Genomic DNA, 60,948 nt, shown 5'->3' on the forward strand with positions numbered 1-60,948 from the left:
AATTAAACCTCTCTATGATCTAATAAAACCAGATTTTAAAAGAATCAATTGGACTCAAAAACACACAGAAATGTTGAGATCGTTACAAACAGATATGTTAGTTAAAACAAAACTACAAACACGTGACAACACACGCAACCTTGTGATTCGAGTCATCCCAGGAAGATGCGGATTCACATACCTGACCTCTAATGAGGGAGAGAAGGTACCAATAGCATACAAATCACATTTGTACACAGAAGCTGAAAAAAGGTTCAGCATTAAAGAAAATATTGTTCATGCGGTTCAAACAGCTGTAGTAGAAGCAAAATACCAAGCAGACGGTAGACAGGTTACAGTCAGAACAGCAGAATCAGCTTTTGAGGCATTAACAACACCATGTAATTTACCGACAACTGCACTGAATCCAGAATGGATACAATAGGTAAATTCTGTTGATACAGACAAAGTAAAATACTATTTTGACCCAGAAATGAAAGAATTAAAATATCTAGAATATGAAAGAGAATACCCTCTGCCAATCGACATTCTGCCTTTACGACAGTACGCCTGTGTAATATATACAGACGGGTATGCTCAACCCTCAGTTTGGGGAGAGCTGGCTTACAACGCCACATGCGAAATTGTAAAAGAAGTGTGGCGCGGAGGTAAATTAAGACCTCTACTTACAAAAACACACTCAGTGGAAAATAATTCAGAACAACAAACGGAAATAATTTCATTAAAAATGGCGCTAGATAATACCGATCGCGAATTCCCGACACTTATTGTGTGCGATTCGTATTACTGCGTCAAAACATACAATAACGATTTGAAGAAATGGATTCAAAACGGTTACAAAGATGACACAGGTGCCACAATAAAGCAGAAAGCACTTTGGGAACAATTAGTTCTTTTAAAGAAAGAACTACCAAAAACTCACGTGATACATTCACTGAGTCATCAGCGTGATGGCGTTCACGTTGCAGGGAATTCATTGGCTGAGACAGCCACAGCGGGAGCAACTAAACCGGCTTCCGTAGCTACAAAAAAGCGTACAGTAAAACACATTGACGGTGAAACTGTGCTGGCGGTGAAAACGTCATCAAAAGGCGACTGCTCAGCGTTACCGATCAATTATCCACTCAATTATACATACATAATCGATGCAAACTCAGTCCCTTTTGCTCGAATACCTGGAGTGGGGGATAGAGTAATTCCAAACACGGACAGGAGAGGCTTGTTAATAGCAGACGCACATATGGGTGAGGGTCTCAGACACCTTAAGCAAAAAGATTCTCTGGAAGAATTACAATCAGTGTACTGGTGGCCAGGCATGAGCCTGCATCATCACATTTTTGTAAAAAACTGCCCAGACTGCAATAGAGATCGCAGTGGCGAGCGGGGAGGACTATTGCCATGGCATTTCACTCCAGATAAACAACAACAATAAGAAAGCACCCATCATGAAAAAAGCGCTATATTAACATAAAAAGACTAATTTTCACTTATAATGTAGACCCCAGCGCTCGGCTGACGTCTGGACTGTTATAAAAGGATTTGCAAGTCTATAATGGCATATACGCTAGGAGCATGCTACGTTTAGACTAATGTATTCCTTTTAGCCCTCAAGCTTATGGGGAAGCATGGCCAAATGAGCATTGCATAGCGGGACTCTTCTCACTTCCTTCCTGAGTGATACGGGATGGTGTAAAGAAAAAACCAAGACATAAAGCAATCTATAACGGAAAAGGTATTAGGTTCGGGAGCTGGGTGGGTCAAACATTTAATAAGTGTCCAACGTAGTCTAAATAACCTGCCAAGGAATTCTCTGAAAGGGTTCAGTCCGTACGAACTATTGTTCGGGACTAGAATGATGATCCAAGATCTTGATAGTCAGACTTCAGTGGTTAAAGAAAAAAGCTTTGATATCAAAGATCGTTTGGCTATTTTACAGGACTTAAATGAAACAAGAAAAGACCTGAGCAACATAAAGCTGAAACAACAGCCAACAACCACTGAAGAGAAACCACCAGTCCCAGCAAGGCCTGTCTGGATTCCAAAAGTCGGGGATCTAGTCAGAGAAAAGATGGCGGTAAAGAAGGAATTTGGGCCTTCTTACAGAAAAGCAGTTCCTGTCTTGTCTATCAACGGGACAAGATCAGTAGTACTACGCCCCTTGCTGGTAAAAAGGAGAACCGAGTTGTATCCATCGACCTGGTTAAACCACAATCATGTGGCCGATAACAAACAGTAGGCCAAGTGGACTCCCAAGAAGTAGCAGAACACCAATGTTTGCTACGAATACAGAGGCTCAAACTGGAAGACTGATCACCTTTGGAAAATCTACAGTGAATCAACAAGGACTATGCAACAAAGCAATGGAACTTGAACCTCTTAAAACCCAAATTAAAACTTTTCATCAAGAAACAACAACCTATGATGATGTAAATGCAGACTTTGCTAATGAAAGAAAGCAAAATCCAAAAGCAATTGGAACAATTGACAGAACAGCATCCGGCTACTTCATCAACTTCGATGATTCATCTGAAGACCTGAGTGAAGCAAAGAAACAGCCATCAGCAAAAACTTTTAAAAACAAAGCTAAAGAACTTTTGCAACAGCTGAAAGAAACCTATCTGATTTCTCCATGGATTGAATTTTGGGTGGCCTTCGGTGCATTTATCCTCATTCTTTGGCTCATCTTAGTACTATGCTTGGGACATTTCATTGAAGGAAAATATGCTAAAATGGACACAGCAAGCCAGAAAATCAACTTGGTCCTTAAACCACACACATCTTCACACATCGAGAAAAGAGAACTTTCTTCAGTAAACTTCACAGCCAATCCTATACCAGGCGGTGTAGCATGGGACAAAACTGATTATGAAATCTATGGTCCGGTTGAAATCCTGAAGTATCCACACCAATTCAAGATCTCATTGAGTGACTTTGTAAAACCGAGCTCATTTGCTGATGATTGGGACTTTGAAAGTATTAATGATATGATGTCTGATCTTGTGATGTCTGCTAAATTCACAGAACATGATTATTTGCAGGGTTCGTCTAATTATGATCAGATGTTCTGCTATAACCACTATGGTAACCATTATCTACATAAATCTGCACAACCTAGAAATGTTTTGAATTATAACCAATGGGAACATTGTGCTACTCCTCCAAAAGATAGCTCGAAAACATTTTATGATAAATATTCATACTTTTCAGGGTTTAACATAAGTAATGCAGAAACATTTTATTTCAAATTGTCAAATAAGACAGGTATGAAGACCATGCTTACAAACACAAAATTGATATATTCCGATTCATTCTTTGAACAAATGAATACATTTGGGTTTGATTTCTGGAACAATAATATTAAAGCAAAAACTGTTTGGGGTACAAGAGATTGGCAAGTACAAGGTATAGAATCATTGTTTAGAGCCTGCATGATCCCAGAACAAAATATATTTTTGAACGACACTATTCATCAAACTACCTGTCTTGGCTTAGCCAAAATCAAAGATTTGAACAAACCGTCTATTCCAAAGCCAACAGTGAACAGTAATAGCTCTAAAGATGTTGAGATAGACGTAAACCATATTTTAAACCAAAACAGAACAGACCCTGAATGGAAAAAATGGTTGATCTGGCCCACAGATACAAATAACTGTCAAGACAGATTCCTGAACAAAATACAGGGGTTCACATTGACTAGGCCAGACCCTAGATATTCCCAAATACAACATCCAGGGATAGTAACCACCTACAGCGTGGGCAAGCTCTGCCTTCAATGGCTACAAACGTCCACACTGGCTGAAATTAAGCAACACCTAACTTTACTTACAGAAGGTGCTGACTTGCGTGATTTCATATTGGGACCACGCAAACAGCGTCAAAAACGTTTCATAGCGGCCTCTATATATGCAGCTTATAACGAAGTTTGGAAAGTAACTCAAATTGAGACAGCAGAAAAAATACGGGAAATTGACCGTATTAATTTGGAAAAATCACTTTCTGTGGTGGACAATGGGTTAATGACTCTGTCCTCCAGAATAGATTCTCTGGACAGCATTGTGTCTTCAGCAATCGATATAATATTGCAAGACTTACTGATGTTACAACACGGTCAGTCCCAATTGCGTTCTATTGTACAGCTTGGCTGGACGTTACAAAATCTGCGTTCTGGCTATGTGCCCTGGCGTTTAATCAACACAACGTCATTATTTAATATCTTTAACCTCACTGATAAACAAATCAGTTTGGCACAGAAGGGTGCTGACTATACAATTCTGAGCATTGAAAAACTTGAGAGATTACCATTTACAATGTCAGAACGACCTGTCATTGAATGGATAATACATGGGATAATAAATATTCCGATAACTACTTTCCAGTTTCAATTCTGCCAAAAATATATACAGGCAGGCCAGTATGAAAGGTTGGGTAAAGGATACATTAAGTCAATATGGAACTTGCCCTATACACACGAATGTGTAAGTAATAAAGGCCAGAAAATGTTTCTCAGTGTCGATAATTGTGCAAGATCACTAAGTGGTACACTTCTGTGTCAGGGTATTAGTTTGCACGGAGCCTGTGAAGGGACTTCAAATAACCTTTCATGTTACCAGCTAGGCACACCTGCAACACAAATAGAACCATTCTTTAGGAGACTCTCGAACGGGAGTTACATTCTAATAGTAGATCGCAGATGTTGTAGTTTGCTGCCCGGAAAACCTTATCTCATAACTGTGACTAGGAAGGTCATGTGCTGTGAACATGTATTGTTCCCCAGCGATTCTCCAGACAGGTAGGCAAGGTTATGGCCCGATTTGAAAATTGCTTCTATTCGAATAGATACTTTAAGCAGAATGAAGACTGTGCTCCTACAGACGCCGACAAGGCTCACGTCATCAAAAGAAACGTATGATCTCCAAGTTGCAAGGACAACAGAAGAGATTCATTCATTATTATCAACTAATTCCCCCATACATTTCGCAGAAATACTGAACGAAATCTTAAATATTTCTGATACCACTGGTATCTCCAGTGTATTTAAAGCAGTGTTTTCGGGTGCTTTAACTCCATTCAAAGCCATCCTGGGTATTTTTCCAGACTTTGTCCATTCCATTTTTGGCGGACTTCCTCTCCTTTTAGGACTAGTAGCGGGTATTATATTTTTGATCCTGTTATTTCGCTATGGCAAACCATGTCACAGACAAAACACCTGCGACAAGGGAATAAATGATCCTAGCCATTGGCTACCGGGACCGGGTAACTAAAATCCTTGGACTATCCCGGCTTAGAGACCTGAACATGACCTGGTTTCTTTCATTTAGACCAATGTGGCAAAGTTGTGTTATGCCTGTATTAAGATGCTTGCTATGCGGCGAAGAATGCGTGTTGGACACCTGTCTGGCACTACAATCGGATGTGCCAATGGACGCAGATACCTTGTTGGGTCCGGTAACGGCTCATGCATTGTGCTGTCCCCAGCGGCTACCAATCCTGATGACGGCATTCGTGGAGTCTTCACCACTACGATTGAGGGGTAGTGAAGTACAAGATGAAAGCAGCATCAATCAGGTACGACCTTCAGTCAGCTATGCTGATCAAAACATCAATGGAGGCAATCATGCTCAGGCTCATGAATGCATGGTAACAACTTTTTCCGAATTAGTGGAACTTACACAAGAAGCTGTTGACAGTTTTTTCAATAGTCTAAATGATATGATGTTTTCACCGGAGCAGCAGGAATAACTTTGAGCAAACTAGCACTTGGAGTTCCTCACATCCTGAATTTGGCCTTCAACTTTTTAAAGAAAAGCGATATGAAAAATGTTCTCATCATTTTTTCAGACTGCGAGAACTTTTTCCCCAATTCCAAAATATTTACGATTTTTGGGACACTTATCTTCTGCTTAAAGTAGACATTATTCTTAGAGAACTAAATTTCTATTTTAGGTAGTCACGAGACATACGCTATCCTCTAGCACTATTATACATAACTTTATGATTGTGATGAAATGGTCTCGCATTCTTTTTTCTGTATTAAGAGCCATTTCATGTGTGGTTTTCGCATTTATTCATGCTGAATTTAAAAATATGCATTATATGTTTAGCATTATTAGACTGCTTGTGCATATAGTACATGTGATTGTGTTTCATATATTTTATAATTCCAATTTTCTGAATACATATGATTGTATTTTGGGGTGGTATGGTATACACAAACGCTACTGGTTTCACTATGCCTAGATTTGTAAATATGGACATAGTCTAAGTGGAGTGGGTGTGATGTATTCCTATAGGTACTGTATCGATTCCCCTATTCCTGACCCTGGTTTGGTTAATAATTAACTAGCAGCCATCCAACGGTGCAAGAACCGTTATCTGATTAAGCCACACCACGGCACAGAAGCGCGTTATCTGATTAGGTCATAACGCATGCCATCTAATTAGACAAGCGATATTTCTCTAGCCCCTGATAAGGCATACGGAGTTCTCAAAACAAATCAAACCTACAGCGACCTGGGAAATTCCCATAACCATTGTTTTGATTTCACCGAGAACTTCAGCAAAAGAATGTGCGAACGAGCCCGTTCATATGACATCCTTATTGACGTATATATGTCCATCCTTACGTCAATCTCGGCACCTTTCAGGTATAAATATTACCGACATTGCCTTAAGCAAACACATGCGGTGGTGACGAGATCGGAGCAGCGAGACGTGCTGAGGAGCCCAGCAGAGAGCGAAGCCCACAGGCGCTGCCCCGCCTTCCTGACGCGCTGAGAACGAGACACTGTCTTTCTCCTGCCGAGAAATCCAGCTCCGGCGCTTCCATGCAGCCCTCGCAGGCAGCTGGAATATCAAGACCTGGGATAAGAGATACCAGCCCTCCATCATTCTAGATCTCAGGTACAGAACTGAATAACCCCTTGCAGAGAATTCTCGAATCAGTCCCTTGGCAAAACAAACTTAACTTAAACTGCTACTTATCTACTCCCGCCCACGTATTAGGCTTAGGTCAGGTACATTGGGGTAGGCGTGGTTAGAAGCACCAGTTGAGTACGATTAGTCAAATGTATATATGTATGTATCTATTTTATCCATTTTAAAGTATCATATGGCTCAGAAACCATATCAATGCTTTTACAGTATTATTTTATAATTCTGTCTCTACTGTATGCACTTTACTTAACTACAAGTATTGCAATAATAGCGATTCATTTCTCTTGTATGAGAAAAGAGACTGATCAATAAATAACATCTTTTATTGAACCACGCCCATCTCTTATTTCTCGACAAACTGGTGAAACTAAGAATGCACGTACTGACTGAGTAAAATAAGTTGTCTATTGTTTTCACACGACTCTAGAGATACACTCTTGATTAGGGGAGAGCAAAGTTGTCATGTTCTATGGTTGTCAGAAACTAAATCCCTTCTTGTCTATCCAGGGAGGTTAAAATCCTCCTTGTCTATTTGAGAAAGTTTCTAGTGAACTCTGAGCTAGCTGGCAAACACAAACCTTTAAGTCTAATATCGTCGGTAGAAGACCTAGTTAACCTCTGCCCTAGGTCTATACTATTGAAGATATTATTCCAATGCGCAGAGCCTATTGGGATAATAGGAACTACACTACAAAGCAACAGGAGGTAAAGCAACAAGCCCTTGGAGATCACTTTGTTGTAAGGCAATGTCCAGTTCCCCTCAGCAGGGTCAGAGAGAGGCAGGCAGGATAGCACAAGAGAGGTCAGAAGTCCAGCAGAGTGTCAGTTCTTGATGCAGCACAGCAAGCAGTTCTTCTGGGGCAGTACAGTTATGGGTCCAGAAGTGTCTGATTTAGTGGGGGTCAGAGCCCCACTACTTATACTCAGCTTTGCCTTTGAAGTGGGGGGGACTTAGGCGAGGCCTAGGAGGAGAGTCAGGTGAAAGGCAAGTGCAGGGAGCCAGTGAAGACAGCTCCCAGCTGAGTGCACCCTCTTGGAGACAAAAAGTAGAAGAAAAGTGCTCCCAGTGACTGGGGAGTGCTACCAGGAGCGAGAAGAGGCGAAGGTGAGGAGAATCGGCCTTCTGGGGGTTGAGATTCGCCCCCCAGAAGGTAGGCAACCTTTGACCTCTGCCAGGACCGACTCTAAGCGTGTGGGGCTCCGCTGCCGGTCCAGAAAATGCCCCCGGGGTGGGTCAGGTCCCGGGGCTGCCCCAGCACCTCTTCACCTCCAGAGGATGCCCTTCTCCAGACAGCCCCAACTCAGCCCTTCACTCCCTAAGGCACCCCCAGCTGTAGAATAAAAGTTCCAGCCATGGGAATGCTGATAAAGCCTGGCTGAGCCCTTGAGGGGTTATTCTTTTGAGTCTCAATGAGACTTGGTAAGGGACTTCCATTTTCGTGCTGGGGGAGACTGCGTTGCTCCTGCAGCTCCCCCGGCACCAGATCACACATTTGGTGGTGATCGCGTCCCCCTGGGGCAACCACGAGTAGAGAGAATGCTGACTTTTCCTTGCAGACCGGTCCGGGCCTGCAAGGCATTATGGCGCGTTCTCCAGCTCCATGAATATTATAACAGCGTCTCTCCCGCTGGGTCGGTGAGAGCCGTGATGTGTGCCTCCAGCCGCGCTCGGTCTCTGGTGGAGGGTCTGATCCCACCCGGACCCCCATGTGAGTGCTCCGGCTCGAGGAGCCCACCCCCGGCTGCTCCTTTTGTTTTTTGGGTGCCCGGGGCCCATGGCACCTCTTTCACTCTTCAGGCCCCGGCCCACCCGGACGCCCCGTTTGGCATTCTTTTTTTTATCATACTTTATTGAGTACTATAAAGTGATTGCAATGTGACTTATTAAGTGCATATTGCATTTTCTTTTGACCCGTTTGGCATTCTTGTTGGGGGAGCTCATCAGGGACTCTTACCCTGGCGGCTCCCGCCAGCTCCCCAACTGGCCAGCACCCACGTGTGCTGCCACGGGAGCCCACACATCTCTCCTGATCTGCCCGCTGCAGACACAGAGCTTCCCGTGGGTCGGTTTGGACCTCAGGGGAGTGCGGTGGCACTCCCCCAGCCTCCTCCTACTCTTCGGGGCCCAGGGATGGGGTCCCTGGCTCCTCGGCCACCTTTACTGGGGGCGCAATGGGCCCCTCGGCTTGGTCTTGGTTCTCCCCTTCGGCACGGGGCATACCGGGGCCTGGAGTTGGGATACTGGGCCCCTCCTCCTTCTGAGATCTTCACGGGGAATGCGACGGCGCTCCCCGGCTTTGACTTCTCCTGCAAGGGGGGTTGCATGACTGCACGCAACCTCCTCTCTGCCGCCATCATCAGGGCCGGAGTTGGGATCCCGGGCACCCTGGGGAATTCTTCACGGGGAGCGCAACTTCGCTCCCCGACTTGTTTTCTTGGGGGGAGGGCATGACGGTGCTCCCCCTCCCCCAACGTCCCCGGGCAACTTCAGTGGGAGCACGGCAGCGCTCCCCGGCTTTACTTCTGCTGAGGGAAGCCCCCGGGACCTGACCCACCCCGGGGGCATTTTCTGAACCGGCAGCGGAGCCCCACACGCTTAGTAGTCGGTCCTGGCAGAGGTCAAAGGTTGCCTACCTTCTGGGGAGCGAATCTCGACCCCCAGACAGCCGATTCTCCTCACCTTTGCCTCTTCTCGCTCCTGGTAGCACTCCCCAGTCACTGGGAGCACTTTTCTTCTACTTTTTGTCTCCAAGAGGGTGCACTCAACTGGGAGCTGTCTTCACTGGCTCCCTGCACCTGCCTTTCACCTGACTCTCCTCCTGGGCCTCTCTTCTTCTTGCGCAGATGCCCAGGCTTCTGCTCACTGGTCCTGGACTCCTCTCCTGGTGCTTTTCAGGACTGTCAGGGGGTTCCTCCTTCCTACTGCGCATGGTGCCAGGCTCCAGCACCCTCTGTCTCAGCAGACCCTACACCCCAGAGAGAGCTCCTCTTCCTGTGCAAGTTCTTTTTGGGAATTGGGGAGGGGGCTAGCAGTAAGTCTCTGTTTGCCCTATCACACAGCGACACATCACGTCTCTGCCCTTGCTCTTTCCTTCCTGCCCAGGCCTCTGTGTTTGCTAATGACGGTGTCATCCAGGAGTCTCCTGCCACATGGTCTCTGAAAGCCCCTTCCCCCGGTGCTGCCTTCTCCTTTGTGCAGCTTGGTGCCTGTAGCTCCACCCATCTTCTCTTCTTGGAGAGGAGGCCTTTGCCCTTGGAAGGAAGGTCATTACTTCAGCCTGCCGGGGTCAGCCCCCAGCCAGGCCCTGGTTCTGAACTGACTCAGAGAAATATGACATTTCTGGATGACTCAAAAGCAGTACAAATATGACTTTGGACTCTGCAGAATACTTCTTCTCACACAAGTAACAGTGGACTTTAGTGCGTGTCTGGAATGTGTAGGCCTTAGGAAAGTGAAACTAGCCCATGGGCTACACATCCCCATAGGAAAATAATGGAGTGAAAAACAGTAAAACACACTGACTTTCCCTGGCATGTTTCTTTCCTGTGTATAAAAGCCTATTCCATGTCACTTCCCAATTCTGCATAAGTCCTGCCACACCAGTCTATCTGCATCTGCTCCTTGGCTGCACACGCCCGGAATCTCCCCTGCGCAGCCCCTACACGTGTGCACATGCATGTACACATGTGTCTGCATGTAACCAGCCCGGTGGCCCTTACTCCAGATGCAGCGCAGCAGCCTAGTCAAGCTATGGGGACACCAGTAACATCCACGTGCAGTCTCTTTCTTCATGTGATTACTGTGGGTGCGTCCCAACTTATGAGGCTCCCCCACAGTAAAAGCTCAAACAAATAGGTGCTCAAAAAGTGAAACATCCGGGCGGCTCAGAGTGTCAGAACCACCTTCTAACACTAATGTTCCAGCCGCTTTCCTCTCGTTAGACACCAGGATGGTGTTCGACAGCATTGAATGGACATACTTTTTCGCTGTTCTTCAGAAAGTGGGCATTGGCCCGCAGCTGCAAAAGTGGATGTGGTTGTTATACACTGGGCCGATGGTCCACGTTCAGGTTATCGGGGTCATTTCAGGAGTCTTTGCACTGCATAGGGGGACGCATCAGGAGTGTCCTCTGTCCCCAATGCTATTTGTGCTGAATCCTTTGGTGACGTGGATTAGGAGGGACCCGGTGGTGAGGGGGAATGATCTAGGGGGGCTGGGACGAGTGCATTCAGTTGTTTGAGCATGATATCCTTCTTTACGCACAACGGCCACACAAATGTTCCATAGGCTTATTCACATAACAAGATCTTCCGGTTCTTATTCTTGATACCCAATCAACTGGGATAAGTCCTTGGTTTTTTCTCTAGCTGGGGACCCTCCGGTTCTGACATCGGCATGCTCGGAGATGGTGCTGAAGGATAAATTTAAGTACTTGGGCATATGAATAACCAAGACTGAGGCAGAGTTTATACAATTGAACTTGCAGGTGCAGCTCTCCAGATTGCGAGAAGACGCAACGCATTGGCGGGGGCTCCCAATGTCGCTTATGGGGCGGGCAGTCCTCTCCAAGATTAGGCTTACTGTACGCCGTCCAAAACACGCCTTATCGCATTCAGGACTCTTTCTTTTGAACAATCAAATCCGAACTACGCCAGTTATTATTCTGGGGGGTGCGGGGGAAGTCCCAGGATTGCGCTCAAGAAACTACAGAAGGGGATTTATGAAGGGGGCTGGCAGGCCCGGACCTTAGGAAATACTAGTGGGCTGCTCATCTTATAAACGTTAATGGGTGGGCCTTCTTCCCAACGAACGAACTAGCCTACAGGGTGGACAGATTGGTCTTGGGTGAGCGCAGTTACTTGGGGGAATTGTACTGGTGAGGTAGGGTCTCCGTACATCTGCCACCACACACTAAAACGGTCATAGATATCTGGCACGCCGCAACTAGAATGACAGGGTGGGAGCTGAAACTCACTGAACAGACACCACTATGGGAGGAAGAATTTCTGAAAGAAGTGCACAGACTTTAGGGTTTCCGGAAGTGGAGCCTTATAGGTATTGACGTGCTCGGGGACGTCTGAAAAGGTGGAAAATTGGTGACATTAGATATCTTGAGGGAGGGCTTCCAAATGGGGGAAGGTGAATTTCTTAGTTACAGACAGATGCGATCGGCACTTCATTGCCAGCTGAAAGAAGGGACTGTGCTTCTAGAATACTCACCATTGGAGGATAGGCTTCTTTTGGAACCCATGATTCAGAAGGCAGTCTCACTGACATACAAAAAGCTGGTAAACAATACTCTGGACTGCTTGGAGCCCTGCGGGAGACTTGGGAAACGGATGTGGGTTTTTTGGAAGATGATGATTGGGCAGAGGCCCTCCAGTGTCCTAAGGAAATAGCCATCAGGGCACGCTTTTGACTTGTTCAGCTCCGCATCCTACACAGGCCGTATGCCTCGAGAAGGGTGCAGGCCCATATTAAGGGCGGGTGCTCCGAGTTATGTGCCGGGGAAGTGGCGGGAGGGAATCATTCGTTCATATTTTGTGGTCCTGCCCCAGGATTCAGAAGTATTGGAAGGGCATTGCCCGTGTGATGGAGGCTGTGGTGGGGGCACAGGACCCGTTGGAGTCCAGATGGCATATCCTCGGCGTCACGGGAAAGATCAATGGCTGGCTTGGGCAGGGTGGTTCGCTAAGAGAAACATAGAAAGTGCATGGGCAACACCGACTGTGGCTGCATGGCTCTGCAATATGGACTGGTGTCATGGTGCGGAGCAGGTGGTATGTCAAAGCTGCGGATGCCCCCGCAAATGGGAGAAGATATGGGGGGCATGAACATTATACAGGGGTCGCTGATAGGTCTTACGGGGGTACTGAATGGGTTTTCCGGGAAGGCTTAGAGACGTATTCCAGGGGGTTGCGTGCGGCATTGCCCACAATGTACTTGTATATTGTGTTTTATAAGGCCTGGTATTGTCATGTCTGGTATATGCTCTGTATGTATATCTTGAGATATGCTTGTGTCTGAAGCTTGTTTTCACTTAAGAAAAAAAAATGCAGACTTTGAAAATAATTACTACAGTGGACTAGTCGAGTTCCCTTAATTATTCCACAGCTCAGAAAGATAAAAGAACCCAAAATTATTACAACACTACCAAATTTTATGGATTTCTGGAATTTTTCACAAAATGTGCAAGTACAAATTTGCATCTAAGCAGGACAATTGCTGAACATTATTTTTGAGTTTAAACCAACAATTGTAAGACACCCTGCAGAATACCTCAGGGCAATTGTACACTGCCTGGAAGAAAAAATGCTAGTGTAACTCTGCAAGGAGGTTTACCTCAGGGCAGGTGCTGGACAGTGACTAGGGTGTAAAATTACTATTCCAACTCCGCCGTGTGCTTACCTCAGGGCAGGAGCTGGACAGTGGGTAAAATTACTATTCTAACTCTGCTGAGTACTTACCTCACGCCAGGTGCTGAGCAGGGACTAAGGGCAAAATTAATATTCTAACTCCACCAGGTACTTAACGCAGGACAGGTGCTGCACAGTGGATGTGTGCAAAATTACTATCCTAACTCTGTCGGATCCTTACCTCAGAGCAGGTGGCTGGAAAGTCACTGGGGTAAAAATTACTATTCTAACTGCGCTGGGTACTTACCTCAGGACAGGTGCTGGACTGTGACTGGGGCAAAATTACCATTCTACCTCCACTGGGTACTTACCTCAGGGCAGGAGCAGGATAGTGACTGGGGGCAAAATAACTATTCTAACTTTGCTGGGTCCTTATCTCAAGGCATGTACTGGGCAGTGACTGGGGGCAAAGTTACTATTCTAACTTTGCAAGGTACTTACCGCAGGGCAGGTGTTGGACAGTGTTTGGGGTGTAAAATTACTCTTTTAACTCCCCTGGGTTCTTACCTCAAGGCAGGGGCTGGACAGTGACAGGGGGCAAAGTCACTATTCTAACTCTACTGGGTATTTACCTCAGGGCAGGTGCTGGACATTGACTGGGAGTATAATTACTATTCAAAAGCCACCAGGGACTTACCTCAGGGCCGGTACTGGACAGTGACTGGGGGGGAAATTACTATTCTAATTCCACTGTGTACTTACCTCAGGGTTGAAGCTGGAGACTGACTGGGGATAACATTACTATTCAAACACTGCCAGGTACTTACCCCAAGACAGGTGCTGGACAGTGACTGCAGGATACATTTACCTGTGTTACTCCACCGGATCCTTACTTTAGGACAGGCGTTGGAGAGATACTATGGTTTGAAATAACATAATGAAACAATACAGAATCCACAAAATATTTGATTCTTTTGATCCTTTTTCCGAAACAGAGATCTCCTACAAAAATACAATTGTAAAAGCATCCAAGAACATAAGAGAATACACAGGGAATTTTTTTAATTCAATGTAAGCAAAGCAAAAAGACCGAGAGAATAAAAATAAAACCACCTTATATTGCCATGCATATTTCACAAAATAAAATAGAATTTTTTCCTTTTCCACAGAAGTAAAGAGTTTCCAAAAGTGCCAGTTTCTACCCAAAAGCAACAAACAACTCAGAGAACAAACCAACACTGCATTCCTTCAACAAGTCATAAACCATTTCATCCTCAGGTAATAAAATACCCTATTAATATTCAAAAGCTTAACCCGGAAAGTTGGCAAACCACCAAAGCAGACATCGCACCTTAACATTTTTAAGTACAGCAGGCTGGTTTACCTGTTCCCTTTCTCCACAGGTTACAGCAACTAACAAAGTTCTCTCTTTCTCTTACCAGGCTAAACACCATAAGTCAGAAATGCAAAAAATGTAAAAAACACATACTTATACATTTATCTATTTCCCCTCTTCAACAGATCTACCAGCAATGGTTTCAGCTCATCAAGCAATATTTGTAAAGTTGCGTAGATGAAACAGGCTGTTAAAGTATGGTGACTATCTCTACTGAAAGAAGAGGTTGACTGAGCCCCGGAGCCATTGTGTGCAATAGCAATAGCATGAGCAATTAAGGGGCACCCTCTCAAAGATGGCAGGTCTGTAATGGAGACCATAAAGTGTGCCAGTGAGTGTGGAGTGCTCAGCAAGAGGAGTTAAATAACCACTGCCCATGGCGGCTTTTGCTTTCACAAACAGATAGAATGCATGGAAGCACCAATACTCGATGGTTGAGGTGATTTTAACCCGTTTAATCCTTGAGAAGTTTACAGAAACTGGTCTTTTCTGTTTTGTTTTTTATTCTCTTAGGTCCAATTGATGACGGGATATATCTGAAAAATACAGTTAAAAACATTTTTGTTTAAAAAATCTATGAGCATTATTATCTGCAGACCCATTAACCTACACACTCTACCACCAAGTGAAGGATATTTCAAAAGGTTTGTGAGTGTTCCTTTTCAATTATGAACAGATTCATGATGTATATTTATAGACAGGGTCCACTCAGGATTTGTGTAGCAAGAAAAACATATTGGTTTCTTTAATATGTGTTCTTATTTTATAGATTGAACTATTTTATGGGCTTTTCTCAGCTGGAAACTAGGAACTAGTGTATCCCCCAGGAGATTTCCCTGAACATATTTAAGGAATATTTATAACACAGCCCAGAAGGTGAGCTTTGGTTAAAACCATTAGTTACCGTGGTGGTAGACCCAATTTTGGATCACATAACAATTCCATACACTTGGAAAAAACTTTTGTAATAGAGTTTTATTTGGTTGAGGAGGAGATTAAGTCTGTATGTGTATGTATTTGTATATGTGGTTTCATCATGGTTAAGATCATTTGCCATGTAGTGGTGCCTCAACATATGATGTTGGATTCTAATTGTGATTTTAAGATTTTGAGCAGGTATTCTACACATCTTTGTTTAATCTCTTCAAAATATACATAAATGCTCATTACATTTTAGAAATGTTATGTATGTGTTGGTAATATAATATATTTTAAATGTTGGGTAATCAATTACATGTTTTGTAATATTGAAAGTTTTTTTGTATTTTGTAGTAATTATACCTCTTTTACATACAGGTGTATAATACTGGTTGGTTTTACATATGCACTATGAGAGTCAATATTACAGTCTTGATAAAGATGGTTTAAACCAGGATAATACCATCGAAACGCGTTGACGCCTTTGACTCCTAATCTGTGACGTTGGTTGGCACACCAGATGAAATATTTGTAATTTATCGAGTTCCAGCCTTAACTTAACATGTTATGGATAGGTTTTATTGATGACCATCATGCACATGCATCAATATTGGCTTTTGCAATTCCTTAATTGCGATTTTTAGGGAATCGCAATTAAGGAATCGCAAAAGCCAATGCATGTAGAAATCGCTAAAAAAATTGCGATTTCATAACATTCCTTAATTGCGAGTCATAAATTGCGAGTCGCAATTAAGGAATACCTCCCCATTCATTCCTATGGGCCTTGAGGCCCATAGGAATGAATGGGAAGACAATCTCAATTTGAGAGTCTCAATTAGAGAATCGCAAATTGAGAATTCGATTTCAAGGGTGCCAGGGTGTCAAAGGGACACCCTGTTGCACCCCTGAAATTGATCGGTGCACATATGTTGCGCACACACATGCCCTAAGGGCATGTGTGTGCGCAACATGAAACTTTGAAAAAGGCACATGAGTGCATTTTTCAAAGTTTTTGCAAATTACCATGAAGGTCAACTGCATGGTAATTTGCTCCCCCTATTAGTGAAATCGCTGATTTTTTAACTTTTATGCATTGCATTTAAGGAATCGCAAAATGTGATTCCTTAAATGCAATCGCAATTTTAGAACTCGCAATTAATTGCGAATTCTCAAATTGCGAGGGCCTTGACCCTTGATGCATCGGAAAAGCTAATTTTGTGATCGCAAGCGGCCGATATTTGTGAATCGCACCGTTTGCAATTGCAAAAGGCTTTGATGCATGTGCCTGAAAGTGTATTGTCTTGTTGATACTCTATTTTTTCTACTCTTGCTATTTTCTTTCCTTCATTACATTCTGTTTACTGTATATGTAATACCTGCAGGGTACCGTCCTGTATTTGTATGTAATGCATGGGATTTGATTTCCTTTGACATTGGTTTTTATTGTAATGAATTAATAAAAAGTATAAAATATTTTAAATAAACCCATTTGTACAATTTCATTGGTACATATGCGTAGTGGCACACTATATTTGCACTAGACAACATTTTTCTTTTTGCGCGTCTTTGAATGAAGTGCCGTGTGTGAAACGGATGAATGTGAAGAATAGTGAGTGATGTATGGCACTCCAAAGGAAAAACAGAAGTTTATTGCAATATTTCTCTTCCCATTGCACAGGCAGAGTGGTTATTTGAGAAGACATCGTTGTTAGGACAAGTGAGCATAACTACTCTGTTTCTGCAATGGAAATTGAAGTACATGAAAATGTACAGCAAATTAAAGTACTAGCACGTCCCTCCAATGAGCCCTTTGGCTTAGTTTTGAGGGAGGTAGCCCAAAACAATCCCATACATGTTGCTAATAGCATGCCTACCAAACCCAACCTTAAGAGAGCAGCTCAGACGCAAAAACTTGCAAGTAATTCCCATTGTGTAACTTCCCCAAACCTATGGAGATAATAACATCCCCCCTTGATGAACAGTGACTTTCTCTGATGAACCTTTCCTCCTTCATGACAATGAAAGCCCTCGGAAAAGAATCTTAATTTTTAGTACAACCCACTTTTAGTACAACCCATAACCTAGTTACCCTGAAGAATAGTTAAATTTAGGTCAACACCCTATCCATTCACCCACATTAGACTATTCATGTCAACATAAATAACACAACTGTATAGCTTACTCCGTGACAAGCAATTCCCAACCTACACTGAGTTTTTAACAGTGATCACATCCAAAACAATGAATAAAAGTCCTAGAAAAGTGATAATTGATTTTGAGTTGACAATGATTAATATATACAGTCACAACATTGTACACTGATACCCAAATTCAAGGATGTTTTTTTCACTTTTCACAGGCATATTGGCAAAATATTAAAAAAACATCTTCAGTTGAGCACTACATGACCAGCAGTAAACTACAGTATGACTTAAGAAGATTAACTGTGTTATGTTTTGTACCACCTAATAGGGTAGATTTACACAACACAAATTGGTACCTTTACTAAATTACTTTGACAAAACATGGATTAGCTGTCTAAGCAGATTGGGTTGCAGGAAGAATCCGAGGTTTCACATTGAATGGTGGAACTGCTACATGACTTGTTTAGAGGGTGGTACAAAAACTAACAATGCCATAGCGGGATGGCACAATTCTTTCCACAAATCAATTGTAGACATCGCCCGGACCTTATAATTTCTTGGATATTTTGAAGAAGGAACAATGGGCCCTGTTAGGATTCCAGTTGTTCCAACTGCCGGCCACTATTGAGGCAGTCAGGAGACCACCGACAAGCATGTGGACAGTGTGACCTCCAAATTGCGATGCGGCTGCCGGTCGAAAATGCGCCAAAACCACTGTGGGACATGCTGCAACCGTAGAAAGGGGCTGAAGCACATGCCTCCACCGGGCATATCCTGTACTTCCGTGCATTGTATGCCCTGCACCATGTCGTGCATGGCACACGGTGCACCGAGGTGAGTGAGAGCACTACATGTGTTCCCAGGGCCACTTTTCAGTGGCCAACGATGGATGTGGACCCCGGTTGTGGCTCCCAGATCCCTTCCCAACAACTTTTTAATGGTGGGGTTCCCACCATAAAAAGGTTGCCAGAAAGGGATATAGTTATCCCGACGGTGGGGCCTGCCTCGGCACTGCTGCCATTATGGGATGCTCTCCGACTGCCGCCCCATCGAGACCTCTGATCCTAGCACAGCCAGTGATGTTGTGTCCGAGAGCTGTGGGCCTCACCGCCAGTATCAGGATATAGCGGTCGGACTAAAAAGCTGTCGAGGTCAGACTGCCATTGATGGCCTGTCAGCAGTCTGACCGCCACTATTCTAATGAGGCCCAAAGTTTCCAAGAAATTAGACTTGCCGAATCACTGTCAGGTAGCCTAAACCCATGTGTGTCCAACAAAAATAAAGAAATGCCCAAAAGGGTATTGAGTAAAATTTTCGTTGATAGTGGCTGTAGGCTACCTAGAGAGTCCTGCACACATATTACATGTCTAACCCCTACTAACAACTACCTACATTACTTTCCAATTTTATAAAATCACAAGAATCCAATCTATATTTTTGCAAATTTTTAAAAATCTAAATTAAAGGAAATTTGAGGTTCCTACTTACAGCTGTTTTTTTTCAACCCCCCAGGTGATTTCTTAAATCCTTCTGTTACCAAGAGTCTGCTTTAGTCCAATACTCCATACAAGGAAATTACAAACCTACAAAAAAAACAAATCCCGAAAAATATGGCTAATCTACTACAGCCATGTTTACAAAGAAACACAAGTGCCAAAAGTATAGATCCTCATAAATTCCAACAGTTTGTGAAACCATCCCTCATTAAAAAAAAACCCTCATTGCTTAAGAAAAAAAGGCCAATAACAGTAGTCTTCTCTTCATTTGGAAAGTCTACTTTGCCAGAAAACAAAATTGGTAAGCCATAAAAAACAATTGAAACACTATTTTCCAAATTGAAAGTACTGTAGACATATCTAATGTGTTGTTCCTCCTAAAAATTGTCCAGTTGAATGCAGTGTTCTATTTTCCAGTTCCAAGCAGGCATGTGGTCTTCCTTTTCCAATCAAACTGTACGCATTTCGTAAAAACACATGACGCAAACAACCAGCAAAATGTAACTTTTATTTGAAATAGTTATAAAAAAGTGATATATATTTCTTTCCCCACCATTTGAAATCTATTTTTACAAAAAGGCAACGTCCCAATGTGGGCATGCATAAACAATCTGTATGTGAATGAAAATGTGGCAAAAACAACACAGATATTGGTTTTCCCACTAACTATAATTTCACTACTTCCCCCGTCTATCCTTACATTAGACATAGCCACCTATATACTTAAAAGTATAAGTTAAATCATTCTTACCTGGCTGCAGCTCTTCCTTGCTTCGATCTTGACTGTGATGCTCCACAGACTGTGAAAACAGAGGCGCAACGACGTATGTGAGGCCTAACTTTAACATAAAAATGTTTGAAACTAATGTAAAAGTGTGGGAAAAACGTTTAAATTTTTTTTAAATGCTATTTATTGCAATAAAATCTTGTTCTATTTTTTTGAAAATGTTTATAATTAATAATTTTTAGATGATTGTCTTTTTTTTATTTCCGTCATACAAATTACGCTAACATAAAGTGTCTATCAATGTAATAATTTTTTTATTTTAAAGTGTTATTTTAAAAACATAATTAGGGTCCCTCAAAATATTCGCACTATTGTAGTGTTTATTAATCTCTTTTGAAAAATACAAATTAAAAGGTAATACTTAATACCCAGGCATTAAAATGAATACCGGGGTATTAATACACTTCCCCAACCATTCACCTATATCCCTTGCATCCCGTCCCTAAAGCTAAGTGATACAGATTTTTTAAAAATATTTAAATTTAGTCACAATATTAAATTTAAATGTATTTAAACACCTAGTAATTTTTACCACAGTATTAAAATGAACACCTGGGTATTAATACCCTTACCCACCCATTACACCTTTATCCCTTTCATCCCGCACCTAAAGGTGAGTGTAGCAAAATGTTATTTTTTTTTACTTTAGTGATAATATAACAATTAAATGTATTTCTGCACTTAGAAATTAACACACAGGCATTAAAATTAATACCTGGGTATTAAGACACTTTCCCACCAATACCTCAAGTAACCCTTACATCCTCTCCTAAAACCTTGGGTATACTGTAGTTTTTAAAAAGTTGATAACATATATTGAAATAAATAAATAAAATATTAAATAAAAAAGCATATTAAGAACGCATCATATACTTGTCAACTTACTTACCTAATGACTTACATATTATATGCGTGATAAAGGAATGCATGGTATTGCTTTGAACCTAAAATGCATGGTAAAGGCATTCGTGATAAAGACATTTGTGGTAATGGTATATGCTTTACAAAGGCATTGCGTTGTAAAGACTTACCAGTGGTTAAGACTTCGTGTTAAAGGTATTGCTTGGTTAAGATTTCATGGTAAAGGTTATTTCCAACACAGAAGCCCTTTGTTCCCATCCCTGACTCCAGACTATCAGTAGGGGGCAATCAGCCCTTCGTCTAGGGACAGGACACTAACTATTTAGTTACAGGGGTCTCCTCCTACCTCCCTGCTTGCCCAGGATCAGAATGCAGATTAGTACTCAGACACACCTAAACTTCCTGGGCCCGATTCACAGAACTAATTTAAGACAAAATCCTAAACTTACTATTATTTTCGTATTCACAGAAGGCACTTACTCATTTTGGTATTCACAGAAGACACTTACTCATTTTGGTATTCACAGAAGTTAGGAGTCCTAACTTTAGGACTCCTAAATGCCATCTGTGAATACCAAAAGTCCTAAAGTTAGGATTTTTCTCAGTTTAGGAATAGTAAAGTTAGGACTGCTAACTTTAGGACTCCTAAATGCCTTCTGTGAATACCGAAAGTCTTAAACATAGGATTTTTCTCAGTTTAGTAGTAGTAAAGTTGAGAAAAATCCTAATGTTAAGACTTTCGGTATTCACAGAAGGGATTTAGGGGTCCGAAAGTTAGGAGTCCTAACTTTACTACTACTAAATTGAGAAAAATCCTAATTTTAAGACTTTCGGTATTCACAGCAGGCATTTAGGAGTTCTAAAGTAAGGAGTCCTAACTTTACTACTACTAAACTGAGAAAAACCCTAATTTTAAGACTTTCGGTATTCACAGAAGGACTTTAGGAGTCCAAAAGTTAGGAGTTCTAACTTTACTAGTACTAAATTGAGAAAAATCCTAATTTTAAGACTTTCGGTATTCACAGCAGGCATTTAGGAGTTCTAAAGTAAGAAGTCCTAACTTTACTACTACTAAACTGACAAAAACCCAAATTTTAAGACTTTCGGTATTCACAGAAGGCATTTAGGAGTCCAAAAGTTAGGAGTCCTAACTTTAGTACTACTAAATTGAGAAAAATCCTAATTTTAAGACTTTCGGCATTCACAGAAGGCATTTAGGAGTCCTAAAGTTAGGAGTCCTAACTTTACTACTACTAAATTGAGAAAAATCCTAACTTTAAGACTTTCGGTATTCACAGAAGGCATTTAAGAGTCCTAAAGTTAGGACTCCTAACTTCTGTGAATACCAAAATGAGTAAGTGCCTTCTGTGAATACCAAAATGAGTAAGTGCCTTCTGTGAATACCAAAATGGTAGTAAGTTTAGGATTTTGTCTTAAGTTAGTTCTGTGAATCGGGCCCCTTGTGTTTGTGGCAGTCTAAAGGGAATACACAAAGTTAAGCTATCACTCACCGCAGACATGTATTGGATTGCAGACACACAGAGCAGTAAGAGTAGAGACATGCACGATTCTAAAAGTGCCATTTCTAAGATAGTAATGTTAAATCCAACTTTACTAGTAAAGAGGATTTATCATTACCATTCCAATTATATTAAACATGACACAGCTCCTACATTCGAATCAGGAATTACAGTTAAAAGGTGTATTAAGGAATTCCCAATGTTAACCAAAGAGAGGAGTAGGCCCTACAGTAGTGAAAAAGAAATTTGAGTGTTTATCACCACCAGAACTTGTAACATTTAAAAGAACATGTCCTACCTTTTACTTACACAGCACCCTGCACAATGAGCTACCTGGGGTCTACCTTAGGAGTGACTTATGTGTAATTAAAGGGAAGTGTAATCCTCAGCAAAGGATTTTAAATGCCAAGTTGAAATGGCAGTACACTGCACAGACAGGCCCTTAAGGGGTCGGCCAGAGACAGTGTTGAAAGGTTACAAGGGTTGGTGACACAAATAGTGTTACAGGCCCACTAGCAGCATTTAATTTACAGGCCCTACGTTTATGGTGTACCACTTTGCAAGGGACTTACAAGTACATTAAATGTGCCAATTGTGTATTCACCAGTGTTACCATGTTTAGGGAAGAAGCACATGCACTTTAGTTCTGGACAGCAGGTGTAAAGTGAGAGTCCTAAAACCAACAAAATAAATCAGCAAAAAAGGAGACAAACAGGCAAAATGTTTGGGGGAAGACCATCCTAAGAATGACATGTCTAACAGTCCTGTCAAGATTTGGGTCAGAAGAAGTTAAATTAGCACCATTGAGAGTGAGATTAGCTGTTTTCCTTATTGACTGTTTCAAAAAAGATTTAGTTCCGCCCATATGCTAAGCAAAAATATAGGAGGGACAAAAATAATATTAACACTAGAGGAGAAAAAAATGTTTATGGCATAATCTATATTTTCCATGAAAAATGAAGTGCAACCCTCGTGCTTATATAATGGGAAAAGTCATTTGCAATTGATAGGCAAATAATATTATTGAGGCCAAGTGAAGCAGAGCAAAGCAACAATGCTGAATATCTGCTCTGTAAAGGAGGCATGCAGGACCTAACAGGAGATGCAAAAACAAGCTGACCCAAGAGAAGAGAATATATTTCAATGGCAATCATGAAGAGGAAAAGAAAAATTGAAAGTGCAAAGCACAAAATGGCAACTTTATGCTGGAAAATTAGCTTTCTCAGACATTGTAGATATCAACACAAGTGAAACGAAGGAAGGCTACCCCAAGCCTCAGGGCCCTCATGAAACCATGAGGAAGCTATTAAAAAGAAGATTGGCAGCCAGAACGTGGTAATATTTGAAAATTAAGCTTTGTAACACAACAGAGCTCACAGCTCCACCACAATCGCATTGGTTATGCATTAAATCATTGTAGCACAGCTCATCTGTAGTAGTACATATACATACTTACAACTGAATGCCATTTAGATCGGCTATTTCTATGAGACAGGTCTTTGTTCATTCCAATGCCTGAAGCACCATTCCAGTTAAAATCCGTTTTTTGCCCTAGAGGCAAAACTAAACTCCAACCCTCCACCTCCTTATCTACTGCTACACACACCAAATGTATTTTCTTCAAGCTATCTGAAAATGATGATAACACCAGTTCATGGGTCTGTGAAATATTGCTAGGAATTAGAGACTGAAAAATGTTGGCAAACTTAAAATATGAGAACTGGAACCAACTTTGGTCTTTTCTTTCAGTTCTCATAAATATCTACAATTCTTTTTCCATTTTTGAGAAGGCAATCAATGTCAGATTCACAAACTAATTAAGAGCAATGCCATCCTCCAAGATGATCAATCAGAATTTGAGCAACTGTGCAGAATGATGATTACATTATTGCAAGTAGTTGATGATGTAGTTCACATTTCAAACAATGGTAACCTCGGTCCCTGTTTCCTACTTAACCACTGTGCAAGATTGTACACCATCAATCAATAAACGCTTATTTTCACCCTGTGTCCAACAAGGGACTGCATCTTCCTTGATGGTTTTTGTCCTGCTTGAAGAACCAATCCTCGTTTATCTATAAGAGCTTTTCAAATATTTAATTCTATCCCTTTGACCTGCAGCATTTCCCAAGCTAGCAATTCCTTCCTGGTGATAGTAAGAATTTATACTAAACCCCTTAGTAACTGTACAGCACCTCGAGAGAGTTTTGTGTGGTTTGACTCCCTGGAATGGGTATTGAGTAATTTGGTTGGCTGCCATTTACTTGTTGACTGGCTGAGAGTGGGAGGGCTAAGAGGATCTGCAAATGATCTTGAGAAACAGTTTAAAGAGAAGAAGACACAAGAAAGAGGGAGGTTCTAGGCCTCACCATAAGCAAAGGGAGTATACAAGCACAAGTAGCTTCAGTAAGTAGGCCCGTGGAGCTGACGGGTAACAGCTCTCACAGACACCATTAAAGTTAACCCTATCACAAAAGCAAAGAAGGTCAAGGGTCATACAGAGTCAAAGTACAATGGTGCATGGTAAAAAGAGTGCTGTAGCCTTAGGATTGAGAAGCTACTTCATAAATAGATTAGCACCCAAGGAGGAACCAGAGTTAGAAATCCTCACTTTCAACAAGATAAGTCGGGAAAAATAAATGGTGAAATTGCAATAATCAAGGAGATAAAAGTACATAATATTAGATTGACTACTGCAAAGTAGCAAGAGCGAAAAGGATGATACAAAGGACAAATACTCATGTTGGAGTGGTTGGAAAGTACAGAAAATGAAGGAGACAAACACAATATAGCAAAAACCCAACACGCAAATAACTGAGGGATTCATGGTATAGCTTTTTGGCAACCTCAGTGAAGAAATGAGGAATGTTAGAGAGGATCTACAAAAAGGCCTTAAATACATTAATTAATTTAATGGAGCAAAGGGCACATGGAGCAGTGCTTGATACCGAACACAACAGGTTATGACTTGTCTTCTTGGAAGAACGGAACACAGCACTCCAAGAAGGGCAAGAAGACCTGGAAAACCATTCCAGATGGAATAACATTAGAATAAGGGGATCTCAAAGTGATAGAAGGTCAAAACTCAAAAAACATATGTTCCAGACTTTGTGGCAGCCATTCAGGAGGAACCAGATGGTTCACACTATAGGATAGAAAGAGCACACAAGATCATGTCTGGGAAGCCAACTCACTTGCCACTATATATTTAACTGAAATTTCAGAACTTAGTATCAGGTCATGGGGCATGGAGGAATATAGGCGTTTACAACGCAGTCATTACAACAATCGTGTTTTTACATCGCAGTACTATGACAACGCAAGTCGTTATAACGACTTGCTGTAAGGGGCGCGGCAGACTTAGGAATAGCATAATTTACTATTCCAAATCCAGTGTGTGCAACAGCAGGGAAGGTGTTGGAATAGTTAATTTTACTATTCCTTAGTTTAGAGCACCCCCTACAGCAAGTCGTTGTCACGGTACTACAATGTACCAATGCGGTCATTCTAACAATCGGGTTGTAATCGCATGCGTTGTAACACATGCAATGTGATGGCTGTTTCCTGCATGTCATGTAACATCACCTATCCGTTATCACCTTTTTAAGTGCAAGTCATTTAGAAAGTTTACAGGATTTCTCTGAAGCAATTATGTGAAATTTCACGTGAGTCACCCATTCAGGATCACCTTCATGTGGAAGGGCTCACAGCATGCTACCAAGTCTTTGTAATAGGCCTGCCACATTTTGGACATACCAAATGAGGAAAGTCAGAGGGTGTCCATGCAACGTAAAAATGGAGGCCCAACTAAGAAAGAACAAAAAGAGGAGCAATGAAGCAGATTAAATGCATCATAGATTACTTGGTAGAAGAGAGTGATATGTCTGAGGAGATCACTAAAACTGTATCAAGATTTGGGAACAAGCCAGTGCTCTGGACATTACCACTATCAGGAACCTCAGCATATGCAATAAATATTGATTGATGTTGGTTAGGGGTGGTGGGTAGTTACAGGAGTGAGGGGGCTCTCTACCCTTGGCGACCATGACCTTAACAAAATCAATAAGGGTACAATCTTACTACTTTCCAGTGTAGGGTGGAAGGAAGCATAGTATGAAAATTTAGGTTTGGGAAAAAAGTAGGAAAAATTGCGTTGTTATCAAAGCAGTTTCAACATCTCAAGAGAGGAGTATTTGAGGGAGCAGGGATGGCATACAAGCATTAATGGAGCGACATGAGTTGACAGATACATAATGCAAGACTTCAGCCCTGATAGTGCAATGAATAAGTACAAACTCACTATGGATAAATTACGGGGCATTAATAATTTCACACAAAAGAGGACATTTTGAAGGCACTCAAGGGAGGCAAAAAGAATGTACGGTTCATCCAGAGACTCACCTACTTGAGCATAAGAGAATTAGATCCCGACTCTATCAGCAGCAGTTCTTAGCCTTGAGGAACAAGAAATGGGAAGTGTAAAGGCACAAATCTTAAAGAGGTTTCAATATGAGGGGACACAAGTCTGTAAAGACCCATGAGGTAGATAGATCATACTCAATGGAATAAGTAGAGGCTCCCCATTGTCATTTGTTACAAAATACATTCTTAATAAAGGGCAAGACAATTTCCTTTTACTGACACTGCAAAGATTGACAGTGAAATCCACAAAACCGCTATCATAGGATACTAACATGGCATTACATGCAGAGATGGATGAACTAATGAGAGATTTAGAGGAAGACAGGTCATTTTAAGATGGGTGGTGTCATAGGCATTGGCTTCATGTCGTCTACTCTCATACCCATAAGACACTTGATCAAATTGTTTATATGTTTCTTGATAAATGATTGCTAAGCGCCCTCATTAATACTGGGCAAGGGCTGATAACTATCAGATCATTTATATTGAAGGTTTTGGGATAAAGGGAAAAGAGAAGCATGTCAGGATGGCCATTGAATAACTACCTATCAAAAGAGAAGCTGGTCAATAAAAGTAAAAATAAAAACGAGGCCAGTAAAGAGTATCTTCAGTTCAATAACATAGACGAAATCTTGGTGGCCACAAGGTGGGAGGCACTCAAAGCAGTCTTTTCAGCACACTTTATAAAGGTAGAGAAGAGAAGCCCAGGTGAAGTCCCTAAAGCAGTAACTCCTTACGCTTGAGGAGCATCTTGAAGCAAAACTGTCAAAAAAGAAATGATGCACAATTACACATGTAAAGAGAACAACAAAGCTGCTTGAATTAGAAAAGTAGGAATAAATATTAAATAGATTAGATTTAAAATGCCACATAGGAAAGAACACAATGGGTAACCTTCAAGTTAATTGCTTATGAACTCAATTTCTCCACAATTGTATTAGTAAAGTTGAGGATGAGGGGGATGGTGGGAGACAAATGAAGCTAACAACTAATGTACTCTGCATCGTCTACTAACAATTTTATGCACAAAAATAACGTTCCAAGCCCTCACCTAGAGATTGTTATCAGGGTATACAACTACCACACTCTCACAAGAGGATAAAAGTCCCTACATTCTCCTATTACAAAGAAGAAAATACTATCGGCAGTTAAACACCAGAAAACAAAGTGCTAGAGAAGACAGGTGAAAATACAATTCTTTAAGCATTTGCACATTTTGCTAGGGTTGCTGCAGGAACTCTTTAACTCCTTTAAGGCAACTTGGTATGTAGAGGATCATAAGAATGAGGCCACCATATCTTTGATATTGAAATCAGAGGCAGACCCAAGAAATCCCACATCATATAGACTAAATTTCGTCCAAAACCTTGATTATAAACTAATAACAACCAACTTGAGAAATAATACTCAAAATAGTCTACCCAGCTTAGGCAGGCTTTGTAAATTGTAACTAAACTAGTGACTACACAAAAAAAGTGCTACACTTAATTTATATAGCAGAAAAACAAGACAAGCATATGAGTTTTCTCTCCCTTTATTTAGAAAAGGCATTTGACTGGGCAGACTGGGTCTTCCCAAGGGCGGTACTTCAGAGCATTAGATTTGGAAATGACCTAATGAAATGGATGCTGAAGGGGTGCCATTCATTACATGGTTACAGAGCCCTAACAGGTGGGGTGATTTTTGGCAGGGGCACCAGTAGGGGTATCCCCAGTCATCATATCTGTTTGTGCTATACATTCCAGAGTAACAGTGGGAAAGTATAGTTGCTGATGATGTCCATCTGACACTGACAGACCTATGTAGCTTGACTATGCAAGTAATGGAGGAATTGGGAAACCTGCCCAGTTTTTAGGGAGGGGTAGGCCATCAGGAGTGCTTGGAACTTGGCTATGAAACACCTTGGCTTATACTTCTACGTTGATTGATCTTAAGTGCTATGTGCGCATTTACAATTCCCAGATGATTTTTCATTATGGTTGTATAATGTCAACATGAAGGCAATACTTCTGTTTCACCAGCCATTGATGTAATTAATGAGCACCTTTTATCTCTCCCGGTAGAAGCCTATAGAATTGTGGTGGGGTATTTTAATAGCAATTTTAAACCTCTTGGTATTACCATCAAAACACTTAATGCGGAAGAGAATAAAGTATGGGCTATTCCGGAGCTTACACTCAAACCAATGAAAAAATGGTCAACTCCAGCCCTGCAATTAAATACTCTTATCCTAAACAATGGCCTTTGAGCCTGCAATGGGCGGACACCATCAGAAAGAGAAAGGAAGGCTATGTTTAATCGAAAAGTTGAGGTTAGTCGTATTTACTATATTTTGATAGATGTCAGGCTGTGGTTGCCAGTAACTGACATGGAGGTGATATCCAGACAGGACAGCTATCACAATACCTTAAATCTCTCTCTAACTCTACTGAGCCCCAGTATTGTACCACATGACTTAGAACCCCTCGATAGAAGGCTTCTCTCATCTAGTAATAGACTCAGGCTGAGGTGATGTGTTATCGCTCCTACCCCTGACCTACAAGTCCAGCTGTATGAGACAATTGTTATAGCTTTTCCAACATTCATAGCACCCTATTCTGCACCATAAAGGAACTTTCATTGGTAGAAGCTTGGACTCCGCCTAAACGGGTTAACATGACCAAATGGTTCAACAAAGTATGTCAATTAGCCAGCAGGGCTAAAATGGTTGCTATTGGAGGAGACTAGACCAACCATTTGGGAAACTAGAGCCTAGTACCAAGCTGTATTAGGTGGGGCTAACAGAGACCATGAAAAGGCCAAATGGGAGGCACTCCTGGCTGCATCCAAGGGCAAAGACCATCGCTCCTTCAAGCAAATAGTGGCTGATAAGGGCCAAGATTGTACATTCCCACTGTGTAGTAACATGGCGGCGGAAAACTTTAAAAGCATTTATGCCCAAGATGAGGGTAGGAATGAGTGGGTTCTCCTGCCAACTATTAGTCCGATATTGAGCCTGACTAGAGGGGAAAAGGAGAGACTGAATATTGCCAATCATGGTAAACATCTGATAACCATGGGGGAGCGGAAAAACGAGTCTCAATCATACAGTGTTTTCCTTGTTGGCAGCTCACCCCTCCGAACTGACCATGCTTGTAGTACCTTTACATTGGGTGAAGTTGACAAGGCAATAGTCTGAATTACACCAGGGAAAGCACTGGGGCTTGATAAGGTGCCTGGGGACCTGTTTAAAGCTGGGAAGGAGATTTATAATAACCCGGTGCTTGTAACGCCTGAACTAATTACCCCTAAGGGTCTCAAGACGCTGGGGGCCATTAGGGAGATTAAGTGAGCTAATGCCCAGAGTCACAGGATGCTGGGCTGAGGTGCTGCTGGCACCAGTAATCAAACCGTGAGCCCCATGCTCCGGAATCAGATGTCCAATTTTGTGCTTCTATTCAACATCATAAATGGTCTTTCCATGGCACATGCATGGGCATGGGCCGAAATTGTCCCAATATATATACATATGTAGCTGCTCTACAGGATCTTTTGGCTACGCTGGTGGTCAATAACTCTTCGGTTCTCCTGCTTGGCGATTTTAACTACTGGCTATATGACCCCAGGGAAGACCTGTCTTCTAAAGACTTTTCTGCTACCCTTCAGTGTTTGAACTTCTCATCCCATGTCTCGGCCCCCACACACGTCCAGGGTCACATCCTGGACCAAATCTGGTCATCACGCTGCAACGTTTCATCCCCCTCTATACTCCCCTGCGTCTGGTCGGACCACTCTATGATATCATTTTCCATTCTCCTGGGTTCGGCCGACAAGTTCCCGCTACCCAAAAATATTCTGGCTCGTAGTTGGAACCAGACTGACCTTAATTCTCTCTCACTCTCCTTGGCTTCCTCAGCTCCTGATCTTACCGATCTCTCTTTGGATTCTCAGGCAGATGCCATTAGCACCTGGCTCTCTTCTTCTTGCGATCAGGTCGCCCCGCTCAAGAAGGTCAAAGCCGTCCGCCCCTATGACGCGCACAAATGGTTTACTACTGAGCTTAAAGCTCTCAAACTCGATCTTAGGCGGTCGGAACGTCATTGGAGACGGAACTATTGTCCCACTCTCCGCGCCAAATATAGACTCCTTCTCAATGATTATAAAAGAGCGATCCTCGTGGCTAAAACTAAATACTTTTCCGAGAGAGTTTCCCTCTCTGCTAATAAATCTCGAGAAATCTTTTCCTTGGTTCACAATCTCGCCACCTCTGACCGCACCAGCACTAGTCTCGTTCCATCTCAGATCCTGTGCTCCTCACTCAATGACTACTTTATTGACAAGATCGCCAACATAAAGGCCAATATTCCTATTGTGCTTCAACCTGGTTTCTCCTGCTCCCTTCCTTTGCCCTCCTCTTCTCTGGATCATTTTCCACCCATTACTCTGGACCGATTCCTTAACCTGCTTGTAAAAGTCAAGTCTGGTTCCCCGGCGGACTGTGCTCCTGCACGGATCCTCAGAACTCTCTTTACTGGTTGCCCTGCCCCTCCACTTGCCCTTCTTAACGCTTCTTTGGCCCTGGGTTCTGTTCCTTCATCTTTCAAATCGGCTATAGTTCTTCCCATTCTTAAAAAAACTGGTCTAGATCCCTCACTTCTTCCTAACTTTAGGCCTATCTCTCTTCTCCCTTATCTTGGCAAGATCCTTGAAAGCTATGTCACATCTTGTCTGTCCACCTATATCGAGGAGAACCACCTCCTGGCCTCCCATCAGGCGGGTTTTCGCCCAGGTCATTCCACGGAGACTGTGGTACTCGCGGTCCTGGACGAACTTAAGGGGAAAGCTGACATCAATCTCCCCCAAGCCCTGGTTCTCCTCGATTTGTCCGCTGCGTTTGACACGGTCGATCATTCCATCCTTCTCGACCATGTCAGCGCAGCGGGCATACGGGGCGCTGCCCTCTCTTGGCTTGCGTCCTTTCTTCAACGTAGGTCCCAAGCGGTCCACCTCTCAGGTTTCTCCGCTCCTCCTCGCTCGGTTACCTGTGGGGTCCCCCAAGGTTCTTCCCTTCCCCTCTTCTTTTCAATCTTTATATCCACCCTCTTATCATCTCTCTTCTCGAGCTGGGGGTCTCTGTGTATAACTACGCGTATGACCTCCAGCTCGTTTTCGATCTTTCCTCCCCTTCTGATTCCCTCCCTAAGTTCTGTTCCACTTTAGTTTTCATATCCGAATGGATGAGCATCAATCATTTGTAGCTCAATCCTGACAAGACGGAGCTTGTCCTCACGGGTGGTCCCTCAAACCCTTGGTCCTCGCTCCACTGGCCCCCTTCCTTCGGCTCCCCCCTTCACCGGTTTCCTCTGTTCGAACCCTGGGCATCAAGGTCAGCCATGACCTGTCCATGCATGCCCAAATCAGCTCCGTCGTATCCTCTTGTTTTTTGTCCCTCCGTCTTATTCGTAAGATTTCTCGGTTTTTCTCGTCGGACGCCCTTAAAACCATCGGCATGGCTCCTATCACTTCTCGCCTTGACTACGGGAATGGCCTGTACGTGGGCATACCCGCTTATGAAACCCGCCGCCTTCAGGCCATTCAAAATCAGGCAGCCCTCCTCATTCTTCGTCTCCCCAAATCTTCCCACATTACCCCTGCACTTAAGTCCCTCCATTGGCTCCCTGTGCACCTCAGATCTTTTTTCAAATTGGCCTGCCTGGCCTTTCGGGCCCACACCCGCTCAGCTCCCCTTTTTATCAGATCTCTCATTACCCCTCACACCCCCAGTCGCACTCTCCGCTCCTCCTCCCTCTCCCTTCTGCATGTCCCCCGCTTCCGTAAATCCAGAACGGGGGGCACCCGTTTTTCGGTGTTGGCCCCACGGTTCTGGAAAAGTCTTCCTCTTTCCATCCGATCTATTCCCATCTACACCCGTTTCCGTAAAGCCCTCAAAACTTTTCTGTTTTCCCAGGCATTCCCCTGTTAGTCTCCCTGGGTCCCCTCTGTGAGTCTAGTGAAGTCCCCAGCGCCAGGAGGCCGCTTGGCCACAGTGCGCTTAACCAAGTTCCTTTTTTCATTTCATTTCATTTCATTTCATATAAGAAAGGCAAGAGGGCTGCCCCATCAAATTTTTGCCCTATTAGTCGTATCGACAGTTCACAGAAGCTTTTTAGCCAAATTCTGCTGAGTAGATTGGAAGCTTGGATTGAGGAAATAGATATATTGGCACCCCTCCAAGCAGGCTTTACGGCTAGGACAAGCATGATTTATCAATTGTTAAAACTACAATTAATATACTGGAAATATGTTAATTTGGGGTGTGGACGTCTTTACGTCAATTTTGTCAACCTATGGGTGGCTTTTGATTTCGTTTTCAGGGAACAACTGTGGACAGTTCTAACCAACATGGGGGTGCCGAAATACCTAATTGATGTGATTAGGAGGCTTAATCCGGATAATTATGCCCAGGTTAGGTTTGGCCCTGAGGGGGAATTGACAGATCCCATTCCAGTGACTTGGGAGGTGAGACAGGGGTGCCTACTAGCCCCCATTTTGTTTTTGTTATATATTAACGACTTGGTTAACATGCTAGAACACTGCAAGCATGATGCACCATGCCGGGCTAACAGGAAAGTCCCGGCTCTCTTGTATGCGGATGACTGGCTACTGGTCTTGAGATCTCCGATGTGTATCCAAAATCTTCTGGTTCAGTTCGGAGTGTTCTCCAGACAGAGCGGGCTGGAGATCAATACTAGAAAGATCAAATACATGGTGTTGAACCCTTGCAAGATGGCAAGATCTCACCCGGTCCCCATTGGTACCCAGTTGGAGAGGATCCGCACCTTTGAATACCTGGGGTTCACTCTCAATAAGTAATTTAGCTGATGACCCAGATTCATAAGTCGAAACTTAGACTAGAACACTTTAGTGGTGGCCTTCTGAGAGCCTTGAAGGGATTCAACTTTCGTCCAATGACACCATGGGGTAAATTAAGAAATCACTCAAGGTGATAGGGTATGATGACATGTGGGGATACCCAGAAAAGTCTAGTGGTCTTTCCAAGTCTATGCTCAAGGAGCGGTGTTGAGGACATGTAGATGGCAAACTGCACCAGTATCTGGGGCAGGTAGCCTAACTTCTACCTTTTTGGAATTTAAAGATACTTACATCTTGGAAAGGTACATGGACACAATTGAGCCTCTGGGAGCCAAGACACTCTACATCGAGTTACGGATTAGGACGTTGCCTCTTCAATCTTGTACTGCGAAGTGGCAGCGCACCCTTGTTAATCCTGAGCTCGACCTAAGCTGCCCATTTTGCCCAGCGGCCAAGGAAACAGTAGCTTATGTCCTGTACTTTTGCCCACAGTACCATGGATAAAGGAGGAAATGGATTCTTCTGCTATGCCGCAACATGGGCATTAGGGACTATAAAATTGCAACTAAGGAACTCAGGGCAGACACAGTTCAATTAATTGTCTTTGCTGTCATTGCCAGTTTCTTGCATATATGTGGAGACTAAGACAGAAAAAGATTGACACATTGCCATCCAGCATCTAGCACCTTAGAATCTTGTATGTCTCAGTTGCACTTCGCTGTCTTCTATGATTTCTTTCTTAGACCACGTAACAGTAGGCATCCGTTATAGGAGTTGTTATATGTCCACTCTCGCATCTCAAAATTGTTCTGGTGATCCCCATTCATGCTGCTAGTCTCGATTGTGGGTATTTTAAACATTTTAACAATTCTATATTCTATATATTATGCTCCTCCTATATGCTGCTAGTGCTAACTGTGGGTTATAAATATTTTAATTACCTTTCTCTTTCATATACCCTATGGGGCATATTCTCAAGGATTTATCACAGAGTTATAGGCACTTTATCGCAGCCAAAATGGTGATAAATGTATTGACCCATTCACTAGCTGGTGCTAACAGCCCATATAACCAGTTTACCTGCGATAGCAGCTGCAAAAAACATCGCCACCGATGACCCCGGCAACTATCGCTAATGAGATGAGATGCAGAGACGCAACATTCTCAATGACCAGGCCAGATCGTCGATAAGATCCCAAAACAGCCGATAAGGCGCGTTAGCAGCAGGAATTTAACACCTGCTCTTACCTGGTGTAAAGTTGGACTACAACCTGCACCATAAAAGGGAGCCCATCCCAAAGCCACACCAGAAGAACTGATGCCATGGAACTACTGATCATGCAGCTAGGAGCCCCAAGAGGGCCACAACACCCACCACCACCACCCCCAGGACCCCCAGGCCTTCACCCCCACCAGGGGTCCTAGCCGCGACACCCTGTGGACAAAGATATGTTACATCAACTTCACGAAACCATGAACAAAACAATTTGCCTGATGTCGCACAATCACAACACTTAACATGCATGTGTGGTCAGAAAAAGGAGAATGACTCATTCATCTTTGAATCGCCAAACAAAACATTTTATTCAAATAAACTCAAAACAACTATTCTGAAGAGTCATGGCAGGTCTTCTTAGGAGGACAATCTGTAGGTCACAGTCTGCAAGACAAAATTCTAGATAAGAAGGTGTGTCATGCGCTCATCAAAGGACAGAGAAAGAGAGCGAGAGAGAGAGAGAGAGAGAGAGAGACAGAGAAAGAGAGGGAGAGAGAGAGAGAGAGAGAAAGAGAGAAAGAGAGGGAGAGAGAGAAAGAGATGGAGAGAGAGAGAAAGAGAGAAAAAGAGGGGGAGAGAGAGAAAGAGAGGGAGAGAGAGTGAGAGGGAAAGAGAGGGAGTGAGAAAGAGAGGGAGAGAGAAAGAGAGGGAGAGAGAAAGAGAGGGAGAGAGGGAGAAAGAGAGGGAGAGACAGCGAGAGAGAAATACGGAGAGAGGGAGAGAGAAAGAGAGAAAGAGAGGGAGAAAGAGAGAAAGAGAGGGAGAGAGAGAGAGAAAGAGAGGGAGAGAGTGAGAGAAAGGGGGAAAGAAAGGGAGAGAGAAAGAAAGGGAGAGAGAAAGAGAAAGAGAGGGAGAGTGGGAGAGAATGAGAGGGAGAGAGGGAGAGAGGAAGAGAGGGTGAGAGAAAGAGGGAGAGAGGGAGAGTGAAAGAGAGGAAGAGAGAAAGAGGGAGAGAGAAAGAGAGGGAGGGAGAGAGAAAGAGAGAGGGAGTGACAGAGACAGTGAAAAGTAGAGAGGGAGAGAGAGTGCTGACACTGCGGACCCAGGCCTCACTTCTCACCTGCTGCCACCGGAGTGTCTCCAACCGCATGCTGGTATAAACTGCAGTCCACCAGGTCCCCCTTATCTGAAACAGAGTCCAGATTCATGAATGGCAGAGTACATACAATTGCACACACCATCATCGCTTGCCTGCCCCTGCGCTCCCAGGCTGCTGCACGTCCCAGGAAGACCTGGGACATGTAGCGCTGTCATCTCCCTGTAAACGTAAGCGGAGTAGGGTGGCGTATGCCAGTCCAGCGTAAGGGTGTGAACAATGAACCAGGGGCTCTGGGCATGGTTCTGTCCTGGGCTGGACAAGGCAGCAACTAATGCGTGTGTCACTGTTGTAGTGCTGGCGCCACCCGGACCGCAATCTGCAATGTGTCACCCTGTGACCCAAGTACCACAACATGAGCAACATGGACGTAAGGGGGAATTGCTGACCCTACATTTATCCATACTTCCACACTTGAAAGATCATTGACATGACCCATCTGTGTGAATATGAATGTTTAATGCACATTTAGTGGAGTGTTGTAGCTGGAGCAGTACAGGGCCATGCAAACCCCACTTTACATTGTTGGCCCGTGGAGGGCCAGCCAGAGTCCTTCAGGGAATGACAAGTTCAATGGAAGGGGAGTACAGTCAGCAGTCTGAATGCTGTGTCACTGCTGACCAAACAGAATACGGCAGTCCATGTCGAGGTCCAAGGTGAGTGTCGCAGGAGATTAATGCTACAGTTTTCTTATTACCAGTAGGGCAGATTCATCCGCATCTTCATCCTCTGCTGTTTCATGTGCCTCACATGTGGGCAGTGGTTTTCTGTCTCCAGCACTGTGTGCAGTGATACCTCAGGGGCCGGAGGTGGAATGTCTGCCACAGTGTGTGGCAGTGACAGTTCAGGGGTCGGAGATGTGGTTGGAGTGGCAGCAGCAGCAAATATCAGTGCCAGGCCTTGTGGCAGCAATGCCATGAGTAGGGTCTTTAAGGTATTGAGGAATCCAGCTACCTCTCGCTGGTGTGCAGCCGTGGCAGCCGCTCTTTCCGCCTGCGTCGGCTCCATGGTCTCCATTATCCTCTGCATATGTCCCAACTCCCAGGTGAGCCACTCTGACTAGACAGTTGTTCTTTTCTATGAGTCTGGACTCCAGCAATGTCAGCCATGGTTCGTTGGAGAGCATAGAGCGGACGGTGGGTATCCGTTAGGGACTAGGAGTGGTCCCTCATGGGACTTAGACAACCACGTTTGGCATCTAGTTTGGCTGCCATGAGGTTGAACCCCACCCGCACCTGTTCAGCCAGCTGCTCCTGGCCCCCCAACACACGGCATTGGAAGGCCATGTGGTCTTTGTGAGGGTCCTGGGAGGCAGCCGTGGTGGTGGGTGCGACCTGCTGTGTGGTCTGTGCAGGGGGTGAGGTCTCCTCGTAGCAGCTGGGCTGCCCTGCTCTTGGAGATGGGGTGCGGAGGCTGTCCACAAGCTGTTGGAGGGTGTCGGGGTCGAAGGTACGGGGTCCTCTTCATCATCAGAGAAGAGAGGTTCGACCTGCTCTGCAGGAGGCATTGGATTTCCCTCTGCAATGTGAGGGGAGATGCAGTTTAACATTGTGTTCATATGTATGTTAAAACATTGTACATGTTTACATTCAGACTGCATGACAGTGTACATTGTGACTGTTTGGGAGGAACTGCCTATTTGATGCGGGACAGTGGACATTTCGACACCATCATGGATGTGTGTTTGCACTTGTACATCATCATCTCACATTTCCCTACAATGCCAAATGTGATTGGCCAGTTTCTACACACATGCGGCACCAGTTGTTTCCTCTGTCTGTTCTGTTGTGGACGTGTTGCGATTTGTACAACATTGTTGTCAATTTTGATGTGCTCTGCCTGTTATGTGCGTGTGTGGCATTTTGGGGGAGTCGCCCCTGCAGCTCTGATTTTGCTGCCCCTTCTCCCTTTCATGCGGTGTGCCTTTGACGTCTGTGCTTATACAGTGCTGAGATATTGCATACTTGGGTACATTGGTCTCTTGGTAGAAGTTGGGGGTCTGGGGCATGGTTTGTCTGCAGATGTGCTGTACTTAATTGTGCATGTGTGCCATTGTGCCCATCTCCCCCGTCCCCCCAGTCCCTGGTCATTACTCACCCTGGTGCTGTTGTGTCCGGTCATGTTGAGCAGTGTCCGGTCCCCCAACTCCTGCCACCGTCTCCCCACTGATGACTGTGGACACCATTTCCTCCATCTCTTCCAGGTCCTCCTGTGGCGCTGGACTCCCACCTCTAGTCTGCATTGCTGCCTTCCAGTTGTTGGCGAGTTTCTGCTTGGTTTTGCGCTTCACATCATTCTAGCGCCTCTTGACCTCTTCCAGTGTCCTCTTCAGCACTCCGACTGCATTCACCTTGTCCACGAGGGACTGCCATGTTAAATTTTTTGTTGCCAATGACACAGTGGAGATGACGAACAGTAGTTGATGGTGTTCTACCACCTCCGTTATCAGGATCCTGTTTTCCTGCGGACTGAACCACTTCTTCCTCTTCTTCTTGTCCTTGCCCTTCCCTGACATCACGGTCCCAGGCTGGTCCTTCAGGGGGCTTGTGGGGTTCTGGTTGTTCTCTGTACATGCTACGGCTACCTCCATTGAGCTTCACTGTTGTTAGCTTTTGTTTGTATGTTTTTTTTCTACTTTTATGGTGATTTTTCCCACCTGATGTGTGTGAATTGCAGGTCTGGGGAAGATTATCGCTGCTTATTTATAGTAGTTGGGCCCATCGCAACTTTATTCGCATTGCGGTTTACTTTTTTATCGTCGTCCCGGTGACTTTATCGCGAACATTTGACGCATCATCGTGAGACTATGGCATTGTACCGCCGTGTTGAGAATTCAACGTTAACACAGCGTTATTTTCCCGCGATAGACTGCGATGTGAAGAGTTGCGTTAAGCTTATTTTGCAATAAATATTACACGTTCTTAAAATATCCCCCTATGTTTTTAGTGCTTTTATGTATGAGTTTAAAGTTTTAAGTTAGTGTGTTTGTTTTTATGGCAATTGCTGAAATAAAGCTTATTATACAATGAATTGGGAAAGGGCCAACGTGTGGCAGGATTCAAAGTGAACATGATCAAGTCAGAGGGTGGATTGTTCACAGTCGATGGTGGTGATGGAGCGAGATTCAGAATGATATTTTGTTCTGGCTCGCAAAGTTAAACTTCCATAATAATATAACCGTATTAATTGATTTGTGATGAATTATTAACCAACCTAGTTTAAAATGCATTTACACAACACGAGGGACTAACTTATGTGCTCTTTGTTGCAAAAGCAAGTGCGTATAAAATAATAAAATAATTTTGTCTATTGTTTTTGTCAGTATTAAATGCGGCTGTTTAATTAATGGCATGTGCTTATTTGTGTGCTTATGTTATGTCTTTACGTCTTCATGTGGCATAAGTTCGTGGAGAATCCTGTGGCCTAAAAGAAGAAGGTTGTTTTGAAATGCATCTTTGTGTGCACAGCTAGGTAACATAAATTAATGGGTTAATAATTAGCAAAGGGGGTGGGTAACAGAATGGGTCTCAATTCTTTAATTAATTGATGTCTTGTGTTTGTTTAAATAATAGTTTTCGAGTGAGGCCTAAAGGGTACATTGAAAAGATGGCGTTGTCAAGTCCTGTCCAGAAAGAGCAAGAGCCCTGCTTGGAAGTGGAAACTTTTACCACGTAGACAAAAAGTTTTTGAAAATTCAAAAGAACTGTGTTAAACGTGCTCATGGAAAGACAGATTCAAGGACAGGAAGCGGCAAAGTTTGCCAAGCCAAGGAAGTCATGTACTGTGGCTCAAATAAAAGTATCACTTTAAGGAAGCTGCGTGACTTGAGAATAAGAGACAATGGACTCTAAGAAAAGCCAGATCTAGGCTTGGAGAAAGGTGATGACACCATATGAGCTGATATCAGTCAGCCAATGAGGACACTGGATGGCAGAGAAAAATATACAATTTAGTGAGATTAGCTAGGCAGAAAGGTATAAAACTTGGCCCCATTGACAGAAGGGCGTTCTTCTTGCTTTCCGATTCCTGAAGGGCGTGTCGTGCTGTTGGACTCTTTTGCTCACGTAAGGATAACAGGCTTAAATGACTTACTTTTAGGTGAAGTGAGATTTAGACAGGGAAATAGAATTTAGGATGAAAACTGTTATTTTCTTTCATTCATGCTAACTGGTTTGCCTTCGAAGTGTCGTTCTATTATGCTTTCTACTAAATAAACGCAGCTTACATTTTGCTAATAAAATAAAGATTCATAAAGAATGCTCTTTTCTGAATAATAAAGTTGATAAAATTTGATTTTTGAAATGACTAGCTGGTCTTGTTTATTCATGGTCTAGTTACCATCAGCTGATCCATTTACCTAAGTGATCTAATTATTAATGATATTAGTTTAAACCATGGTAAGAAATGATAAACTGCAGTTGTATATAAATTTGTAAATAGTTTGTGAATAGTTCTGTTTAATTAGGTCACATGATGTAGTCGCCCAAAAATTGTCTCGTTAGTATATGGGCCTTGTGAGTGTTTAATGATAAATGGTGAGTATTGTGGAGTTGGGTAGCGTTGGTGAGACAGTTTTTCCTTAGGGGCGCTGGATCAATTCCTTGGTAGCAGAGTTACGGTTGCTATGGTAACTGTCATGCTACATGGTAATTATATAGGATCGATGTTTAACATGTGTTGAGTTTGTTTAGTTGTTATATGTAGACGAAAGGTGTTTTCCAGCAGTGTGAAAATTCCTAGTTGTGCCGGCAAGAGTAGTGTGACAGGTGAAGTTGCACTGTGCATTTGTTCTGTTTCAAATAAGTGGTATTGTCATATATCACTAGTGTTGTGGTTGTACAGCACAAGTTTAGGGATTCTAGGTGTGTAAGGTAAAATGAATAGTGAGGATTGTCTATGAAATTCTATCTTTCGAGTATAGGGACTTGGAGCCTGTTTTAAAACTCACTGTGAAAAGAGTAGTAGAATTTATCCAAGCTTGAGTGAAGGGTAAGGAAGCGTTGTCTATCTTACTGGCGAGTAAGGTTTTCTGGTGTGGGTTAAAGTCCTACCAAGATTCATGTATGTATGGTTAGGGATTTTCCGTTTGAATGTGCATAAATGATTTTGTAATATCGATCGAGTCAAACTTTGAATTGCTACTATATGTACATTCAGAGAAGTAAAGAGTTCGTTATTACCTGCTAGAAGGGTAGAGTAGCCTTACTTTATTAACGAATTTAAATATTCTGTGAGAATAGCGTTGTCTATTCCACGCAAAAAGAATACCTGAGTAACTGAAAAGCTATCACTTTATTTTAGCAAAACAGACAAATGGTTTGTTTTTCTGGAGTTACTAACTGAATTCCATTGAAAAGATTTGTAAAAAAATGGCGCTGTGAAAATATTTTGTAAAGGAGGGGTTAGTTTAAGGAGCGAAGTTTCTCTGTCCGAAGCTGCAGCGGCAGTATACGTCATTAGGGTTGCGCTGTGATTGGCTAGCATACGTCACAGTATTTGCGCACCGATTGGCTCATGTGACTAGCCAAGCTAGCAGCTGATTGGCTCTCCCTAAAAAGCAGCAATTCTATTGGTTGAGCAAAGCAGTGAGGTAGCTTAACCTGATTGGCTTGTTGGTGAGTTTCGCGCACGGATTGGTTGGTTTTGCGTAACAACCAGGAAATATTTACGATTTATTCTAAAGTAAGCGGAATCGTTTTAAAACATGGATTATTAATACATGAAAGAGAAAAAGAAGCTTTCTTGGTTTCAGAAATTGAAAAATAAATTCAAACCTGATAAGAAAATTGAAACGCGAGGTGGAAGTACAAAACACCTGCAGCTTATATGTCAGGTGAATATGGTTATCATACTTGTCTGTGGATTGAAAATTGGATGGAATATACAAGAATGATGGTGTATTAGCATGGCCGGAAGATGGATCATTTAACATTAAAGTTATGAAAAATTTGAGAGAAAAAATGATGACTCTTGAACCAAAGCCTAGACCAACACAATTTGAGGCTTTAGCTGAATGGGAGTATGAGATGTTTGAATTGGAACGAAAGAATAGAGGCATAACAAGAGGTACCAGATTGGACATGAATAGGGAAACTCATGAGGATAGAATGCGTTGATGGAGACGTAATGCATGTGAGGGTCTGTATCCAGCAAGAATTGGTGAGGTAACTAGTCAAAGCAATGCCCAAAAGAAAAATAATAATGCTGAGGAAAGTGAATTAGAAGATGCAGTTTTAGAAGAGATTTATATTACAAAACAGAAAAAGCCTCCTCCTTATCAACCAGCTTGTACATGGTCTTCCCCGATGGTTCCTCCAGGAACTTCACCAAGTGCTCCTCCTAGAGAGATTATTGATGAGGCATCACCCAGATTAAATCCAAATAATGCAAAAACTCCTGAAAGAGTAGAAACAAGAACTAATTCCAGTATGTCTGGTGAAAACAGAAATTATGCTGAAACCCCAGTTCACAGAAATGTTACCCCAAGAAATGTAATGAGTACAGAAAAATGTGAGGAAATGCCAAATACTTCAGAATATTTCCGATCAAAAGATGAATTAATACAGCAATTAACCAAAAGTATGGAAGCAGTAACGGTACCAGTAACAATTGGACCTGTTCAACCACTTTTTGATCAAAGGGAAATTAGACACTCAGCTTTAACTATTCCATTAAATGCAGAAATTCAGAAAGTGGCTGAAAATTTTTATTCAGATTTATCAGAAATTCACAGAGACAAGGCAATGATGCCTGCCTTAACTTTTAATCAAAGCTTCTCGAATAAAACTCCATCTGGTGCAGAATCTGATTCTGGAACTCCGGACAAGAGCATTAATAAAATAGATTTAACGCAAACCCCACAAAGCTTAGAATTTAAATTACTTGATGTTGCAAAACTGAAAGCAGATTTAGAAGAATTCATAATTGGCACAAATGGACCTGACAGTTTAAAGCTATATCAGGATGATGAATTATTGTTCATTTGCAAAAGCATACAATGGAAAGCAAAAACGAAGTATGATCAATTAGAAGAAATGGCTGCTGAATTAGAAATAGATTTAAGCAGACAGAAAAATTTGCAGAAAGATTACAGAGTGGATTTCTCTGAAAAAGACATTGAGAATATGAATACCACAGGTAGAATTATTTATGTAAAAGAATTAATTGTGTTTCTAAAAAGATTGGGTGAATTAAGTAAGTGGAGAGTAAAATGGACAAAGAAAAGAGAGGAAGACAGATGAGAAAGAGGAGAAGTAGCAAATGAATTTCCAGTGAGAGAAATTGCTGGTGGTGGATATGTGCATGTTCCTTGGTCAAGACAGGACATTTTACTGTTTACAAATGATTTTCCTCGGCTGAGAGAAAAACCAGTGGAATGGTATCAACAGGTAGACAGATTTGTTAAGGTTTCAAAAGTTCTGTGGATTGATCTTGATGGATTCTTTGAAATTGTTGTCCCGTCAGATCTTTGGACAGAATGTAAAATTTCTATAGATTGGCTCAAAGAAGAACCTGCCAGAGATAGAGTGACAGGTGCACCTTCAGCAGATGTTATGAATCTGTACGATAAGGTAATTGTTTGGTTGAAAAACAAGATTCCCCCAAAAGAAGTTGATTGGGTTAAAATAGATAGAACAAATCAAGAGCCAAAAGAATCAGTACATTCATTCTATGAAAGATAACTGCTTGTATTCAAACAATACAGTGGTTATGAAAAATTGAGTGAGAAGGATATGAGCCATTTTATTTACAGATTTGTTTATGGATTAAGACCTGAAATTGGTGAAATGATAAGGTCTGGAATAGTTGGTTGGCAATCACTTTCGGTTGATGACATTTTGAGAAAAGCAAAATATTGCAGTGATGAAATAGATGCAAAACAGAAAAAGCTGAAAGAGAAGGCAATGTGGGCACAGGTGAAGGTAGCTGAACAGCAAATAGCAACTTTAGAAAATAAAAATGTTCATCAGAATCAAGGTAAATTTAAAGGTAATTTTAATAAGCAAAAATTGATGGGAAATATTGAAGAATTAAAGCAGAAACTCCCATGTTTTAATTGTGGCGAAATTGGACACTGGAAGCGCGAATGTAAGAATCCGCCCAGAAATTTTAAAAATGCATCGTTAAATCCACAGATGCAGAATGAGATAAATCTGCAGCAACAGCTACAGCGACAGGTAGTGAATCAGCAGAGTCACATTCCACAACCGCCACTTCCAAATTGTGTAAATGTGCAGAGGTACAATTCGGAAACGGGATTCTGCGGAGGTGAACAGGTAAACAGATCACCATGAGTGAATGTGTCAAATGTTTCTCAACAGTATTTTTTGAATGAAAATGGAGGGAGTGATTCTGATGATTACTTATGACGGTGCCTGAGAGAGGAGGAAGAGTGTGTGCTTGGAGCCACTCTTGAGGTAGATCAGTCTGGTCCATTTGTAAATGGTAAAGTGAATGATGTAGAAATCACTTTTCTTGTGGCCACTGGTGCTACCCGTTCTACTGTTAGATCAGTGGAAATAGAAAACCTACCTCTCTCGGGTGAAAAGATTCAAGCAGTTGGTTTAGCTAAGCAGCAAATTAAAACAGATTTAACGGAACCAGTTAAAGTTGAAATTGGCAAATTTAAAGACAAGCATAGATTTGTAGTTTGTAACAGCAATCCTGTAAACCTGTTAGGAAGGGACATCCTCTGTAAAATGAATTGCAAAATATATTCCTCATCGGATGGTATAGAGATTCAAACTCAAGAAGAAGATGGGCTTTACAAATTAACAATGTTGATGATTGAAGCAGAGGAAAGTAAATTATTTCCTGCATTTGATAAAAACAATCTTCCTGAAGAATTAAAAGAGACAGTTAATGCTAAAATTTGGGATTTAACCGGAGATGAAATGGGTTTGATGAAAAATGTAGACCCAGTTAAAAAAACAGTAAAGCAAGGAGTAGATTTTCCAAACATTCCCCAGTACAAAATGAAGGCAGAAACTATTGAAGGTATTATACCTGTAATTGAAAAATGTATAAAAACAAGGTGTTCTAAAAGAAATTGAAAGTAGTCCATGCAATTCACCGATTATGGGAATTAAAACGCCAAACGGAACTTTCAGGATTGTTCAAGACCTGAGAAAGGTTAATCAAATAGTTGTTCCATGTTGCCCTGTTGTACCAAACCCAGACAGAGAGAGGAAGATGAAATTTGGGTTTACAAAGATGACAGACCAGTTATGCCAGATAACATGATTGCTGACATGGCCAGAATGTATCATGGTCCAGGACACATTGGAAGAGACTCAATGATTAGGTTATTTAGGCAAACATGGTATAATCCAAAGTTCAGACTAATTGCAGAATCTTTTTGTCAAAGATGTCTGATCTGCCAGCAGATCAACCCAAACAGAAAAACAGTTGTGAGCATGGGAACAATAGGACGGGAGGGTGGTCCTTTTACCAGATTACAAATGGATTTCATTGGCATGCCACCCCATAAGAAATTGAGATATGTCCTAGTGATAATCTGTCTGTTTTCGAGATGGGTGAAAGCGTTCCCAACACGTCACAATGATTCAATTACTGTGGCAAAATTACTTTTAAGGGAAATCATACCAAGGTACGGTTTTCCAGTGACGGTCGAGACTGATCGTGGAACACATTTTGAAAACAGATTGTTAAAATTGGTTTGTGAAGCACTGAACATAAAGCAAAAGCTCCATTGTGCTTACAGACCAGAAGCATCAGGTGTTGTTGAGCAAGTGAATGGCACAATCAAGAATAGAATAGCTAAAATGTGTCTAGCTACAGGAATGACGTGGACTGATGCACTTCCACTTGTTTTGATGTCTTTGAGAAGTACTCCAGATAAAAAGACAGGTTTAAGCCCACATGAGATACTTATGGGCAGAGTCATGAGACAAGCTTTTGTACCAGTTGGTAAAGTAATGAGTATTAATGATAGCGTCATTTTGGAATACTGCAAGAGCCTTTCTGACGTCGTGACTTCTGTGTTCCATCAGGTGGGAACTGAAGTGTTAACGAGAGAGAAGGAACAAGCTCATGATCTGTTACCTGGAGACTGGGTGAGGACAAAAGTTCACCGGAGAAGAAACTGCTTAGTACCAAGGTGGCAAAAGGCAAGACAGGTGATACTTGTCACAACAAATGCAGTAAAGTGCAGAGGTTTGAAAAGATGGATTCAGGCAAGTCACACCATTCGTGTAGCTCCACCTGAAAATCCTGACGAAGGTGATACTACAGCTGATTCAGATTCTGAAGAAGAGCCTGAAAGAGATCCAGATTCTGAAGATCGACAAGAAGGTCGACATCTGGAAAGTTCAATTGCGAATGAGGCGTTGAATGAAGACATTGAAGAAATTGTAATACAAGACTCTGAAGATGATGAAAATCTTCTAGAAAAAGAAGCAGAAAAAGAGTCTGATCAAGTGGTGATTCAAGATCAGGAGAGTATTGAAAAGCAGATTGGAAGCTCTGAAGGCAGGAACGGAAGTTCTGAAACTGGGAAGTTGGAAGTAATTGAAGAAGAAGAAGACGACGAAATTCCGAGTACCAGCTATAGGATGATGTTCCTAACAGAGTGAAACTGCCGAGTAAAGAAGTACCTGAATCTAGAATTGAAATTTCAGAAAGTGATACAGATGAAAGTGACGATGAATCCAAACTAAGAAGTTCAAGGAAAATAGCTTGGAGAGCAGAGTGTAATATAACTGAACCAAAAAAGAAAATATCAAGGAAAGGAGATAATTGGCCTGATGAACATGAAAGTCTAAAGTTTAAATTAGTAAACAGATCAAAGGAGCAGGTTAATGAGATCTCAAGTCAAAAAGGAGACTCTGATAAAAAAAATCAAGCAGGAAAGAAAATAGAAGTAATTAGCAGTAGGGCAAAGAGGGTGATTAGACCTAATCAGAAGTACAAGTCCCCTGAGTGGACTTACATTATCATCCCACCAGTGGTGGAGGTGAATAGCAGTAGTCAAGAAGACTTAGATGACACAAGTGACGATGATTGATTTATTTTGTTTTCATATAAAGTTGAAATTTGTACTTGGCATAAGGCTGAAGAAATTGTGTTAGGTGACACAAGGTCGAAGAAATTGTGTTAGCTGGAAACACACATTGATGTAAGACGCAAGGTCGAAGAAAAGCTGTTAGAAAGAAGGGTTTTCTTTAAAAAAAAATTAAATACAGGGGGGGGTGTATATTTAGAAATTTTAAATTTTTGATTTTTTTTGGAAGGCTCTTGTTTTAGAGTAAAGATGCCTTCAATTAACAATAATTCGAGATGTTCCATCTTAAGGAGAAGTTGCAAAATGTCTTCTATATGGGTGACTTTAATAGTTTTGGTTTGGTTAATTTTAGCTGTCATTTTTCCTTTTGGCATCGATAAGGAAGAGTATAAGACTAATATGACTAGTAAAATAGTGGCTAAACAGGATAACCATAATGTAATAGGCAAGTCTAACAGAGTTATTGAGCACAAACCAGAGATCCACCAAGATAGGTCTGTTGGTGATTTTTCTAGTAATACTTTTTCAAGACTTTTATCTGAATATGTTAAGGTTATGGATGTTAAAGATTGTTACATTTGTGTGAAATTACCGGCTTCAGTTTCTGAGGGGGTCACTTATAATATGCTTCCCCTTACTTATGGCATCACTTGTAGTGTTATAGCTAGTCTATTTTATCAGACAGGTTGTTTGGAGTATTATTACTCTAATTATGACGAAATCTTTGATAACTTAAAAGTTGATAAAAGCTTGAATAAACATAAACATGCTAAACAGATGAGGGAATTTTTCATTGTAACTAATGAACTTACTTATGAGTATGCTTTTAGAAATAATTTAACATGTAAATTGAGAACTGAAGAGAAATCTTTCTGAAACTTGGTTGAAGAGAGAAGGGCGATTTATAAGCGAAACGAAATGTTGAAACAAACCAAATCTAAGTTTTGGCAAATTGAGGATGAAAAACTAAATGGTAGAACTGAAAATGTTGCTATTCACATAGATAAACCTGTTAGTGGAAAGCTTTGTATTCGGAGAGATAATACTCTATTCGATAATTATTTTGTAGGAGCTAGTCAATGTGAAGACACTTATCAAATCTTGGGTAGTTGGGGATTTAAAGGTGGTAAAGATCCAATTTTTCCTGGAATTTATTTTGTGTGCGGAAACAAAGCCTACTATAATCTCCCAGACCACTGGTATGGGACCTGTTATGTTGGTTTAGTTTTCCCAAAGATTTTCCATGTAGATAGAAATGTAAAGGGTTCGTTTGAAATTAGCAATCATCTGAGTAGATTTAAAAGGGAAAGTTTTTCAGAAATTTTGGGAGATATTTTTGGTACAGTAATACCTTTCGTGGGTATAACCCTGAATGCAGTTAAAATCTGAAAAATGTCTACAATTGTTGACAGATTGTCTACTGATACTGCTAGTGGATTCAAATTAGTCGATACTGAACTTATTGCCATGAGATCGATGGCTATGCAGAACCGTCTTGCTCTTGACATTCTTTTAGCCAAAGAAGGAGGAGTTTGTGGAATATTACATGTCCAGCATTGCTGTACATATATTCCAGATAAGAGTCGAAACATTGAGATGTATATTAAAAATATTACAGAATTACATTCAGAAAGTGTACCTTTAGAAGATGTAGATTTTTCAGAACGCTTGAGCAAAAGATTTGCAGCAATCAAAAACTGGTTTCAAGAGATTGGTAGTTCAATTTTAGGCAAAATACTGTGTCCTTTATTAGCTATAGTTTTTGTGATATTTCTGCTAAAAATTAGTTGCATGTTACACAAAAGAAAGAAGTATCTAAGAGAAAAGAAGAGGATTTACAAGCTCAGAAAAGAACAGGAGAAGGAGATAGAATTAGAAGAGTTTCGTAGGTCACAATATGAGAGTTACAAACAAACAGCGGAATCGAAAGTTTAAAAACACTAATACTGTGATTGTCCAAAACATGTTCAAGTGTATTAAAATTTTGCTAAAAATTTTGGGTGTAGTTTGGTGATTTTGAAATCACCAGATGAGGGAGTTGATGGAGCGACATTCCGAATGATATTTTGTTCTGGCTCGCAAAGTTAAACTTCCATAATAATATAACTGTATTAATTGATTTGTGATGAATTATTAACCAACCTAGTTTAAAATGCATTTACACAACACTTGAGACTAACTTATGTGCTGTTTGTTGCAAAAGCAAGTGCGTATAAAATAATAAAATCATTTTGTCTATTGTTTTTGTCAGTATTAAATGTGGCTGTTTAATTAATGGCATGTGCTTATTTGTGTGCTTATGTTATGTCTTTACGTCTTTATGTGGCATAAGTTTGTGGAGAATCCTGTGGCCTAAAAGAAGAAGGTTGTTATGAAATGCAGCTTTGTGTGCACAGCTAGGTAACATAAATTAATGGGTTAATAATTAGCAAAGGGGGTGGGTAACAGAATGGGTCTCAATTCTTTAATTAATTGATGTCTTGTGTTTGTTTAAATAATAGTTTTCGAGTGAGGCCTAAAGGGTACATTGAAAAGATGGCGTTGTCAAGTCCTGTCCAGAAAGAGCAAGAGCCCTGCTTGGAAGTGGAAACATTTACCACGTAGACAAAAAGTTTTTGAAAATTCAAAAGAACTGTGTTAAACGTGCTCATGGAAAGACAGTTTCAAGGACAGGAAGCGGCAAAGTTTGCCAAGCCAAGGAAGTCAGGTACTGTGGCTCAAATGAAAGTATCATTTTAAGGAAGCTGCGTGACTTGAGAATAAGAGACAATGGACTCTAAGAAAAGCCCGATCTAGGCTTGGAGAAAGGTGATGACACCATATGAGCTGATATCAGTCAGCCAATGAGGACAATGGATGGCAGAGAAAAATATACAATTTAGTGAGATTAGCTAGGCAGAAAGGTATAAAACTTTGCCCCATTGACAGGAGGGCGTTCTTCTCGCTTTCCGATTCCTGAAGGGTGTGTCGTGCTGTTAGAGTCTTTTGCGCAGACAGGGAAATAGAATTTAGGATGAAAACTGTTATTTTCTTTAGTTCATGCTAACTGGTTTGCCTTTGAAGTGTCGGTCTATTATACTTTCTACTAAATAAACGCAGCTTACATTTTGCTAATAAAATAAAGATTCATAAAGAATGCTCTTTTCTGAATAATGAAGTTAATAAAATTAGATTTTTGAAATGACAAGCTGGTCTTGTTTATTCATGGTCTAGTTACCATCAGCTGATCCATTTACCTAAGTGATCTAATTATTAATGATATTAGTTTAAACCATGGTAAGAAATGATAAACTGCAGTTGTATATAAATTTGTAAATAGTTTCTGAATAGTTCTGTTTAACTAGGTCACATGATTCAGTCGCCCAAAAATTGTCTCATTAGTATATGGGCCTTGTGAGTGTTTTATGATAAATGGTGAGTATTGTGGAGTTGGGTAGCGTTGGTGAGACAGTTTTTCCTTAGGGGCGCTGGATCAGTCGCATAACAGAGGGTCAAAACAGGGAGCCACACCTTCCCTGTAATAATTACTCTACCAAAATCCCATACAGAAATAAGCCATTAAATCATCTTCTTTGGAAATATTGTAAGCCTATCAACCATTAATGTCCAATGCCCAGTGATTTAATCTAATTAAACAAGTACATAAATTAGACTAAACAGCTACAAGCTATGCTAATCAGTAAGTGCTGTACAAACCTGGCAAGTAAATACAGAGGGGCAGATTTACAAGCACCTTGCACCACTTTTGCGTCACTTTTCCCATGTTAAAAGGGACACAAAAGTGGCGCACGGGGCTTGTAAATCTGCCCAGAGTACGGTATCCCAAAATCAAATTGTGGGACAACTCGCTTCGTGATTCATCCATGTTTCAAGGGAGGAGTCACAAAGAGCGTGACTCGAACATAACTTGGAATGCCTTGAAGAGCCCTGTTTCCTCTCTGTAGTTTTAATTTCTTGCCATTGCCATTGTCTCTCAGCAGCAAATCGGGGATTGTTAAGTAGTGAAGCATCTGAGAAGGGGTCAACGTGGAGACGTCATCAAGGGGTCAAATGATTCATGATGTAAATTGAGCTTCCTCTGGTATGTTGGTGGTTTGACGCCCATATATTTCCTTTTATTAAACGTAGCTTGGAAAGTTGCAAGTTTATTAGCATAGCCTGATATTATGTGCAGTCCTACACCAGCACTAAATCAAATTGTTTGTTCTACTAGGATGATTGCATCACAAAACAAATATATTAAGGTCAATCAGCGTAATCTTTTTTAGCACAATCTTTTTCTTCTAGAAAAAAACACAGTAGTGATATTTATAAAAGCTTCACAAAGTATCCTCGCAAAAGTAGGCCCATGACCCAGCACATGAGTTTTCTCATCTTGTCTCTCCTTTCCCATTTCCTATAGTATCACCACCACATGAATTCCAGGTATCAGCATGTTCTCGTCATCAGAAAGGTTCACCTTCTCCTGATTTTATAGGGACAACTTAAAGAGCCTTCCAGACACAGCCAAAAGGATAGCCCCTCTGATGAATTGTAGATGCACAATTGAATAGTCGTTTTACAGCGTACAATCTCCTGTATAACTTGAGGCAGGGAAGGGCAAGAGGGGTCTACAAGCTACCCCATCCTTCCTACAAACCAGTATCCTGTCAACATTGTGCAGTCTGCATCTTGGTCAAGAAAAATTAGCCTGATGTAAAGGCCATACACTCAACAGTTAGACATTGACATGTGTTAACTGAACAAGAACAATCTGAAGATGTGCACATCAAAATGGGCAGCTAGTAGAATGAAGGTGGCATGTAATAGCATGATTTAATACTGGTGCTATAGGATCCCATGTTCTTGATGTTGGCAAAGATATATCATTACGAGTGCTGCATACTGATGGTGGTGATCAAGAAGGCGATGGTGGTAGTGATCCATCTGGTAGGATTGATTGTGAGTGTGTCACTGCCAATACACGTGGTGGCTGCTTAGGGGCTGCTGATGGTTTGTGTTGCAGTGGAGACCAGTCATTGCTAGGGATAATGCTGTTACCAGTGCTGGTGGTCATGCTGATGTATTTTAAAGCTGGGAGCGAAGGAGAGTGTTTTAATAGTGCAGCAGTGTTATTGCCCCACAAGTATAAGGTACTATGGAGTATAAATTGGCTAATCTATGGATGATGTTGATGAGAATGCAGCTGCTGCTGGGATGACAGAAGTGGCCATCAATGTTGGGATAGTGCTACTGTGGCCAACCCTCTCGTTGCTCATGTCTTTTGTCCCATGACGTATCTGTGTTTCATGTGGCCCATAATAAATAGAACAGTCTGAAAATGGGAATACTCCCTCACTTTAATTCATACCCTTAATGGTGTTGAGTGAGCAAAGGAACCATACCCCAAACTCCATAGAGGAGTTCCCTTCCATCCTTCTGCCCATCCATCAATCCATTAATCTTTTCATCCATCCATCCTTCCATCTATCCTTTAACCCTTCCATCTTCCAGTCACCATCCTGTCCGTCCACCATTTCACCACTCTGTTTTCTATCCATCCTTTCATCTGTCCAGCACTTCTTCCATCTATCCATCTGCTCACCTATCCATCATTTTACAATTGTATCCTTCTTTCCATTTAGCCATCCAGCCTTTCATCCTTCTATACACACACACCCAACCAGACATAAGTTATTTTATCCATGCAAGTATCTATCTTTCCACCCATTGAAACTTAGGTCCATTCTTTTGCTTATTCATCCATGTGTTCACCCATACATCCTTTTACCATTCCTTTAACTTAAATATTCATCCGCACATTATTTTGCCTTTCCATCCATCTGCCAACCATTCATCCATCTGTCCATAATTCTAACCATTCACCCACCTTTTTACCGTTTTATTTATACAGTGATCCATTCACCATTCCATCCACTCCTTCTTTAGACCATTCTTCCACTCTCCTGCCCTTCATGTTACTCTTCCTTCCCTTCACATCTTTCCTTTCTTTAATGTATATTTCCATAATTTCATCCTTCCCTCTCATTTTTTAACACCTTCGACGCTCATGAGCTCAGCCATGGCGCTCCGGTGCTCATGACGAGCTCAGCTCGTCATGGCCCATGGAGCGCTCAGGTGCGGGGAGAATTCCCCCACTGTGCTGAGCGTTCCACGGGATCCATGGCACCTGTGACGAGCTCAGCTCGTCATGAGCACCGGATCGCCGTAGCTCATGACGAGCTGAGCTCGTCATGAGCATGGGGGCGCTGTGCGCGCCCCCCTCCCCCCCAGCACAGTGGGGGAATAACCCCAGCAGCGAAGGGGTTAACTTCCTACCCATTATCTTTTTTTCTCATCCTTACTTTTTCTTTCTTACCTTCCTCATTCCCCCTCTCTCTTTAGTTGCCTCTGTACTTTTTTCCCCCATATTTTTATAATTTCTCCTTTTTGGTATTCACTATCCGTTGCTCATCTTCAAGTCCTCGGCATGCATCCTTTAGCTTTATCATGATTTTGAAATACATTGACCTTTCATGGGCTTTTGTTTGCAGATTTGTAGACAGGAGAGCCACATAAGGAACTAAACAACATTAATTTTTTTAACCAGTTTATCAGCTCATTATGCTCAGTAAAACCCTCCAAACCCAATTTGCTACTCGAATGGGAATTCACAATGCCACTGCTCATACAGCAAGATACAGTTTCACATAATCAGTCAAGATTTGGATATATTCCAGATATGTCTAGGCACAGGAATCATGCAAAAGGTAGAGAAGTAACTAATGGAAGGTCAATACTTCAGGTATTATGCCTTAATCAAGTGCATAGAAAGAAGAAAAGGCAACTATCTACATGTAAGTGTAAGGAGGAAAGCAGAAAACCCAGTCGAGTAGCAGCCCAAGCTCTGGCATTTTCATTTTGTCATGAAGGACCCCTTTGTCACACTTTTTAGAAGAGCTTTAATGACCCCTAATCCTTAGGGATCCTTTATACCTCATATTCAGTGTTCATCATAAACATCTTTGATATGTCTTAACCAGTTGACCGTGGCTCGAAGTCTGCCGTGGTGAGGGAAAAATAATGACGTGGTTCGGACGGCCAAGGGAGAGGTGTGGCGCCGCGGCCAGGGCGACTGACGCTGGAATATGGGGACCACGGTTCGATCCCCGGCTCCGGCAGCAGGTTAGCCCAGCACCATGCGACTCTGGGCAATAGCTCGCTTAATCTTCCCGACGGCCCCCAGCGCCTAGAGACCCTTACGGGTGATTGTGCGCTTTACCAATGTGGACTTTACTTACGGCCCCCGGCCGTCCTCCGCACACGCCCACTGTGACGTCGGACGGACGAGGGCCATCCTATGCATCGAGCCAGTTTTAAGGTAAGTATGAGGTTTGCAAAACGCAGGATGGATGCTTTTCCAAGAGGACCCTAAGGTCAGCATAATCCCCCTAATTCCTTTCCTCCCTTATTTCTTTGTTTGGTAGATCGGTCAGGGAAGGGAATTAAAAAAAATTCTTGCTGGAGAGGATCCCTGGATGTTGAGTGTGGGAAGTGGCCGCCACAATGCATTAGGGGAAGAAAATTAGGGATGTCCTTTCCAGAAACACCTCTTATGAGTGAAACTCTGTTCCAAGGATGCAATGACTGATTGGTAGTGCGCAGCTGGCCAAATGCAGAGAGAGGATGGGAATATAAGCAACCCTACAGCTTGATACTCACCTCTTCCGACACAGATTGTTTTTTTGTTTGTAGCTACTGTGTTTTTCTTCGTTTGTATTGTGTTTGCAGCAATAGAACACAAATGGTACAGGTTTTCATACTATAACAAAGTCCCTCAGTTTTGCCAGGGGGGGTTTCCATTGTTCTTTTGACACTGTTGTGTTTGCATTCAGGTACCAATCTCAAACAGCACATACTTGCAAACATTGCTTGAATAATTGAATCATCACAATAGCTATGTTATCTCATTTTCAGGAGTGGTTGAGAATACTTCTACTACTACTGCCACTACCACTACTGTAATACTATGTACTGAAAATAGCCATGGGCCTTAGTTTTGGTGTTTAGTGTGCTTTTTTACAATGTAATATACTGTAAAGATAAGTATATTTTAAATAGTACTAAAGTGTTCTGTATGTGCAAGAACTGTGGCTGGACATTCATACCTGTTTTGCGACTCAACCCTATACCACCTCCTTTGAGGCCGGCTTCGACTGGTCATCCACATCTGCTTGGAGGACCAAGGGGTTTAGGAGAACAACTTTTCATCGCAGACCGAGTACCTAGTGTGGTGTTTCATGGAGAACACCCCCACTCTCAGCTTTCAGAGGGCTTTGTCCCAATGACTGTATGGAGTGGTGAAAAATAGCCTGTCTGAGACATCTTTACGTGATATTCACATCAGCGATGAGCAGGACTCCTACCAGGAACATCTAAGCATCATTTTGCAGGACAAGCAGTCAAGAATTTCAGGCAGCACCTTGCATTGCCCCGAAAAGCCAAGGACTGGTTACCTATGGCAAAGGTAGACCTCGTCAGCGCTATCCTATTTTTCCATCTTGAAATGCTTACAGGCCTTCTCGGGGCAATGCCAGTCTTGTGCCACCCAGTAGGCGAAATGTAATTAATTTATGTATCAATCTTTCTCCACCAACAAAAGGAGGGAGAGCCTAAACTTGTCACTGGATGAATAAGTACATTTAAATGCTAACACTATGGTCCAAATAAAGTAGCTTCATCCGATAAAACTCCAAGAAGGAAAACCAATTTCAAATCCAACAAATTATTAGAAAAAAATAAAAACCATGCAATGATGCTTCAGATACGTAGTGAGCAGTGACTTAGGTGACAGACAGGGCTTTGCACCACTGAGAAAATGTACTCTTAATATAAGCGGTTGTCCTCTTGTTGAGTGCATCACTTTCAAAACACTTGCACCGCCACCCGCAATAAATACAGGCTCTACTGCTTATGTTAGCAAATATTTTTATAGCATATTGTAGAGCGCCTATGTGCCATTTTACAGCCATTTCAGAGTGCTCGCTAGAAATATATTCGATCATTCAGGAAATAATCCCACCACCTTTTGCTTCTCATTTCTTTTTTTTTTTTTTTTGTTTAATAAAGTTTTATTAAGCATAAGAAAAATGATACATTATAATATCACAACATAAGATAACGCAAAGTCAATAGGAGATAATCATGAAGGACAATTTTTGAGATATAGGAAAATAAAAACGGTAAAGTAAAACCATGTAATTGAAGAAAACCTTATAGAGAGGAAAAAAGAAAAAGAAGGAACGAGAAAAATAGGAGGAGAGAAAGAGAAAGGGGGGAAAGGGGGTTAAGGGGGGGGGAGAAGAGGATAAGAAGGTGGAGAAAGGTAGCCAGGTAAGATCAGACTTAATTTTTAGGGTGACAGACGTAGAAGAAGCAATAGCAATTCTATGCTCATCACACACAAAATTCCACCAAGTCTGCACAGACAATTTAGAGTTATCCTTCCAGCAAGACAAGATTACTTTGTAAGCAGTTGCAATGAATAAGTCAAACAATTTTGCATTATAAGAATGTAAGTCCAAAACATCAGATATAGAACCTAGAAAAATATGCACCGATGAAAACGGTTCAGAAAAACGAAAAATGCGCATACAGTATTTCCAAACTGATTTCCAAAAGGTAATAACTCGTGGACAATCAAATAGGAGGTGTTTAAGTGTGCCTGGGTGAGATGAACAGGACCAACAAAGGGGAGAGGAGGAAGGGGAAAATTTGGCAATGCTTATAGGGGTAAACAGAGCTCTATGATAAATGAAAAAAAGTGATTGAGTAATACGGGCCGAAACCGAAGACTTAAACAGTTTGGACCATAATCGATTCCAAGTATCAATAGATAACGATAAAGAGAAATCAGTTTCCCAAGCAACTTCATGAACAGTTTTAGGTCTAGGACCAACATTCTCCAATAACATTTTATAAATCAAAGCAGCTTTGGGTATTTGCTGAGTAAACAACGGGTATAGAGGGGTGGAAGGAGTAAGGGAGGGAAGGGTATCAAACGTAGGTAGGGTAGATAGGTGAGACAAAATGGCATTAGCAATAATATCAAATTCATTACGATGTTGCACAGATAAATCAAACTTAGTTAGCATTTCATCAAATGAAAGAAGGGATGAATCTGAAAAGAATTGATAGACAAACATAATATCCTTTTCTTTCCAATACTTGAAGTAGAAAGATTTACCCTTATATTTAAGATATTTGTTGTACCAAATACTAGAGGAAAGAAAAATCTGTAAGGGCGATAGGTCTTTTGAAAAAATATTATGTAGCAGTGTATGGGAATATTTCAACACAGGGTAATGCGTCAAAAATGAACAGTTGGACATACAAAGGGATTGTTGAAAATTGAAACCCTTTAACAAAGATCTCTCAACTACAATCCATCTGGGTACAGGGGTATCAGTAAAATCAAACGCCAGTGAAAAGGCTTGTTTCAGTAAAAAGGCTGAGTGGTATGATTGGAAGTCAGGGAAGCGAACCCCCCCTTCAGATTTAGGACGTAGAAGTTTTTGTAGGGAAATGCGGGGTCGTTTATTATTCCACAAAAATTTAGAGCAGATGGAGTTCAGCTTATTAAAATACAATTTAGGGATCTTCACAGGAAGCATGGAAACAGTGTATAAAATATGTGGGGAAATCATCATTTTGATGGTGTCTAAGCGACCCCACCATGAAAGGAAAAGAGGAGACCACGTCTGAAGGAGTGATTGAATTTTTTGAGTAAGGGAGGTAAAGGTCAGTTTGAGTGTGTCACGCAGGGTGGAGGAGAACCAAATACCCAGGTATTTGATCTTGGAGGGACACCATGCAAAATCAGTGGAAGCAAACATATATTGGTAACAGGATGAGTTAAGGGGTAGGACTTCCGTTTTGGAGAGATTAAGTTTATAACCAGAAACAGATGAATATACGCGGACTTCTTCTAAAAATGGAGGAAGGGAGGAGACAGGGTTAGCCATGTAGACCAGAACATCATCGGCGTAGGCCGAGAGTTTCGTCTCAATCGAGGATTGTGTGAATCCCTGAATGAGGGGATTAGAGCGGATTTTAATAAGGAAGGGCTCTAGGCAAAGAATAAAAAGTAAAGGGGAGAGAGGACAGCCTTGTCTTGTTCCTCTGGATAAAGGGAAACATTTAGAGAATTTATTGTTAACAAAAACACTGGCGCGGGGAGCAGAGTAAAGGAGTCTAACCAGGGAAATGAAATGAGGACCAAACCCAAACCAATGCAATGCCTTAAACATGAATTTCCAATTAATTCGATCAAACGCTTTCTCAGCGTCAAGGGAAAGGGCAGCTAAAGGGGCCTTGAAACGGTTGCCATGGGAGATAATATTTGTAAAAACACGGGCATTATCTGCAGCAAGTCTGCCTTTTACGAAGCCAACTTGATCGGTCGTGATTAACAGAGGAATAAGGGATTCTAGTCGGGCAGCTAGGATTTTGGCAAAAATTTTACAGTCGTAATTAATGAGGGATATGGGGCGATAATTTTTGCAAAGGGAAAGGTCCTTGTCCGGTTTGGGAATGATGATTATAAGGGCATCCAAAAATGAACCCGATGCTTTGGCACTTGCAATAAAGGAGTTAAAAAGTTGTAGAAGGTGAGGAACAAAAATGGAATGCAAGTTGGCATAAAATTCGATAGGGAGACCATCAGGGCCAGGGGCTTTCGCTTTCTTAAGGGATGTAATAGCCTTAAGTATTTCCTGAGGGGTAATGTCATCTTCTAATTGCTGAAATTCAGTAGGCAGTGACGGAGGAGGGGGAAGGCCTTCAAAGAAACGAGAGAGATCATCATCACCAGGCAGTGTATCATCTGTATATAAGAGTTTATAATAATCATGGAAGACCTGTGCAATATCCTCATCAGAGGAGACCTTTGTATTAGTGTGCTCATTAAGAATAGAGCAAATCGATTTGCGTTCAGATTTGATTTTAAGGTAATTGGCCAACATTTTCCCCGCTTTATTTTGACCCCCATGAAATTTGGATTTGATCTTTAAAAGGGTGTTACAAGCTTCAACTGTGGCAATTTGATTAAGTTCAGATTTGGCTTTAATAAGGAGATGAAGAGTGTCAGGGTTCTTGGAAGAGAAGTAAGAGTGCTCTAGGGTCTTAATGTTGGCGAGTTGGGTAGTGTATTTGGCCCTGGTGAGTTTTTTCTTCCTAGAGACATAAGAGATTGTAAACCCTCGCAGTGCAGCTTTAAAAGCATCCCAATTGTTTGAAACTGACGTGTCTTGGGGTAGGTTGAGGGAGAAGTAGTCAGAAATGAAAACCTTAACTTTAGGCATGAAATCCGAATCAGAAAGAAGGAAAGTGTTAAATTTCCAGCGACTGAAAGACGTGGAAGTATGGGAAAGGTCAAAAGTGGCATACACAGGTGCATGGTCCGAAAGGAAAATAGAACCAATTTCGGATTTCTGAATAGCAGGGAGAAGAGATTTACTGACCAAAATATAATCAATTCTGGATCTAGTATGGTGGACATTAGAGTAGAATGTATATTCGAGTGACTCAGGATTACATGTTTTCCACACATCAAACAGGGGACGTGAGGCAATAGCCGACTGGAAAGCTTTATGGGTCTTGTCCGGTTGGAATTTGGAGGAGGATAGTCTATCCGAGAATGGGTCCAACCATTGGTTAAGGTCACCGGCTATGATAACATTAGGGCAATCAAAAGATGAAATGAGGATTTTAATATCATTCCAAAATTTAGGGTCAGGACGGACAGGACCATAGATATTGAGGAGCACCATAGTTTTGTTTTGTATAGACACTTTTGACATAACCCATCGACCCTCAGCGTCCGATTGAGAGGACAAAATTTGAACATCGAGGCCTTTACGGAATAAAATAGCAACACCCCCTTTCTTATCAATCGCAGGAGAAAACACCACCTGACCCACCCAAGCCCTTTTGAGTTTCAGCGATTCGATATCTGTACAATGTGTTTCTTGGAGAAAAGCAATCTGAGCATTCAATTTAGATAGGTGGGACAATACCTTTTGACGCTTAACTGGGTTGCCAAGACCACGAACATTCCACGTTACGAAGTTACACATGATGGGAGGTATGGGAGGAGGGTAACAATTGGGTCCAATACACTGCAGGTAGGGAACTAAGGGTGGAAACAAGAAAGACAAACATGTTAGCAATACAAATCGGATACAAATAGGAAGACAAAATATGAAGGAACAACACCTTTGATATAGCTAGAGAAGAATAAGCATGTGGAACACTAGAGACTACAAGAAGAAAGACAAGAGGGGACACACAGAAGATAATCGAACATGAATGAGCACGGAATATGCAACAATGGCCTGTGAAAAGGAAGATAAAGAGAAAGGAGGAAAAGAGAAGGAAACAGGTAAGAAACAGATCAAGGCAAGAACACCCGACCTGAGAAGTAAGAGAAGAACCAAGTAAAGGAAGCATGGAGACGCCAACGCGGGCGCCTAGCCAGCAGAGCAAGGAAAACGCGGGAAAATAGGCAAGATATATTTGATGAAAAAGGGAAACTTGCGCAAGACATGACAGGAAAGAAACCGAGACAAGGCCACAACAGTCGTCAAGAAATTAGAAAAATAATTGCAAAAAGTAGAAGAAAGTTAGTTTCAGTCATTGGTGTCCATCGTTGGTGGAGAGACGGTGAGAAGATAATCTCGGAGCTTCTGAGGATCATCAAAGGTACGGGACCGGCCATTGTGGGTTATCTTGCAGAGGCAAGGATGAAGAATTCCATATTGGATGTTGAGATCCCTCATGCGAGGACGTAGATTAAGGAATTCTTTGCGACGAGCATTTGTAGCATTCG

The 60,948-nt window shown here is 41.9% G+C and overlaps 1 long non-coding RNA gene across 1 annotated transcript; it reads right to left on the bottom strand.

Moving 5' to 3' along the window:
• Nucleotides 1–35,245: 35,245 nt before the first annotated feature.
• Nucleotides 35,246–60,465, bottom strand: LOC144827744 (uncharacterized). The gene is made up of 3 exons (XR_013610341.1): nucleotides 60,137–60,465; nucleotides 36,023–36,088; nucleotides 35,246–35,346 (listed from the first exon to the last, which is right to left on the bottom strand). It is a non-coding gene; the product is annotated as an uncharacterized LOC144827744 (long non-coding RNA).
• Between the last annotated feature and the right edge of the window lie 483 nt (nucleotides 60,466–60,948).

This window comes from Lissotriton helveticus, chromosome 4_1 (genome assembly GCF_964261635.1).
Source record: "Lissotriton helveticus chromosome 4_1, aLisHel1.1, whole genome shotgun sequence".
Taxonomy (NCBI): domain Eukaryota; kingdom Metazoa; phylum Chordata; class Amphibia; order Caudata; family Salamandridae; genus Lissotriton; species Lissotriton helveticus.